The sequence below is a fragment of the Triticum aestivum genome, chromosome 3A, assembly GCF_018294505.1.
Source record: "Triticum aestivum cultivar Chinese Spring chromosome 3A, IWGSC CS RefSeq v2.1, whole genome shotgun sequence".
Classification (NCBI taxonomy): Eukaryota; Viridiplantae; Streptophyta; class Magnoliopsida; order Poales; family Poaceae; genus Triticum; species Triticum aestivum.
Window position 1 is genome coordinate 591,946,336 of NC_057800.1, and position 72,089 is coordinate 592,018,424.

The 72,089-nt window shown below is 45.8% G+C and overlaps 1 protein-coding gene and 7 non-coding genes across 8 annotated transcripts; all 8 read left to right on the plus strand.

Annotated features, from left to right (window-relative positions):
• Positions 1-35,935: 35,935 nt before the first annotated feature.
• Positions 35,936-39,149, plus strand: LOC123062438 (acidic leucine-rich nuclear phosphoprotein 32-related protein). The gene is made up of 2 exons (XM_044485959.1): positions 35,936-36,483; positions 38,586-39,149. Exons 1-2 carry the CDS (start codon positions 36,106-36,108, stop codon positions 38,841-38,843), a joined length of 636 nt encoding a protein of 211 aa, XP_044341894.1. The 5' UTR covers positions 35,936-36,105; the 3' UTR covers positions 38,844-39,149.
• LOC123063911 (small nucleolar RNA Z119) lies at positions 37,345-37,439 on the plus strand. Its single transcript, XR_006430609.1, has one exon. It is a non-coding gene; the product is annotated as a small nucleolar RNA Z119 (small nucleolar RNA).
• LOC123063909 (small nucleolar RNA Z119) lies at positions 37,474-37,573 on the plus strand. The gene has a single exon (XR_006430607.1). It is a non-coding gene; the product is annotated as a small nucleolar RNA Z119 (small nucleolar RNA).
• LOC123063910 (small nucleolar RNA Z119) lies at positions 37,606-37,706 on the plus strand. The gene has a single exon (XR_006430608.1). It is a non-coding gene; the product is annotated as a small nucleolar RNA Z119 (small nucleolar RNA).
• On the plus strand, positions 37,873-37,972 carry LOC123063907 (small nucleolar RNA Z119). The gene has a single exon (XR_006430606.1). It is a non-coding gene; the product is annotated as a small nucleolar RNA Z119 (small nucleolar RNA).
• On the plus strand, positions 38,010-38,104 carry LOC123063906 (small nucleolar RNA Z119). The gene has a single exon (XR_006430605.1). It is a non-coding gene; the product is annotated as a small nucleolar RNA Z119 (small nucleolar RNA).
• Positions 38,200-38,287, plus strand: LOC123063896 (small nucleolar RNA Z122). The gene has a single exon (XR_006430598.1). It is a non-coding gene; the product is annotated as a small nucleolar RNA Z122 (small nucleolar RNA).
• Positions 38,325-38,410, plus strand: LOC123063895 (small nucleolar RNA Z122). The gene has a single exon (XR_006430597.1). It is a non-coding gene; the product is annotated as a small nucleolar RNA Z122 (small nucleolar RNA).
• Positions 39,150-72,089: the final 32,940 nt, after the last annotated feature.

The window sequence follows — 72,089 nt, forward strand, 5'->3', positions numbered from 1 at the left end:
TTCAGAGACAGAGCTCAACTACGCGCCGTGTGGGGGCAGGCGCCCGTGTAGCCCACGCTTACGCTTTTATTTAAGCACATGATGAGCCCAGTTGATATCTTTTTTCTGTCTGAAAATGGCTAGCCCAGTTCTTTTTTAGAGAATACCAAAATCAAGGCCTACTTGCTTTTCTCAGCCCTGCTGGGCTGCAAATCTTTCAAGACGAGGAGGGATGTAAGTAGTAAGAAATGGGATTCCCTAGAAAATGGGCTATAAGTAGTAAGAAATGGGCTATAAATTTTTAAACCAAAGCCAACCGGCAATTACATTAAAATATCATTTTCCTGGATTTCTCTACTCTCTACTCTTATAAAAACCAAAGCCAACTGGCAATTACATTAAAATGTCGTCTTTTCTCCCACAAGATAAACTACTCATACAAATGCATCTTCATGTTCCGTGCAATGCACGGGCATCCTACTAGTTAAGATTTAAACTTTCATTACTTTTTTGCGGATAATTGTTTTTTGAATTTTATTTTGATATAATTTTTAAAAAATTATTTTTAACGTGACTCGAAATTCATGATTAAAAGAGTTCGGACCCCATCGAAATATGAAAATTTTCGTTGAAGTTTTTAGAAGTGCCCAGAATATATGGTCTATAATGAAAACAAAAAGAATATGGGCTTCAAATATCCTTAAGAATTAGCAAATGGGCTGTAAATTATTGAAAATAATGGCTAATGGGTTGTATGATATTTTCCATAGATTTGGAGGCTGACTTCTGGGCCTACTAGGTTCATGATGACGCTGTCCTAAAAAAATTTGACGCATACGCAAGGCTTTGTCAACTTAGTCAACACATAGCAGTGACTGTTGGATGTCCATCCAACGGCCGTCGTGCTTCTTCAATCTCTGATCTTCCTACTCCAGTCGCCCAAACCAGTGCCGGTGGGACTGCCTGCCCTCTCCTCCCGTGGCCGGCTGTGCTACCGCCAGGCCATCCCTCTACCCACCCGCACATCCTGTTATTTTCCGGCGACGTCAGCCTCACCCCGCAGCCGACCAGTCAGTGCTCGTACTCCCCCTGGCGTGGGCATCCACTGTCACGTCTTCCCCGGCTCCGTGTCGTTCCCTTCCTAGGCCTCGCTGTCGTCCACCGCACTGGTGCTGCGTGGTCAACGTGGTCAACAACCGACATCCATCGGAAGTGAACGGTACGTGGAGAGGCTGATAGCTGGGTCCACGGTCGCACACAAGGAAATGCCTCCTTATCACGTGCAAAATAATGATTCCTCCACCTGACAGCTGGGACCCACCAGAAGGGCCTCTGTATTTTGCAAAAAAATGTTCCTCGTGCTGATAGGTCGGACCCACCAGCTATATCTTCGCACGCAAGGAAGTGTCTCCTTATTACTAACAAAAAATGAATACCCCCTGCTAGCTGGGACCCACCATAGTGGGAGGCTGACTTGTGGGCCTACTAAGATGATGGGGACGGAGGGCTTTGTCAACTTAGTCAATATGAACGATTCTAGCTCCAGTGACCGTACGATGTCCATCCAACTATCGTAGTGCTTCTTCAACCTCTGGTCTTCTTGCTCCAGCTGCCCAAACCAGCGCCAGGCGTGTCACATGCTCCTGCCTCCCGTGGCCGGTTGTGATGCCGCGGAGGCCTCACCGCCCCTACTACTCCCACCACTGGCCAGGCCATCCACTCACCCACACACCCTGTTATTCTGCGGCGACGGCAGCCTCAAACCACAGCTGAACCAGTGAACCCTCGTACTCCTCTCCACGTGGGCTTCCACTACCACGTCTTCCCCGGCTCTGTGTCGTCCCCTTCCTAGGCCTCACCGTCGTCCACCGGGCTGGTGCTCTTGGCGTGGCGTGGTCAACATGGTCAAGGAACGACTTCCATCGGAAGAGTACTGTACGTGGAGAGGCTGACAGCTGGGTACACGGCAGCAACAAGGAAGTGCCTCCTTATTACGTGCAGAATAATTATTCCTCCACCTGATAGCAGGGACCCACCGGACGGGCCACCGTATTTCGCAAAAAAAAATGTTTCCCCCTGGCTGCTGGGATGCACCAGCTACATCTTCGCACACAAGGAAGTGTGTCCATATTACGGGCAAAAAAATGATTTGCCCCCTGACTGCTGGGATCCACCAGCTACATATTTGCATGCAAGGAAGTGTTTGATAGTTGGGACCCACCTGGTTGAAGCATACGTAGCGTTGTCATTCTAGTCGTGAATGTGTACATACATACTGGTCGATCAGTCTGTCTGCAGGCTGCAGCGATGAACTATGGCCGTGTAAGGAATGTCATGTGTCGTAGTAGAGGCGCACACATGTCATAGTAGAGGCGTGCACGTAGCATGTCACACAGTCCTGCTAATATCGTGTACATGTACGTACAACGGCCAGGGTGCAAGAAAGTAAATACGGTCACATACGTACATACGGGCGGGGTCTCGAACACCTACTCGCACATACGTATGGCCAGGGCTCATGTACATGGCTGGGTCGGAACGGAGAAACCGCGTCGTCGTCGTGTTCATCGGGAGCCAACCGGCTTGGATGGAAGAACGATCGAAACGAGGCCTGGCGTACCGTAAAATGGAGGAAACGGCCTTGTGTTCGACCAGCCACGATCGAAACGGATCCTATTCATCGGGAGGGGTCTGGCGTACCGCAAAACGGAAGAAACAGACTTCTCTTGGACCTCCTACGGTCGAAACGGGGTCCTGTTGATCAGGAGGGGTGTGGCGTACCGCAAAATGGAGGAGATGGACCTGTGTTGGAGCGCTATGGTCGAAACGGGGGTCCTGTTCATCGGGAGGGGTGTGGCATACGGCAAAACAGGACTCCACGGGATATTGTTCATCTCTAACATCGACAGCCTCCACGGGCTACTGTTCATCCACCGTCTACCTCCTCCAGCCTTCACCTACGACTGTTCATCCACGGGCTCCTGTTCATCCAGCCTCCACCGCTCCTCCACTGGCTACTGTTCAATCATCCCTCTCCACGGGGTCCTGTTCAACCACCCCTCCATGGGATACTGTTCATCCAGCTCTCCACCAGCTACTATTCAACCAGCCCTCCACGGGGTCATGTTCATCCAGCTCTCCATGGGGTCCTGTTCATCCACCCCCAACCGGCTCGATCGGGGTCCTGTTCATCCAGCGGCAACAACCTCTACTACCACGGGGTCCTGTTCATCCAACCCCCCACCAGGAACTGTTCATCCACCCCCCCCCCAACAACGCTCACTGTTCATCCAGAGGCAGCATCGACCGGCTTCAGTTAGTAGTAGTAGTGAAGGAATCGCTCGATCGGGTTCAGTTAACAGCCATCGATCGATCACTCGGGTTCAGTAACGCGTAGCTTGCAATGCAATCGCTCGGGTTCAGTAGGCGAACGCCTCACTCGGGTTCAGTTAGAGCCCAACGCTTCGCACCCACGTGTGTACGTGTATGAGAGAAACGCGCATCGCTCGGCCCCCGACCACCCACCGTCACCGGGAACTCCTCGATATTTTCCTCGCCCTCGCTTCTATCATGATTTTTTCCGTCATGGACGGCCCAAAGAATGTCATGCAGCTGCGTCTCCGGCCCACCTAGGACAAAAAGCCCATTTTCTGTCATGATTTTTTGTCATAGAAGTAGGAGCCCACCACATCTATGATGGTTTTGTCACAATTATCGTCATAGAAGTGTCGTAAGCATGACAGAAAAAAATTTGTTTGGCCCAAAATGTCACAGATGTGTCTTTTCGGTAGCGTTTGGAGGAATAGGGACTTATTTCGTGTTCCACCATGGGGAGTCCTCCTATGCACATAACAAGCTAGACTGTAAGTAAAATGGCAATCACAATAGATTAAGTAGAAACAAATAAAGAAACATGACTCACTTGAGGTGTCAGGTTATCGGTGCCAAAAGGGGAGAGTCCCGCAGTTGAAATAATATCTCGGGTCTCACCAAGCAGCTTATTAGCGGACGATAATAATTCACCACTTGTTAAGTTAAACCAGCTGAAGCAAAGGGGTCGTCAGGATGGCTGGTAGGTATGCATAAGCTGGCTCCTCAAGCTGAGAGGTTAGACCCTCTAGTTCATCCAACACCGAGTTAGATCAACCCCGATAAGGCCATGAGCCGTCAGAGCATTAATCCTTGAATACAGAGGTTTGAATTGTTCCCTTTCTGTCACGACCGGATTTTCCAGACGTTGATTTCCAGAAAATGGCCGTCGTGCTCACCGGCCCCAGGATTACTGTTAGCTGATGAGGCACTAACTTGATACAGAAATCCCAAGCAAAAATACAAAATATGCAGTACAAGACCATTCGGGCCTGTGACTACAACAATTGGTTTCTAGTGGTCGATGGCGGAAGCGGTTTGTGGGTCATCAGTGTCTATGGGACTCCATTTCCCACAGGAACAGCTGACCAGGTTAACTCCTATCTTCGCGAGGCTGCTATCACCGTTGCATAGGTCCCGAGGCTGTCATCACCACGCTCCTCTCCAAGCAAGCAATCTGGCCAAGACAATAGCCAGGGACAAGCCAGTGAGTACTTTGAATGTACTCGCAAACATTAAGAACACAGGTATAATATAATTGATAATCATGCACTGAAAAAATCCATGATCACATCGTCAGTCATAAATAAAACATCTTTTATGCATGCAAGCAGGTTATTTTCATGCAACATGAATAAGCAGTAAAAAGTGGGAATAAAATGCCGCAGTCGGGCGTCTGAGCGACACCACATAAAGGGCTTTTAAAAGAAATGCCACAGTCGGGCGTCTGAGCGACACCACATAAAGGGCTTTAAAAGAAATGCCACAGTCGGGCGTCTGAGCGACACCACATAAAGGGCTTTAAAAGAAATGCCACAGTCGGGCGTCTGAGCGACACCACATAAAGGGCTTTAAAAGAAATGCCACAGTCGGGCGTCTGAGCGACACCACATAAAGGGCTTTAAAAGAAATGCCACAGTGGGACGTCTGAGCGACACCACATAAAGGGCTTTAAAAGAAATGCCACAGTCGGGCGTCTCAGCGACACCACATAAAGGGCTTATAAAATAAATAATCACAAGGAATATCCAGGAGGTAGAACCATCCCAGGGATACTCGATATATAAATAATGCAACGGGTTAGTCCATCACAAAATAATAATCATGGTCCTCACAAGTAACCAGTCGGTATCCAAGTTTGGTTTAACAATATCTCCTCCGAAGACCGACACTAAGACCGACACTTCACCCATCCCAGACTGTAATCCTTAAGCATGGACACGGCTATTCGAATAGGTTTAATCTCTGCAGAGGGTGTACTCTTTACCCACGAGTAACGGATTCCTTTAGTCCATCGGGACTAATTCCATCTACGGCCTTTTAGTTGAAAACACGCCTAACTTGCACACACCAGCTTAACTCATCGGTGTCTGGAATCACCCACGACACTTGTTAAGCAAAACTCTAAGTGGGGAGGCTACAACCTCGCGTAGCATGGGATCAAATTTATATCGCGCGCTCTAAGGGGTGGCCTCCCCTCTCGGTCCCAACCGGAAACACCCATGCCCCCGGACCAGGTGGCCTGCCTACCGGCTACAACCGGTATCTTCCACCATGGCCTCTCTGTACGGTGTGTGCTTGAAAGGGGTTGATGACTTACTGAACCGTACCCTACCTGCGGCAGGGGCAAGTGGTAGTACAAAACAAGTATGGGGGTTACTGGAACAAGACTCGATCTACTGTCGACTCAGGAGGTTTATAAATTCCCTGCATGACATGTATAACAAATATATTTCAACCAACAAAATCGCCACTCAATATACCTTACCATGCCATACCGGACATAACCGTCCCGACGGAGACCGGCGATAAGCTCACGCCTACCCAAGGCAGAGGCTTTCCCGGATTTCTTTCCGGCATGCATGCAAGGCACATGAGGATGATTACCATCACAAGTATATTCATTTCCAACAGCAAGGAAAATCACTAATATGCATTCATGCAAATGATCATATCACATGAAATAACAAGTTCTCCGATATAAGGTGGTGTTATAAACGTGTCAACTAACACACCAAAAATATTATTCCATGGTTCAGAATGCTTGCCTTCAATGTGTGGAAAGGCAGGGTGCACTCCAAAACTTTTGAAAGTTCTCTTCTCTCTCTCCAAAGTCCTATTTTAAATAAATTTGAATTAACACACAAATACAAAACAGCACAAAAAAGTTGTTTGGAAAATTTTCAAATAAATCTTAAAATAAACTAGACAGAATTTGAGAGATGTAGGAAAAAGAATCAATTCATTTGGAGTTATATTTAAAAAGTTATAGGCAGTCAAAGTTGTGGTCAAAATCTGTTTTTAATAAAATCAGGAAAAAGAAAACGTTTCAAAAGAGATTACGCTTTCGGACAGAGAAGAAGTATTTGCGCCTTTTACGCCTCCACTTATCCAGCGTGGCTGGCGTGTGAGTCACCGACAGTGGGCCCGCCTGGCCCGCTGGTCAGGTTTGACTGGTCCACGCGTGCGTCGTCTCCCCCTGACCGAACAGGGGCGGAGCTCCGGCGAGGCTCGCCGGCGAATGGCGGCGTCCCTCGCTGATCTGAGTGCATGGATGTGCTCAGGAGATCGAGAAGAACTCGGGGGTACCCGCCATGGTCGCCGACGTGGACGGAGTTGCCGGCGACGAGCTTCGCGGCGGAGGGAGCTTCGGGAGCAAGGTGTGTTTGGGGCTACGGTGGTTCCCGATCAAAATCGAGTAGGGGGGTGGGTTCACGGGAGGATGAGGAGGTTCCTGGCGAAGAGAACAGAGAGGGGGAGGCCCTGGTGGTGCCGGAATGGCCAGGGCAGAGGCGGCGGCTGCGGTTGTCGGAGATGGGGAAGGAGCCCTCCCCGGGTCGATTGGCTGCCAATGGGGGTCCTAGGGAGATGGCTTGGGACTTCCTGCGTGCGGAGACGAGCTCGGGGCTCCTTAAATAGGCGATCGGGGTCGGTTCCGACGGTGGCCGCGGATAAGGTCGCCGGCGACCGCCATTCTGTAGCTAGGGCGTCGTGGTGGCAACGAGCGCTAGTGAACACACTCGTGGATGAGCTCGCGCTGTTCCAGGGGCCAGGTGGCGAGCGGGAGAGGCTTGGGCGGCGCTGAACGGAGCAGGGGCTGTCGGCGGCCGTGGCGGCTAGCTCCTGGCCTGTCGGGGACGTGGCGAGGGACTGCTTGGCGTGTTGCGGTGAGAGGGGAGCGAGTGGCGTGGCTCTGCAGTGGTGGCAAGGCCAGGGGCGCGACGCGTCGGCTCGGGCGCGGCACGTGCAAAACGCGTGCTCTGCTCGCGCCCAGAGCACGCACGGAACATGCTCGACGGAATGCCATTGCATGCTAGAGGTCTCGGGTGAGGTTGGCTTTTAACAGACCTAGGTTAAAGTCATCTAGAGGTTTAGTGGACAGGTTATTTTGATCAGAGGTGCAAGTTCACAGTGTAAACTTGAATCCATGCCAAATCTGGCTATGCACACAGGGTGTTTGATAAAATGCCACAGGCACCTAGGCTTTCCTTGGAGTGGCCAAATTCTCCAGATCAGGGTCTCCTTAGATGCATAAGGAGGTGATGAAGTTAGTTTGCCAAAAGCAGAAACTTGTTAGTGCAAGTTTTGCAAAACTACAATTCTGGACAGGAGATAAATGGCATTATTTCATGGACCAAAAATTTGCCAATGGGTGCATGCTCCTGGACTTAGGGGTTTGGTAGGGCTGTCTACAAGTAGGAGAAGGCACAACGTTACTGGAGCAAAAATAAATAGGGTTGCAGTAGAAATCACAAGGCTGGACCAGAATGGAAAAGAGGTTGATTCACTCAAATTTTTCAAAGAACAGCACTAGGTTTTTGCATAATGTTGAATCATATGCTACTACCAACATCCCATAATTTTGGTGGAGGCCAGAAAGAAATATTTAAAAGGGTTGTAGTGCAAAATTGCACTCTGGACCAGAGAAGAAAAATTGAGTGTAGAGCTCAAAATATTACATGAATAAAAGATATTTTTATATATAAGTGATTTAAAAACATCACATGACATCTCCAAATTTTGGTTGGAATTTTAGGTGAATTTATCAAATGGTTGTAGTTCAATTATGGCCATATAACCTTGAAAAACCATTTTTTCAAGAAAATAAAGATCAAGCAAATTAATTAGGTAATTAGTTATACTGATAAAAGAAAAGTTTTTCTTGAGAGGTTAAACAAGTCCAATAACATATTTGAAATGTTTTCACTTTGGGGAAAAACTCCATAATAACAAGGGAGAAAATGGTTCAAAAATCAAAAGGGAGCCCAGAAAATAAAAGTTTTAATTCCTGGCAAAAAAAAATAATTTAATAAAACAAGGCCAAAATTTTGGGGTGTCACACTTTCAGAAGGAGGCAAAGCCAGGAAAAGCGGCTGAAGCATCAAGCTGGTCATGTCTATAACCCGACAAACGATTCTTAGTAGCAGGTGAAGTATCCTTGCAATAGAACCATGTCTTGTGCCACTATTTAGGATGGCTAGCCGATTTAATTGATGGGAAGGCAGTATTTTGCCTATTCTGGATTGTAACACCCCTAAGTACTAAGCTGGGCCATCCTTGTGCTTTGTTTGATGGTTGAGGTAGAAGAACTCCTGGAAAAAGTTGGCGGACGACTCGACTTGCAAGTAAACTTAGCAGAAAACTTGGAATTAACTCAGGTTCAAGATGGAATTAGGAGGCAGATCTTGGGGCCTAATATTTAAGTGATGAAGCACATCCTAGAAGAACCTTAAGCCGGGAGGGAAAAATCCTCACTCCAAGTGACCAGTGAAGACAATGACCTCACCCTATTCTAGTTGGGGGAAATCTCTTCTTCAGGCACACGCTATTGGATTTCGGTCTAAGGTGGCAAAAGACCCGAGTTCACCAAAGATTGCAGCTTTAGCTCGATGTAGACTTTGTCTAGTTGACCGTCTTGTTGGTTCTAGGAGGCATTTTGCTTCCCAAAGGCCTGAAATTACAATAAGGAAAAAGGATGGATATAAGCTGGTAAGTCATGAAGATGTCCGAGATCACGACAACAGATAAAGTAACTACTGGGGATTAAGCTGGGACATGGCAACCTATAAAGATCAGTTGGTAGTTTACATTTGACTACAAGCCGACTACAGGTTGATCCAGCACCTGGTAATCCATGATCCTCGGCCAGTTCATAATAGGCTTTGAGCTGGCTAATGATGAGCCAACATGAGGCGTTGACAAAGTTCACAAGTATGGTAAAAGAGATAGCGAATTTTATGAGGCAATGTGGGTCATAAACAGGAATTACAGGATTTGGTTATCAAAACGAATATAGAAATTGCTGATACAGGGAAATAAAAAAGACCTAGCTATAGCGGGCATAGTGAAACAAAGGAGTCAGTGAGATCTGCCTAATATTAAAATAGAGGAATCTATGCCAGCAAAAGTACATCAAAATGAAAGATGAGGATTCCTCGATACGACATTCGAGCTAAACATAGATCTGGAGGATTAATGGTCGTGAGTTGTCAAGAACTATGATGAATGATGTGAACAGTATTGGCATCACGGAGATAAAAGAGGACTTACAGATCTGTGAAGGACTGAAGTTGGCGGCACAGCTGCGGATCCTCCAACAAAAGCTCTAGTGTGCTCTCCTTGCCGATGCAGGCGATGACCGAACGGGGGCGACGAACTTGAGGCAACGTGGGCATCAGTGGCGAGAGGAGGAAGACGAGGGCAAAAGGAGAAGAGTAAAGGAAGACCAGAGAAGCTTGCCACATATTTATAAGGGGATGTGAAACCCAAAGTGGCATGCGCGAAGTCCCAGGAGGTGCATTGAATGTTGGTACAAAAGGCTCCTTGATTTTTGCACCTGGCAGGATGATACGTATCCATTCAAAGATTCGCCATGACATCATCTGTTGACTACAGGAAAATGACCAAGTGACATCATGGTGTTGAAGCTTGTTAAAAATGCCAAGTGTGGAGAACCTTCACAAGGCGGCTAAGGATGATCAACCTGGCAATATATGGGGAGAAGAAATGGAAATGACAATAGCAGTTTCCCCGGCTTAATAAGATACAATTTAGCATGGATAAATCCAAGCTGAATTAGGGGCTAATGTTGGGGATATTTCTGTGACATCTTAACCCGGTAGGAGACCTGACCTGGCCCAGAGCATACCGGCTCGTGGGTCACTTCATCCTAGCGGTTTGCTGGTGAAGGCCCAAAAGAGTAAGGTGAGGGACGGCTTACCGCACAGATTAGTGGGTCGGCTTAACAAGGCCCAATGATGAAGACTTTACTTGAAGCATAAGTACAATAGGGCACAGGTTGTAGTACGACCCAGATTCTGTTGTGACCTCAGGGCCTCAACCTATATATAAATGAGAGCCCCTGAGGCAAGAAGACTAAGTTACGACCAATCGAGAGCTAGGTTAACAAATCCGCACCCTTGTAATCAAGATCTCAAGCAATACAACCAAAGCAAGATGTAGGTTGTTACCTCAACCTTGAGGGGCCGAACCTGGGTAAACTTGTGTCCTTCATTCCTGATCAACCCCTCTCAAGCGACCTCCTTGTTGCGATGGCTCCCAGACTAAGTCTTTTTTCGAGCACATCTGCCGTGATAAAACCACAACACCATTGGTCTCACAGGATTGCAGAGATTGTCCACTCAAAGCTGTCGGGACCCCGATCCTAAGTTACACCGATCTAGCATGTAACACATCATATCACTTTGCGGCCTCACACACGATATTCCCACGGGTGCCACCTTACCTGGCCCAGGACCGTTTACGCCTTTTGGCTCACGTATATGATAGTGTCGCTAGCATCCATATGACAGAGAACTCGGGCCGACATGACTAGTCATGAATCCAAAGTGGCACTAACTTACAGGGACAAGCATACATGACCCAGCAACGAACGTGTCAGTCATCCACGAGTGAATCCGGGCTGTAGCAAGCTAACAGGACTCCGGTAGACACCGCGTGACATTTCCCCATAGGGACAGACACAGGAACGAAGAAGGACACATGCCGGCTAGCCTAAGTGTTCCGGAGCAGTAGTAAGCTACCATGGCTCAGTGGAAGCACTAGGAGACATTTCCCCATAAGGAAGGCTACCAAGAATAAACAACTAGGTGTCGGATCCCACACATAGCAATACACATTACACGTACGCATAACATGCAAGTATGTGTTGTACAACATGGCATCACAACATAACTCAACAACTCATATGATAAAGGCCCAGAAGAGCCAACATAGCATTATATTACAAACAGGGGGCGCATGACCCATCATTCAGAGCATACAAGCAACGGAAGCATAACATGTCTGAGTACAGACAACTAAAAATGAAAAAGGCTAAGAAGCCTGACTATCTACAAGACCCTCCCAAGGGTACAAGATCATAGCTGAGGTAACAAGCTACTTGTCAAAGTCCACGAGGAACAACTAGTGAGACCGAGGTCTCCTCTGCAAAATATAAATAAAGCAAACGTGAGTACAAAGGTACTCAGCAAGACTTACATCAGATCCTATCATACATGCATTAGTATCAAGAAGACAATGTGGGGTTTAGTTGCAGCAAGCCAGCTTTGACTCAGTGGCTATCCTGTTCTACGACTACGAGTAACTTCTTTGAGGTAAGAAAGCGCACACGAGTCCACTAATCACCACGTCAATACACCACTATGGATTCATTCCCGTCTCCCTACGAGAAGGCCATCCATAGCACTCACACTTGTCTTGAGCATTTTAGAGTATCCACTTCAAGTTGTCTATGTACCATATAAGTATCCAAGTATCCATAACCGAGGACGCAACTATTCGAATAGATCATGTTAACCCTGCAGGGGTGTACTTCTTCACACACGCTCTCGCCACTTACCGCCATGTACACATCATGTATCTCGGCAACCTTCAAGCGGAAGCCTAGCGAGGGTGTCGGCGACGACCTGACTAACCACGCAAGTCTCTAGTCCAGGTTTATCGCCTATTCGGGTTCCATCCGCAAGGAGATCCGACCGGGGTTTCACTCACTGCCCCAAATGATGTGAGCAGGGTTCCCAAGCCCACCATCCGGGAACCACTTGGTACACCATGCCACTGTGCCTAGTCTGTCCCAAGTCCACCCTGCCGGGTGCCACTCGGTAGAAAAATAGCACTACCTACAAACACCAGAAACTAGTTGCGACTCGTGGACAGAGATCAAGTCAGTTAATAAGTCGAGATTCAGTTAAGGATCCTAATGTGTGGTATTAGCTAGCCTTGGACAACATACACAGAACTCAGTGCTTAAGGACGATTCCAGTGAGACAACCCACCATGTACTCCTACATGGCCTCTCACCGCTACCTTTACCAAATCGTGTTCACACACTTAACTCTCAGCATCAGAACATATCATAACACTCCAATCCATTCCCAATGAATCAGACCTGACACAACTCTAAGCAATAGCAGGCATGGCATGGTAGGAACACGACATGGCTCAATCAACTCCTACACATGCTAGTGGGTTTCAACTATTTACTGTGGCAATGACAGGTCATGTAGAGGAATGGGTTCAACTACCGTTGCATAAAGTAGCAGTTGAATCGTTGTTGTCCTAATGCAATAAAAGAGAGTGGGATTGTATCGAAATGAACAAGGGGTTTTTGCTTGCCTGAAAGATCAACAGGGGCACTGCTCCTTAGACAGGTACTCTGGAGCACTCTCTGGAGCAGGACCTATCAAGAAGGACGGTGCCAACAATCAGTACACAAGCATATGCAACAATATGATGCATGATCATGGCATGTAGATGCGATGTGGTTTGTGCTAATGCATCTAGCATTCTATTTGAATGAAGTCCATTTGAACCAGGGTTCAAATGCAACTCCAAATTAAACATTTATAAATGCCATTCATGTGTTTTCACCTATAGAGCAGGTCTAGGTTGGTTTTTCATGCATGAAATTGGTACAGATGGATAGATTGAATTTTTTTGATAATTTTTCATATATAAATTATTTCAATCTGAGCTACGATTGAATTTTTGTGAATTTTTGAAGTTTTGGCTATTTTCTGGAATTTCCTGAATTATTTTAAATCCGGAAAGTCAATTACTATGGCATGCTTGCATCAGCAAGTCAACGGCACTAACCAGGTCAAATCTGACATGTAGCATCACGGCTCCACAAACTGTCCTGGTCTTGGGAAAGAGCTGTTGATTCCAGCCTTTGGTCCGGAAGCTTGGGCGTTTGAAATGGAAGGGTTAAGGACATGGGTGATCTCATGGATGTCCTTACCAGGTACACCGAGTCAGATAACACGAAGGATATAACTTCTGATGATGAAAAGTCTAGCAAAGGCAAGAAAAATGGTGTTGGCAAGAGCCACCAGCAGAATAACCACAACAATGGTAACAACAGCAACAAGCGCAAGAGTACCGAAGGACCTTCAGATTTCGTCGCTGGTGTGAATACATGTTTCAGAAATCATCTTCGTAATAACAACAACTCTGGCAAGCCTTACTCGTGCAATCGCCCTCATAACTATGAGGAATCCCTGAAAGGTCCTTGTCCAAAACATAGTTACGACGGGAAGCCGACCACTCACTCTTGGGAAAACTGCTTCATCATGCAGGAATTTGAAAAAAAAGCCTTTCAGAACCCACACGGTGGTGGAGGCCATGGTGGACACCAGGGACATCCTAGAGCTGGCAGCTCTAGGGCCGGCTTACACAGAGCTGGCTCTAAGGAGCACTTCCCAGGTGCCAGGTTCCAAGGATCAGGCGGCCAGAACATCAGATTTCAAGGTAATGGCAATAATCGAGTAAACAACCATCGCGCTGCATAAGGAAACCAAAACCAGGGAAATCTGTCTGGGTTTCAGAGCAATCCCAAGCAGTTGAACAACAGGCAGTATCATGTCTTCATGACCAGTACTTGCAAGTGTGACCGAAGACTTCAGAAACAGGCGGTCAACATGGTTTAGCCGGTGGTTCCGGAATACTTGAATTGGTTAGAGCAGCCTGTGACTTGGAGTCAGGCGGACCACCCTCCCCGAGTTGATAATCCGGGTTGCCTTACCTTAGTGGGTGCACCTCAAGTCAACAGATATAAGCTCATCGAGGTACTCATGGACGGTGGGAGTAGCTGCATTGGGGTTTCCTCGAAGAGGAGAGGATGATGCAGTACAATAGAGATAAGTATTCCCCTTAGTTAAGAACCAAGTTTATCAATCCAGTAGGAGAACCACACAATACCTTGTGAATAGCAGCTACACACAAAATAACAAATACTTGCACCCGACGCAAAACAAGGGGTTGTCAATCCCTTGGCAATTAATTGCAAGGATCAAATCTCGTAGTGTTAGGTATATAAATAAAAACACAAAATAAAATAAAGGTAAATAAATTGTAGCAATATATTAATGGCGACAATACAAATAAGAGCCTGATCCCTTTCTGTCACTGGGATATAGACCATTGCAAGATTGAACCCATCACAAAGCACCTCACCAATTGCAAGATAAATCAATCTAGTTCGGATGAATTTGTTAGAAAAACAACTCAACCGTCGTCTATGGTGTTTCACGGGATAGTTCCCGGCAAGTCGGCATATCCTGTTGGGAAAATTTCTTTGGTGGTCGCATTTGGAACTGAGTTCAACTACATGATTGAATATCTGAAGTTTGAGGTGGTCAAGATTAAAAATCCTTACCAGGCCCTGTTCAGACGGCCGGCTTACGCACACTTCATGGCACGTCCTTGCTATGTGTATCTGAACTAAATATGCCAGGACTTGAGGGTACTATCATGGTCAATGGTGACAGGAAAAATTGCGCTTGAGTGTGAAGAAGGAGACGTTGCTTATGCTGAGTTAGCCTGTGCAGCTGAAGAGTTGATCAGTTTCACAATGACAATGTTTACTTGGCTGACGTGACTTCGCTGAATAAGCTGACTACCGAGTCTGACCTCGTGCTCAAGTTCAATTTAGTTGAGGATACAAAGCATGTCGAACTCACCCTTGGTGATTCATCTCAGCAGTTCACTATTAGGGAAAATATGGATCCCAAATAGGAAAGCGTTCTCATCGAGTTCATCCGTGAGAATTGGGACATTTTTGCATGGAAACCTATGAAATGACTGGTGTACAAAGAGAAATTACTGAGCACTGCGTAAGTGTTGATCCAAAGATGAAGCGTGTCCGGCAATACCTTCATCGTTTTAACAAGGAGAGACGCAAAGCTATTGGTGCAGAGGTGGCTCGGCTCCTAGCTGTCGGGTTCATTGTTGATGTTTTCCACCCCGAGTGGTTGGCTAGCCTAGTGCTTGTTCCGAAGAAAACGGTACTTGGCGAATGTGTGTTGATTACACATACTTGAACAAGGCTTGTCCCAAGGATCCGTTTGCTCTTCCTCGCATTGATCAGATTATTAACTCTACCGCTGGCTGTGAGTGTTTCTGTTTCCTAGATGCTTACTCTGGATATCATCGGATTAAGATGGTAGAAAAAGACCAGGAGAAGACTACCTTTATCACACCATTTGGAGCTTTCTGTTATACGCCCATGCCATTTGGACTAAAGAGTGCCGGAGCCACTTATCAGCATTGTGTGCATAATTGTTTTTGCAACTAGATTGGACGCAATGTTCACACTTACGTTGATGATATCATGGTCAAGTCTTAGAAGAAAGAAACCATTCTTGATGATCTAAAGGAGACGTTAGACAATCTTCAAGTTTACCGGATGAAGCTTAACCTGGCAAAATGTGTGTTCGGTGTTCCTGCAGGTAAACTACTGGGCTTTCTGGTGTCAGAGCGAGGTATTGAAGCCAACCCGGACAAAATAAAAGCCATCACATCGCTCGCGAAGCTGGCGAACATCAATGTCGTCCAAAGTTGACGGACTGTGTGGTGGCTTCGAGTCGGTTTATGAGTCGACTTGGGGTGAGGGCGATTCCTTTGCTCCACCTGCTCAAGAAAACAAACAATTTCGTTTGGGGAGATACAACAGATAAATCTTTTGAGCTCCTTAAGAAGAAATTGTCAGAACCACCTATCCTTGTTGCTCCCCATCACAAAGATCTGATGCTCCTATACATTGCTGCCAATAATACAATAGTAAGTGTGCCAGTCGTCGTGGAACACAAGGAAGAGGGGAAGGAATATCCAGTTAAAAGGCCAGTTTACTATGTCAGTGAAGTCCTGACCGAGTCAAAACAGCAGTATCCACATTGACAGGAAATGGTTTTCAGTGTTTTCATGGCCAGTCACAAATTGAAGCGCTATTTCCAGGAGCACCTTATCATTGTGGTCAGTTTAGCACCTCTGGGATATATCATCCAGAACAGAGAGGCTACATACCCGGTTGCCAAGTGCACTATCGAGCTTGGTCCACATCATCTGAAGTATGCGCTGTTGGGGAACGTAGCAGAAATTCAAAATTTTCCTACGTGTCACCAAGATCTATCTATGGAGAAACCAGCAACGAGGGGAAGGAGAGTGCATCTACATACCCTTGTAGATTGCTAAGCGGAAGTGTTCAAGAGAACAGGGTTGAAGGAGTCGTACTCGTCGTGATTCAAATCACCGGAGATCCTAGTGCCGAACGGACGGCACCTCCGCGTTCAACACACGTACAGCCCGGTGACGTCTCCCACGCCTTGATCCAGCAAGGAGAGAGGGAGAGGTTGAGGAAGACTCCATCCAGCAGCAGAACGGCGTGGTGGTGGTGGAGGAGCGTGGTAGTCCAGCAGGGCTTCGCCAAGCACCGCGAGATATGAGGAGAAGGGAGAGAGGTAGGGCTGCGCCAAGAGGAGAAGTTCTCATCTGTTATGGGCAGCCCCAGGCCTCTATTTATATAGGGGAGAAGGGGGCTGCGCCCTCTTTAGGGTTTCCCACCCCAAGGGGTGCGGCCAGCCCTAGATGGGACTTGGGGAGGCGGCCAAGAGGGGGAGAGAGGGGAGGCGCCCACTAGGTGGGCCTTAAGGCCCATCTGGACTAGGGTTTGCCCCCTCCCACTCTCCCTTGCGCCTTGGACCCCTTGTGGGGGCGCACCAGCCCACCTAGGGGCTGGTCCCCTCCCACACTTGGCCCACGCAGCCTTCTAGGGCAGGTGGCCCCACTTGGTGGACCCCCGGGACCCTCCCAGTGGTCCCGGTACGTTACCGATAAAACCCGAAACTTTTCCGGTGACCAAAACAGGACTTCCCATATATAAATCTTTACCTCCGGACCATTCCGGAACTCCTCGTGATGTCCGGGATCTCATCCGGGACTCCGAAGAACATTCGGTAACCACATACAAACTTCTTTTATAACCCTAGCGTCATTGAACCTTAAGTGTGTAGACCTACGGGTTCGGGAGACATGCAGACATGACCGAGACGTTCTCCGGTCAATAACCAACAGCGGGATCTGGATACCCATGTTGGCTCCCACATGTTCCACGATGATCTCATCGGATGAACCACGATGTCAAGGACTTGATCAATCCCGTATGCATTTCCCTTTGTCTAGCGGTATTGTACTTGCCCGAGATTCGATCGTCGGTATACCGATACCTTGTTCAATCTCGTTACCGGCAAGTCTCTTTACTCGTTCCGTAACACATCATCCCGTGATCAACCCCTTGGTCACATTGTGCACATTATGATGATGTCCTATTGAGTGGGCCCAGAGATACCTCTCCGTTTACACGGAGTGACAAATCCCAGTCTCGATTCGTGCCAACCCAACAGACACTTTCGGAGATACCTGTAATGCACCTTTATAGCCACCCAGTTACGTTGTGACGTTTGGTACACCCAAAGCATTCCTACGGTATCCGGGAGTTGCACAATCTCATGGTCTAAGGAAAAGATACTTGACATTAGAAAAGCTTTAGCAACGAACTACACGATCTTTGTGCTATGCTTAGGATTGGGTCTTGTCCATCACATCATTCTCCTAATGATGTGATCCCGTTATCAACGACATCCAATGTCCATAGCCAGGAAACCATGACTATCTGTTGATCACAACGAGCTAGTCAACTAGAGGCTCACTAGGGACATATTGTGGTCTATGTATTCACACGTGTATTACGATTTCCGGATAATACAGTTATAGCATGAATAAAAGACAATTATCATGAACAAGGTATAATAATACTTTTATTATTGCCTCTAGGGCATATTATCAACAGTCTCCCACTTGCACTAGAGTCAATAATCTAGTTCACATCGCCATGTGATTAACACTGACAGGTCACATCGCCATGTGATCAACATCCAAAGAGTTTACTAGTGTCATTAAACTAGTTCACATCATCATGTGATTAAGACTCAATGAGTTCTGGGGTTTGATCATGTTTTGCTTGTGAGAGAGGTTTTAGTCAACGGGTCTGCAATAATCAGATTCGTATGTGCTTTACAAATCTCTATGTCATCTCCTAGATGCAGCTACCACGCTCTATTTGGAGCTATTCCAAATAACTGTTCTACTTGGAGCTATTCTAAATTGTTGCTCCATTATACGTATCCGGTATCTCTACTCAGAGCTATCCGGATAGGTGTTAAGCTTGCATCGACGTAACCCTTTACGACGAACTCTTTTACCACCTCCATAATCGGGAAAATTCCTTAGTCCACTAGTTACTAAGGATAACTTTGACCGCTGTCCTCTGATCCATTCATGGATCACTCTTGTACCCCTTGACTGACTCATGGCAAGGCACACTTCAGGTGCGGTACACAGCATAGCATACTGAAGAGCCTACGTCTTAAGCATAGGGGACGACCTTCATCCTTTCTCTCTATTCTGCCGTGGTCGAGCTTTTAAGTCTTAACTTCGTACCTTACAATTCAGGCAAGAACTCCTTCTTTGACTGGTCCATCTTGAACACCTTCAAGATCATGTCAAGGTATGTGCTCATTTGAAAGTACCATTAAGTGTTTTGATCTATCCTTATAGATCTTGATGCTCAATGCTCAAGTAGCTTAATCCAGGTTTTCCATTGAAAAACACTTTTCAAATAACCCTATATGCTTTCCAGAAATCCTACGTCATTTCTGATCATCAATATATGTCAACAACATATACTCATCAGAAATTCTATAGTGCTCCCACTCACTTCTTTGGAAATACAAGTTTCTCATAAACTTTGTATAAACCCAAAATCTTTGATCATCTTATCAAAGCGCACATTCCAACTCCGAGATGCTTATTCCAGTCCATGGAAGGATCGCTGGAGCTAGCATACCTTTTAGCATCCTTAGGATCGACAAAACCTTTCTGATTGTATCGCATACAACCTTTCCTTACGAATGGTAAGGAAACTCGTTTTGACATCCATCTGCCAGATTTCATAAATGCAGCTTGTGCTAACGTGATTCCGATGGACCTTAAGCATCACTACGGATGAGAAAATCTCATCGTAGTCAACTCCTTGAACTTGTGAAAAACTCCTTGCCACAAGTCGATCTTCATAGACGGTGACATTACCGTCCACGTCCGTCTTCTTCTTAAAGATCCATTTATCTCAATGTCTTGCCGATCATCGCGCAAGTCCACCAAAGTCCATGCTTTGTTCTGATACATGGATCCTATCTCGGATTTCATGGTTTCTTAACCATTTGTCGGAATTTGGGCCCACCATCACTTCTCCATAGCTCGTAGGTTCATTGTTGTCTAGCAACATGACCTTCAAGACAGGATTACTGTACCACTCTGAAGTAGTACGTATCCTTGTCACCCTACGAGGTACGGTAGTGACTTGATCCGAAACTTCATGATCACTATCATAAGCTTCTACTTCAATTGGTGTAGGTGCCACATGAACAACTTCCTGTGCCCTGATACACACTGGTTGAAGTGATGGTTCAATAACCATATCAAGTCTCCACCATCCTCCCACTCAATTTTTCGAGACAAACCTTTCTTCGAAAAAGGACCTGATTTAAGAAACAATCCTGTTGCTTTCGGGTCTGAATTAGGAGGTATACCCAATTGTTTTGGGTGTCCTATGAAGATGCATTTTATCCGCTTTGGGTTCGAGCTTATCAACCTGAAACTTTTTCACATAAGCGTCGCAGCCCCAAACTTTTAAGAAACGACAACTTAGGTTTCTCCAAACCATAATTCAAACGGTGTCGTCTCAACGGAATTACGTGGTGCCCTATTTAAAGTGAATGTGGTTGTCTCTAATGCCTAACCCATGAACAATAGTGGTAATTCGATAAGAGACATCATGGTACGCACCATATCCAATAGGGTGCAACTATGATGTTCGGACATACCATCACACTATGGTGTTCCAGGTGGTATTAATTGCGAAACAATTTCCATAATGTCTTAATTGTGTGCCAAAACTCGTAACTCAGATATTCATCTCTATGATCATATCATAGACATTTTATCCTCTTGTCACAATGATCTTCTACTTCACTCTGAAATTACTTGAACCATTCAATAATTCAGACTTGTGTTTCATCAAGTAAATATTCTCAACATCTACTCGAATCATCTGTGAAGTAAGAACATAATGATATTCACTGCATGCCTCAGCACTCATTGGACTGCACACATCAAAATGTGTTGCTTCCAACAAGTTGCTATCTTGTTCCATTTTACTAAAACCGAGGCTTTTCAGTCATCTTGCCTATGTGGTATGATTTGCATATCTCAAGTGATCCAAAATCAAGTGAGTCCAAACGATCCATCTGCATGGAGTTTCTTCATGCGTATACACCAATAGACATGGTTCGCATGTCTCAAACTTTTCAAAAACGAGTGAGTCCAAAGATCCATCAACATGGAGCTTCTTCATGCGTTTTATACCAATATGACTTACATGGCAGTGCCACAAGCAAGTGGTACTATCATTACTATCTTATATCTTTTGGCATGAAAATGTGTATCACTACGATCGAGATTCAATAAACCATTCCTTTAGGTGCAAGACCATTGAAGGTATTATTCAAATAAATAGAGTAACCATTATTCTCCTTAAATGAATAACCGTATTGCGATAGACATAATCCAATCATGTCTATGCTCAACGCAAACACCAAATGACAATCATTCAGGTTTAATACTAATCTTGATGGTAGAAGGAGCGTGCGATGTTTGATCACATCAAACTTGGAAACACTTCCAACACATATCGTCAGCTCTCCTTTAGCTAGTCTCCGTTTATTTGGTAGCTTTTATTTCGGGTTACTAACACTTAGTAACCGAACCGGTATCTTATACCCTGGTGCTACTAGGAGTACTAGTAAAGTACACATTAACATAATGTATATCCAATATACTTCTATCGACCTTGCCAGCCTTCTCATCTACCAAGTATCTAGGGTAATTCCGCTCTAGTGACTATTCCCCTTATCACAGAAGCACTTAGTCTCGGGTTTGGGTTCAACCTTGGGTTTCTTCACTGGAGCAGCAGCTGATTTGTCGTTTCATGAAGTATCCCTTCTTGCCCTTGCCCTTCTTGAAACTAGTGGTTTCACCAACCATCAACAATTGATGCTCCTTCTTGATTCCTACTTTCACAGTGTCAAACATTGTGAATACCTCAAGGATCATCATATCTATCCTTGATATGTTATAGTTCATCACGAAGCTCTAGCAGCTTGGTGGCAATGACTTTGGAGAAACATCACCATCTTATTGGAAGATCAACTCCCACTCGATTCAAGTGATTGTTGCACTCAGACAATCTGAGCACAAGCTCAACGATTGAGCTTTTCTCCTTTAGTTTGCAGGCTAAGAAAATCATCGGAGGTCTTATACCTCTTGACGTGGGCACGAGCCTGAAATCCTAATTTCAGCCCTCGAAACATCTCATATGTTCCGCGATGTTTTGAAAAACGTCTTTGGTGCCTCTACTCTAAACCATTTAACTGAACTATCACGTAGTTATCAAAACGTGTATGTCCGATGTTCGCAACATCCACAAACGACGTTTGGGGTTCAGCACACTGAGCAGTGCATTAAGGACATAAGCTTTCTACTGTCCGCATAATCGCTACTGTCAACTTTCAACTATATTTTCTCTAGGAACATATCTAAACAGTGGAACTAAAGCGTGAGCTTACGACATAATTTGCAAAATGTCTTTTGACTATGTTCAAGATAATTAAGTTCATCTTATGAACTCCCACTCAGATAGACATCCCTCTGGTCATCTAAGTGATTACATGATCCGAGTCAACTAGGCCATGTCCGATCATCACGTGAGACGGACTAGTCATCATCGGTGAACATCTTCATGTTGATCGTATCTACTATACGACTCATGCTCGACCTTTCGGTCTCCGTGTTCCGAGGCCATGTCTGTACATGCTAGGCTCGTCAAGTTAACCCTAAGTGTTTTCGCTGTGTAAAACTGTCTTACACCCGTTGTATGTGAACGTAAGAATCCATCACACCCGATCATCACGTGGTGCTTAGAAGCGACGAACTATAGCAACGGTGCACAGTTAGGGGAGAACACTTCTTGAAATTTTGTAAGGGATCATCTTATTTACTACCGTCGTCCTAAGTAAACAAGATGCATAAACATGATAAACATCACATGCAATCAAATAGTGACATGATATGGCCAATATCATTTTGCTCCTTTTGATCTCCATCTTCGGGGCTCCATGATCATCATCGTCACCGGCATGACACCATGATCTCCATCATCATGATCTCCATCATCGTGTCTTCATGAAGTTGTCTCGCCAACTATTACTTCTACTACTATGGCTATCGGTTAGCAATAAAGTAAAGTAATTACATGGCGTTGTTCAATGACACGCAGGTCATACAATAAATAAAGACAACTCCTATGGCTCCTGCCGGTTGTCATACTCATCGACATGCAAGTCGTGAATCCTATTACAAGAACATGATCAATCTCATACATCACATATCATTCATCACATTCTACTTGGCCATATCACATCACATAGCATACCCTGCAAAAACAAGTTAGACGTCCTCTAATTGTTGTTTGCATGTTTTACGTGGCTGCTATGGGTTTCTAGCAAGAACATTTCTTACCTACGCAATACCACAACGTGATATGCCAATTGCTATTTACCCTTCATAAGGACCCTTTTCATCGAATCCGTTCCGACTAAAGTGGGAGAGACTGGCACCCGCTAGCCACCTTATGCACCAAGTGCATGTCAATCGGTGGAACCTGTCTCACGTAAGAGTACGTGTAAGGTCGGTCCGGGCCGCTTCATCCCACAATACCGTCGAAACAAGATTGGACTAGTAACGGTAAGCATATTGAACAAAATCAACGCCCACAACTACTTTGTGTTCTACTCGTGCAAAGAATCTACGCAATAGACCTAGCTCATGATGCCACTGTTGGGGAACGTAGCAGAAATTCAAAATTTTCCTACGTGTCACCAAGATCTATCTATGGAGAAACCAGCAACGAGGGGAAGGAGAGTGCATCTACATACCCTTGTAGATCGCTAAGCGGAAGCGTTCAAGAGAACGGGGTTGAAGGAGTCGTACTCGTCGTGATTCAAATCACCGGAGATCCTAGTGCCGAACGGACGGCACCTCCGCGTTCAACACACGTACAGCCCGGTGATGTCTCCCACGCCTTGATCCAGCAAGGAGAGAGGGAGAGGTTGAGGAAGACTCCATCCAGCAGCAGAACGGCGTGGTGGTGGTGGAGGAGCGTGGTAGTCCAGCAGGGCTTCGCCAAGCACCGCGAGATATGAGGAGAAGGGAGAGAGGTAGGGCTGCGCCAAGAGGAGAAGTTCTCATCTGTTATGGGCAGCCCCAGGCCTCTATTTATATAGGGGAGAAGGGGGTTGCGCCCCCTTTAGGGTTTCCCACCCCAAGGGGTGCGGCCAGCCCTAGATGGGACTTGGGGAGGCGGCCAAGAGGGGGAGAGAGGGGAGGCGCCCACTAGGTGGGCCTTAAGGCCCATCTGGACTAGGGTTTGCCCCCTCCCACTCTCCCTTGCGCCTTGGACCCCTTGTGGGGGGCGCACCAGCCCACTTAGGGGCTGGTCCCCTCCCACACTTGGCCCACGCAGCCTTCTGGGGCAGGTGGCCCCACTTGGTGGACCCCCGGGACCCTCCCGGTGGTCCCGGTACGTTACCGATAAAACCCGAAACTTTTCCGGTGACCAAAACAGGACTTCCCATATATAAATCTTTACCTCCGGACCATTTCGGAACTCCTCGTGACGTCCGGGATCTCATCCGGGACTCCGAACAACATTCGGTAACCACATACAAACTTCCTTTATAACCCTAGCATCATCGAACCTTAAGTGTGTAGACCCTACGGGTTCGGGAGACATGCAGACATGACCGAGACGTTCTCCGGTCAATAACCAACAGCGGGATCTGGATACCCATGTTGGCTCCCACATGTTCCACGATGATCTCATCGGATGAACCACGATGTCAAGGACTTGATCAATCCCATATGCAATTCCCTTTGTCTAGCGGTATTGTACTTGCCCGAGATTCGATCGTCGGTATACCGATACCTTGTTCAATCTCGTTACCGGCAAGTCTCTTTACTCGTTCCGCAACACATCATCCCGTGATCAACCCCTTGGTCACATTGTGCACATTATGATGATGTCCTACCGAGTGGGCCCAGAGATACCTCTCCGTTTACACAGAGTGACAAATCCCAGTCTCGATTCGTGCCAACCCAACAGACACTTTCGGAGATACCTGTAATGCACCTTTATAGCCACCCAGTTACGTTGTGACGTTTGGTACACCCAAAGCATTCCTACGGTATCCGAGAGTTGCACAATCTCATGGTCTAAGGAAAAGATACTTCACATTAGAAAAGCTTTAGCAACGAACTACACGATCTTTGTGCTATGCTTAGGATTGGGTCTTGTCCATCACATCATTCTCCTAATGATGTGATCCCGTTATCAACGACATCCAATGTCCATAGCCAGGAAACCATGACTATCTGTTGATCACAACGAGCTAGTCAACTAGAGGCTCACTAGGGACATATTGTGGTCTATGTATTCACACGTGTATTACAATTTCCGGATAATACAGTTATCGCATGAATAAAAGACAATTATCATGAACAAGGAACTATAATAATACTTTTATTATTGCCTCTAGGGCATATTTCCAACATGCGCCTTGGACAACTATCAAATCTTAGGCTTTTGTGGATTTCATCAATGACTGGAATGAGTTACAAGTCCCCAAAGAGAAGCTAGACAATAGGTGTTGAACAATACACTTTGATGGTTCCAGACAATTGGAAGGCTCGGGGGCTGGAGTTGTCTTAACTTCGCCACGAGGTGATAAAATTTGTTATGTTTTGAGACTCATGTTTTCCCTATACTAACAATGCAGCTGAGTATGAGGTTTTGCTTCATGGGCTTTGTATGGCTAAGGAAATGAACCTCGACCGAGTCAGGTGTCTGGGCGACTCAGATTTAGTTGCTCAACAGGTCTCTGGGACTTGGGGCTCCGAAGATCCTCTCATGGCGGCTTACAGACACGTTGTTACGGTCATTGTCGGTGTCAAAACCATCGGATCTCGGGTAGGGGGTCCCGAACTGTGCGTCTAGGCCGGATGGTAACAGGAGGCAAGGGACACGAAGTTTTACCCAGGTTCGGGCCCTCTCGATGGAAGTAAAACCCTACGTCCTGCTTGATTAATATTGATGATATGGGTAGTACAAGAGTAGATCTACCACGAGATCGGAGAGGCTAAACCCTAGAAGCTAGCCTATGGTCTGATTGTTGTTGTGTATGTTGTCCTACGGACTAAAACCCTCCGGTTTATATAGACACCGGAGAGGGTTAGGGTTACACAAAGTCGGTTACAATGGTAGGAGATCTGCATATCCGTATCGCCAAGCTTGCCTTCCACGCCAAGGAAAGTCCCTTCCGGACACGGGACGAAGTCTTCAATCTTGTATCTTCATAGTCCAGGAGTCCGGCTGAAGGTATAGTCCGGCCATCCGGACACCCCCTAATCCAGGACTCCCTCAGTAGCCCCTGAACCAGGCTTCAATGACGACGAGTCCGGCGCGCAGATTGTCTTCGGCATTGCAAGGCGGGTTCCTCCTCCAAGTACTTCATAGAAGATTTTGAACACAAAGATAGTGTCCGGCTCTGCAAAATAAGTTTCCACATATTGCCATAGAGAGAATAATATTTACACAAATCTAATCTGCTGACGTATTCCGTAGTGTGACACACCACGGCCAAGCCTTTATCCGAGTCGTTTCATTATCCCACCTCAGCGCGTCATGCGAGGCGGTTTCCTTGGCACGTCTTGTTAAAGCAGAGATCGTGTCCCCTTATTCCGGGATTCTCATCAATACGGGCGTGGGTAACCCAACCGCTTCTAGGACTCCTAGATTATAGGCAAGTCCAAACGGACACGGAGAGGACGCTTGATATTCACCCTCTTTATAAAGGGGACAAGGCTTTTATTTTTCCCTCCCGTGCTCAATCGAATCCTTCCCCCACCTCAAGCTCAAACGCCCGAAGTTCAGGTCAGGTGCTCCGAACCTTCAGTCATGTCCGGATCTAGCCTTCAAGGCCGATGGGTGCCTTCCTCCGTCACGGAAGAAGACATCAAAAAGTTGAGGGAGGCCAGATATCTGACCGCCGAGATTTTGCATCGGCTGCCTCCCCGAGGGCAGGCCGTCCCCACCCCTGAACCCAACGAGAACGTCGTGTTCGTCTCCCACTTCCTCCGAGGTCTAGGCCTTGCTCTGGATCCTTTCGTCAGGGGTTTGATGTTTTATTACGGGCTAGACTTCCATGATCTAGCTCCGGACTCCTTTCTTCATATCACGACATTTATTGTCGTGTGCGAGGCCTTCCTCCGGGTTACCCCTCACTTTGGCCTATGGCTCAAGACCTTTGAAGTGAAGCCGAAGATGATCGAGGGGCAACATGCAGCGTGTGGAGGTGCCTCAATACGCAAGATGACGGGAGCTCCGTGGCCCAAAGGTTCCATCCCAGAGGTGTCTGAATTGTGGCAACAGGAGTGGTTCTACATCACGGCTCCTAGAAGTGCCAAGTGGGCGGCCGCCCCTGTTTTCCGCTCGGGCCCTCCACCACAACTGATGTCATGGATCAGCAGAGGTCTGAGCTGGGGTCCAGCCAAGGACGTGCCTATACTGCAAAGCCGCATTCGAGATCTCTTCAATGGAGATTTCAGTTTGGTTGCGGTAATACAAGTTATGCTGGTTCGTCAAGTCCAGCCTTGCAAACGCCGGCCTCTTCGCCTATGGGAGTTCAATCCCGAGGGACCGCGTGTCATTCAAAATTTTCTCGGCCTGACGCACGAGGAGATGTACAAGTCATTCTTCGGACCTCAGGTGGAATGTCCGGAAATCACCGAGGACGTGGGCCTGAGTAGTAACCGCGCCGCCGAACAGGTAAGGCATCTTCCGGCCGAACATACTATCTCTCCTTTGTTACGAAGTTATTTCTGAGAGTTCGCTTTTTGACCAGGACTGGCTAACAAAGGCGAAGTTGATTCGGTGTTCGGCCCCCCTCCCTGAGGGTTTGGAAAATCCGGTATTGGAAAAGATGCTCCAGACCGCACCTTGCCCGGAGCCCTTGAAGGAAGATACTGTGGAGGATAACGCGGGCGGACACGGGCCCCCAACGCTGCGCATTCTAGCCGAGGGAGCGAGCGGTTCCATGAAGGAAGATGACCAGAAGAGGAAAAGGACTGCGCCCGGGGATTCGGAAGCCGAAGCTTCCAAACGGGAGAAGAAGTCTCCCACAGAGGGTCCTACCTTGGGGGGCGCCGTTGCCGCACAAAGTCCGCGGGGGGATCAATTCTCCCGCGAGTCGTAAGTGACCCGAAATACTTTAATAGTACAGATATGCCATCTTTTTCTTCTGAGAAGATAACCACCGCATATATTTTTGCAGTTCGGGCCTTAGCCCCTCTCAAATGAGCTCGTCTTCGGGGGATCTTCTTCCAGAGATGATGGAGAGCGAAACGCCTCCTCCGGACTCCTCCGCTCCGGAAGCGGGCGACCCTGAAGTGTCGTCACGGAGGGCCTCTCCGAGTCCGGTGAGGCCAGAAGATAATCCCATTGACCCCCGAAGCTCCCAGTGTCCGGCTCCCGAAGAGAGCAGACAAAAGAGTCCGGCACCGTCTAGTGTGCGATCGGATGTTCTGAGGGAGTTGGTGGGGCGAGCGGCCATCTCAGATGAACACCGTGTGCTGATGAATACGGTGATGGAGAGAATATCGTCCGCCGAAAGCGGATTGCATGAAGCTTTTATGAGTCTACTGACAGGCTTTGAGGTACGTAAAAGAATGTATGATAGTCCTGCACATGCTAGGTGTGCCCTGTGTAGATAGTAGCCCCTGAGACTCTGGTTGTCGTCGGAAACGACGACGAACAGAGGATCATATTCCCAGGTAATAACCATACTGCCTCTATGTGCAGGTGATGGAAGCTCCGGTGGCTAGCCGGACTAGCGAGTTTGCCCATTTAGAACGGCAGTTGGATGCGGCAGACGCCGACATCGAGCTTGTTAACAAAAGGCTTGACGAGGCACAGGGTAAGTGTCATTATCTGGTAAACGCCACATAGGAAGAGCAGCATGATGCCAGTATCTTTAATATGTTGTGACTGCAGATGGAGCTGCCACTGTTGAAGCCTTGCGGGCAGAACTTGCCCGAGCCAAGGAACAAGCGAGGTTGGGTAATGCGGCTGCTTTGAAGGCGGCCGAAGAGTTGCAAGCCGAGAAGGCCGCGCATGGCGAGAGCCGAGACAAGATGGCCAAGATGGCCATAGAATTAAAAGCCGCCGCCGACCGTTGTCGGGTTCTTGAAAAGGAAAACCAAGCGAAGGCATCGGACCTTGAGAAGGCTGCTGCGACGAGAAAAGACCTCCGCTCTGCTATGAGGGCAAAGAAGGAGGAGCTGCGGGAAGCCGGGGATATTGTAGCTGGGAAATCCTTTATGTTGCGGAGGAAGTTCGGAGATCCACGGTATGCCCCTCTGGATCGGCTGTGGAGTTCGGAGGATGTGTATATGGATTTGGCGGCGAGCGCTGCCGATGCGGCCAAGTACTTCCAGGGTCAGACGGACCGTGAAGTAGACCAGCTGTTTTGGAGACAATTCCATTCTCCCGAGCGTCCACTTTCATTGACTGACCAATTAGCCGAATGGGCCGAACTAAATAGGTTGTCCGGACTCTCCATGAGGTCTGTTGTGGATCAGCTATGGCCGGAAAGGTCAAAACCGAACAGCTATTTCAGCTTGGTGCAGCAGTTCCTTGACGTGGTGCCGCGCATTAATGCGATGAAGAGGTCGGCGTGCATAGAGGGCGCACGGATGGCCTTTGCCCGTGTTAAGGCATACTGGGCGGAGATGGATGCTACCAATGTTGCAGCGCGGGATTCGGCCATAGGTCGAAAGGCTGCTGAGCACTACTTTGAAGAAGTTCTTGAGGGTGCCCGTTTGATAGAGACCCAGTGCTCAAAAAATATTATGTTTGAGTGATATGTAATCTCATTGTAAGCGAAATGCTTTTATAAATTTTTATAAGGCTATTTTTATACTTTTGCCTGAAAGTAATATGATGCCTCCTGGGCGGCCGTTTATGTATACATGTGTATAACCTGAAAGATTGCAGTCGTCGGCTTCAACCCCCACGCATATAATGCGGAGGTGCTCGCAAAAACACGCGTTCACACTTAACCCAACGTCTTGGTCCTATTAAGGAGGTGATAGCGGAGCGAGCGAGGCAACCGGACTATAATGCTTTAGCACTTTCACTTAGCCATAGGAGTTTGACAGTGGGGCTACTAGATAGCCCCTGGTGGCTCCGCACTCTCCCGATTCCGGGGTGCGTACATGCCTGGCCGGAAAACGGCCCTTCGTTAAGGCGGAGGAATTCTAACATTCCCACAGGTCATCGAGTGGTTGACCAGTCTCACGCTATATCATGACAGTCAGTTTTCGGCTTTCTCTACTGAGGTGCTCGTCCGGATGAACCAGGGCACAATCGCAGTAGTTCTCCTGGTGCTACCTTAGCCGGTAAAGCGGAACGTAAGGCACCAAAACACAGGAGCCGGGCAAACCCAACATTTGACCAAAGACAATGATTCGGAGCTGATGCATATAGGGCCAAACTCGCGACGCCGAACACTCCCTAAGGTATTCGGTCTTTGTGGTATAAACCGGGCCTAAATAATGGCCTTTGTAAGAAGCCCCTTGTGTCCAGGTACGTGCATTGTTCTGGCGTGGCCACATGCCAAGACGTCAGCATCCTTCTCAACGGTGGATATGTATCAACAAGAGACAGTAAAAAAGGTTTACGCAGGGTCTTAATCTAAAAAGAATCCTTGGAGCGGGTCCCTGCTGCACGTCTGCGCCTGTGTCTCCGTTGTGCCGTATCCTGGACGGGTGTAGCACGATGATCGTCTGTAAAAGAGAGGAAGTTAAGTGAAAAAGTTGTCGTGCAAAAAGATAGTTTTTAAAGAAACCATGTATAATTGAAGATGATAAGAAATTGCCACTTGTCTACGCGCGTTGAGCCCCTTGTATTGACAAATAGGGGTTTGACCACTTATTCGGTATAAATAGCGGCGCCGGACTTGATTAGTTGTGTCTGAGGTCTTGACGACCTATTTGGATGCTTTCACTGGTCCGGGCGCCTTTAGTGTGCGGCTGCCAAGGCAGCCGCACTCTCTTCGGCGCGCAGAGATCGCTTGATATTTCTGTTCACTGAAATGATGCCATGTGGACCGGGCATCTTGAGTGTGAGGGAGGCGTAGTGTGGTATTGCATTAAAGCGAGCGAAAGCTTCACGTCCGAGCAGTGCTTGATAGCCACATTGAAACGGAGCGATGTGGAAGGTTAAATGCTCGCGACGGAAGTTATCGGGGGAGCCGAATATAACCTGTAGTAGGAGGGAGCCTGTTCAACGAGCCCCTGGGCCTGGCGTTACTCCTTTAAAGGTAGTATTGCTATGGCGAATTTGTGTTGGGACTAACCCCATCCGGCGGATTGTATCCTGATATATTAAGTTTAGGCTGCTGCCGCCGTCCATCAAGACTCGTGTGAAGTGATATCCGCCAATTACTGGGTCTAATACCAGGGCAGCCCATCCTGCGTGTCGGATACTTGCTGAGTAATCGCGATGGTCGAAAGTGATCGGTTGAGACGACCAGTGGCAGGACTTCGCGGTGACAGGCACTTGGGTATATTTTCCTGGGAGTGCCGTGTTGTTTTTTCCCTTGATCACGTGTAACACGTTTACTGTTTTGACTTCTGGTGGAAATTTCTTTTGTTCCCCCGTGTCTTGCTTGGGAGGCTCGTCCTCGTCTTCACTTGGTGTATCCTCCCCCTTGTGTACGGCGTTGAGCTTGCCGGACTGCTTGAAGACCCAACATTCTCTGTGGGTATGATTAGCAGGTTTACCAGGGGTACTATGGATCTGACATACTTGGTCCAGAATTTTGTTGAGGCTGGACAGTTCATCCCTGGTGCCTTTAGGGGGCGGCTTTTGACCTGGCCGAGAGCTTTTGAATCCGGCATTTACTGTCGTGCCCTTCGTGCTGTCTTCTTTATTCCGGCGTTTGTTATTGCTGTTGCGCCGTGATTTCCCGTTTCCATCTCTAACTTCAGATGTACTGGGGTCGCTGGTGCTGCATCTGGCTAGCCAGCTGTCCTCACCCGCGCAAAAGCGGGTCATGAGGTTTGTTAATGCGGCCATCGTTCTCGGCTTATTTTGGCCGAGGTGTCTGGCGAGCCATTCGTCACGGACGCTATGCTTGAAAGCTGCCAAGGCTTCGGCGTCCGGACAGTCGACAATCTGGTTCTTTTTAGTAAGAAACCTGTTCCAAAGCTTTCGGGCTGACTCTCCGGGCTGTTGAGTTATATGACTCAAATCGTCCGCATCCGGAGGTCGGACATAAGTCCCTTGAAAATTTGCCCGAAAGGCGTCTTCGAGCTCTTCCCAACTTCCAATGGAGCTTTCGGGGAGGCCTTTGAGCCAGTGACGAGCTGGCCCTTTGAGCTTGAGGGGTAAGTACTTGATGGCGTGGAGATCATCTCCTCGAGCCATATGGATATGAAGGATGTAGTCCTCAATCCAGACCCCAGGGTCTGTTGTTCCGTCGTATGCCTCTATGTTTACGGGCTTGAATCCCTCTGGAAATTCATGGTCCAGCACCTCATCGGTGAAACATAGGGGGTGTGTGGCACCCCTGTAGCTGGGTGTACCGCGTTGTTCGGATGTTTGTTGTGTTGCATTGTATGCTGGGGCGCGCTTGCGTGGTCCATAGATGGATCTTGTTGCGCCATCCTTTGGGTGCGAGCCCTCGCATGGGTCGCGTGTTGTATTGTGAGCGGCGTTGTATGCCGCTCTGTGTTGGTAGAGGGGTCGTCTATCCGACCAGGTGGCTGCTTTGATATTTGGTTGTGGGGGTCTGAGGCCTCCTCATCGAATTCGGGTAGCAGCTTCCGCTTTGGGTAGCTCTTGGAGGGGCGATTGTCGCCGTACCTTGCTGCTATGTTGAGTATTTTACTCCATCTGATTTGGAGTGTGTCTTGCGCGGCCTTGAGCCTTTGCTTCTGCTTTTTCAGACTCCTCGCGGTGGCAACAAGCCTTTTACGGGCAGTCTGCTGCTCTGGGTGCCTGTCCGGCGTTATGTCGTCCGGACCATTATCCTTGATAGGATTTGTTTGTTCGGTTTGATTATCCGGATTGCCGTTGTCCGGCAGCGGTTCGCCCTGCTCCAGCGCTGGGTCTGTGTGATCGCTATTTTTGTCGAGGCAGGATTTAGGGCGGCGCTTGCGTCGCCGCTTTGACTGCTTTTCGAGGGAACAAGCCTTCGGTGCATCCTTCCGCTCCTCGTCGTCATCTTTTGGTGCGTCCATCATGTATACGTCATATGACGAGGTGGCATTCCAGGGCCCAATAGGCGCTGGTTCTTCATCGTCTCCTTCATCGGCGTCCATACCGTCGATGTCTTCGGAGTCGAAGTCGAGCATGTCGGTTAAATCGTCGACATTGGCTACAAAGTGGGTGGTGGGTGGGCTTTGAATTTCTTCATCGTCCGTATCCCAATCTCGCTGGCCGTAGTCCGGCCAGGGCTCTCATGATAAAGAGAGAGACTTTAGTGATTTCATAATATCGCCAAAGGGCGAGTGCTGAAAGATGTCCGCGGCAGTAAACTCCATGATCGGCGCCCAATCGGATTCGATCGGCAGAGGCGCGAAGGGTTCGGAGTCCGGAGAGGAGTCCGGCTCCTTGGAGTCACGAGTCTCGCAGAGTGCGGGGCTGGTGTTCGGCTCGATCGCCGTTGGGATCGCAGCCCCCGAGGCGGCGTCCAACCACCCATCCTCGATCGACGTAGTTGGCTCCGAATTAAGGGTCAAAGCCGATGCGGGTGCGGCCTCCAGGGCACTGTTCGGCGGCAGAACTAGATCATGCTCGTCGTGACAGTGCGGCGCGCTCGGCAGTGGCTCGAATCCGTCGAAGATCAAGTCCCCGCGGATGTCAGCCGTGTAGTTTAAACTTCCAAATCTGACCTGACGGCCAGGGGCATAGCTTTCGATCTGCTCCAGATGGCCAAGTGAATTGGCCCGCAGTGCGAAGCCGCCGAAGACGAAGATCTGTCCGGGGAGGAAGGTCTCACCCTGGACTGCATCGCCATTGATGATCGTAGGAGCCATCAAGCCTGACGGCGACGACACAGAGGAACTCTCAATGAAAGCACCAATGTCGGTGTCAAAACCGGCGGATCTCGGGTAGGGGGTCCCGAACTGTGCGTCTAGGCCGGATGGTAACAGGAGGCAAGGGACACGAAGTTTTACCCAGGTTCGGGCCCTCTCGATGGAGGTAAAACCCTACGTCCTGCTTGATTAATATTGATGATATGGGTAGTACAAGAGTAGATCTACCACGAGATCGGAGAGGCTAAACCCTAGAAGCTAGCCTATAGTCTGATTGTTGTTGCGTATGTTGTCCTATGGACTAAAACCCTCCAGTTTATATAGACACCGGAGAGGGTTAGGGTTACACAAAGTCGGTTACAATGGTAGGAGATCTGCATATCCGTATCGCCAAGCTTGCCTTCCACGCCAAGGAAAGTCCCTTCCGGACACGGGACGAAGTCTTCAATCTTGTATCTTCATAGTCCAGGAGTCCGGCTGAAGGTATAGTCCGGCCATCCGGACACCCCTAATCCAGGACTCCCTCAGTCATCGCAGGTCATTTCAAAGGATACCAAGTTGATCACATTGACCGCCAGCTCAATGAGGCAACAGATGCGTTGTCTCGCCTGGGATCTCATTGCAAGCCCGTTCCACCAAAAAATTTCCTGGATGTTTTGCATAACTCGTCGGTCAAACTACCAACGGAGGAAGAAGTTGCTATTCCTGTCCCAGAGGCAGCTCTTGTTGCATCTTTCCCCACGACACCAGATTGTACAATACCTTACCTGGCTTATCTTACTTGTGGCGAGCTCCCTGAAGAGGAAACCATCGCCTGTCAGATTATTAGGAGGTCTAAGTCTATGACTTTAGTCAATGGCGAGTTACACAAGAGAAGTATTACAAGTGTTTTTCAGCATTGTGTTTCTCTTGTGGAAGGCCATGAGATTCTCAAAGAAATTCATTCTGGCAATTGTGGTCATGATGCCGGCTCAAGGTCTCTGGTCGTGAAGGCTTTTCGACATGGCTTTTACTGGCTAACATCTCATGCAGATGTAGAGGTCATAGTTCGCAGATGTCATGGATGTCATAAATTTGCACGTCAGGCTCATGTGCCGGCTCAAGAACTTCAGATGATCCATGCATGGGAGCTACTGGCGGGAAGGAGACTAGATCGAGACATCCCATGCTAATCCTTCGCAACCTAGACCACTAAGGCAATAAAGGGTACCAGATCTCCCTTTGGTCAGCCCGAGCGAAACAAACAGAGAAGGATCCAGATAAGGGGTAAAGAAAGGTCCTAACATCGATCAACGATGAGTGAAAGGAACAAGAAACCCTAAGGTGTCAAAAAAGGAGATGAGGTTTGGTAGGAGAACCCTATTTGGTTGTGACAAAGTGTCGACCCTTCATATGGAGAGGAGTGACCGAGCGACAGAATAGGTCAAACCATTAGCTAGCACAACGACATGTTTACGTTTTTTCTATCGGTTTTGGGGACCTTCTAGAAGGTTCTTGAACATGGATTTTAATGTCAGGTTTATTTTTAACTGTTTTTCTAGTTTTTTTGGTTTTCTATTTATCATTTTTTATTTTCATGAATTCTCAATTTGCAAAAAATGTTCGAAATATTTTTAAAAAATTGAAATTAAAAAAAGTTTATGTTTTTTCATTTTTTGGAATTTCAATCTTTTGTTCCAAATTTTACCCACAAATATTCAAATTATGTTCATAAAAATGCTCAGGAATTTAATTTTTTGTTCATGTTTTCAAAAACACTTTCTGTTTAAAAAAGTGTTTAGAATTTCAAATTTTGTTCACTTTTTCCAAAAATGGTCAAAATCTTCAATTGCTGTTCACAATTTCTTACTTTATTCGCCTTTTGGAATTTCAATTTTTATTCATGTTTTTCAAAAAGTGTACTTTTGAAAATGTTCAGAATTTCAAAATTTTGTTCCCAGGAGGTCCCGTTTGGTGGGACTTGCAATGGAATTTCCTTTGCTGAGTGGGCTAACTTTTGGTTACGTGTGTGTAACGCAACCATCTATGGGATGGGCCTAAAGAACGACGGTTTTTGGCCCAAAGCACACTAGTGTCGCTCTGGCGTTAGTCGCGTCCAAATCCTTACGCTGCCGTCAGCCCTAGCCGTTTCCCCCCACCTCACGAGCTCTCACCACCCACGAACAAATCCCTCGCAGCCGTCCGATCCTCCGCCACGTCATGGATCCGCGTGCCTGTTCTTGTACCCAACGACCAGGATCTGCGCTGGCCCATCCGCCCAAACCTAGAGGCCTCTCGGCCCTCTTGTTCTTCCCCGCCGGCTACAAATCGCCCAAAATTTCCCCTGAATTTTCCACAACCACAACACCAACTTAAACCAGAGGAGAAATTTTCTCGCGAGAGTTCGTGTGTAGTAGAAGAGTGGAGGAGATGAAGCCGGCGGTTGAAGGCGACGAGCGTGCGGCGGAGATCGCCCGCATCAAGGCCGCCGCGGCCGCCGCCAAAAAGTCGGCGGAAGAGGTGGTGGATGTGGATGATGAGGGTGAGGACGACGAGGGAGATGAAGAGGAGGAGGCGGTTGATGGCGACGACGACGACGACGAAGTCGACGACGATGGGGAAGATGACGATGACGAGGGGGTGGAGGGTGAGGAGAAGGGGTCGGCGCCGCAGCAGGTGGTCGACATCTCCGACGAGGACGACGGCGGCGGCGACGAAGAGGAGGGTGGTGACGATGACGACGACGACGACGACGACGATGATGACGAGGAGGACGACGACGAAGTCGACGAGGAGGAGGAGCCTGAGGTATAAATTTCTCATCGTCTTGTAATTTTGTTGGCATCTAAAATATGTGCCGTCTCAGTACTTTCGGTTACGTTTACTCTATGAACATATACTTCGTTATGCTAGAGAAATTCCAGATCTGTCTTCAGATCTTGTTGATACATGCTTTCCTCAAAGAAACCGGATTTCTCGTGGCTGTCGATTAATATTTTTAGATCTGTAAAAAGTAAGTATGACAGTTGCATCTGGCTAGTTAGATAGATTTAGAAATTGGGATTTTTTTTCTTTTGCTCAACCTGCAGGCTTTTCTGCTCTGTGTTCGTTTAGATCTTGTCGACTGTACTCTGCTATACCGTTCAACCTTTACCTGTCCTTCCATTGTGTGGTAGTTGACATTCAATTGGCATATCCACCGGCCGTCCGTTGTTGTGTGGTCTGCAGTGTAGCCCATCAGATCAGAACCACGTCCCTTTTCCGAGAATAGTCAAGGACAAAGTATATGTCCCCTTCGATATACTTGCTATATTTAGTTGTTAAAAGAAAAAAAAATCCTTGTTTAGGGATGGTTTTCCATCTGAGCTGTTAACCTATAGGCCACACAATAGAGATGGGGCTATGATATGCCATCTATGAATTATCTTACTGTACTAGATCTGCCTTGCGGTCTTCCAAGGTATCTTGCCTGCAGGAAATCTCACTATTTCCAACTCAGATCCAAAGCCACCTAGATATGCAACCAATTTGGTGCAGATCTGTCAGATTTGATAGTAGGCCTAGTTCTTGTTTCTCACTCAGATCCAAATACACCTATATATGCGAATTATTTAGTGTAGGTCTGTCAGATTTGGTAGTAGGCCTTCTTTCTGGCGCTGTTCCATGTGTGCTTGGAGATGAGGATCATCAGAGGCTGTTTCTGAGGATGTGCCTAGAGCTTGTCCTGTGTTGCACATTGACTGATTTGCCTATCTGATCCAAAGCACTAGTCAAACACTTCCATTTTCATTTCTTTTATTTTGCTGAGGAGGTGATGAATATCAGAGGCTGTTTCTGAGGATGAGCCTAGAGCTCTTCCTATGTTGCAAAATAACTGATTTGCCTATCTGATCCAAAGCACTAGTGAAACACTTTCATTTTCTTTTCTTTATTTGGCTGAGGAGATGATGAACATCAGAGGCTGTTTCTGAGGATGAGCCTAGAGCTCTTCATATGCTGCAAAATAACTGATTTACCTATCTGATCCAAAGCACTAGTCAAACACTTTCTATTTTCTATTTTCTATTTTGCCAAGGAGATGATGAATTTCAGAGGCTGTTTCTGAGGTTGAGCCCAGAGCTCTACTATGTTGCAAAATAACTGATTTGCCTATCTGATCCAACTTACTATTCAAACACTTTCATTTTCTTTTCTTTATTTTGCTGAGGAGATGATGAATATCAGAGGCTGTTTCTGAGGATGAGCTCAGAGCTCTACCTATGTTGCAAAAGTACTGATTTGCCTATCTGATCCAAATTACCATTCAAATACTTTATATTTTCTCTTCTATTTTGCCTAGGAGATGATGAATATCAGAGGCTGTTTCTGAGGATGAGCCTAGAGCTCTCCATGTGTTGCAAAATTACTGATTTGCCTATCTGATCCAAAGCACTACTAGGTAGAATTTTTTTGGGCTACTGGTGAGAAGCTGTATGTAGGCTATGCTTGCTATCTTGGCTGTTGTGTCAATTTGTTTTACCTTCATTGGGGAAATGATGATTAATTCTTCAGATATGTCCTAAATGGGCTTTTAAAAGAATGGTGACAAATTGCACGTCAGTCTGATCCCCTATGGTTTTTTACTAATTTGTTAGTAGTATCCACTTTTATATGGGAAATGATGATTATTTCATCTCAGATGTCCTTTATGGATAATTCAGAATGATGAGAAATTGCACGTCAGTCTGATCCCAAACTGTAGTTAAACTGTTACTAATTTATGTTGATCTGTCACTAGTTGATTTATGTTGATTGTCCACCAAATAATTGGTTTGCCCTTCTCAACTGTGATGAACATTCCTATAATAGTCAACTAGCATCGTTGTGATCAGTCAAACTAATTTGGACCCTTGCACTGTTGTTTGTGGCAGGAGGAGCTAGGAACTGAATATCTGGTGCAGCCGCTTGGCCGTGCTGAAGACGAAGAGCATTCCAGTGACTTTGAGCCAGAAGAAAATGGTGATGGTGCTGAGGACGAGGAGATTGAGGATGATGATGCTGAGGATGGTGAGGATTCTGTCAAGGCGCAATCCTCTTCGAAGAGGAAGAGGTCTGGCGCGGAGGATGAAGATGATGATGACGGTGATGATGATGGTGATGATGATGAGAAGCCTCCATCAAAGCGATAGTCAATTTGTTCTTGCTGATCTGGTATCTTTTCTGCTTGGGCCAAGAAGGAAAATAATCCTCACGGAGAGGGTTGTTGGTAAATGCTGTAGCTTTAGGACATCTGTGGTAGGTGTAGCAGCTCGAACTTGAGTCTACCCATGTTAGTTGTTAGTGCATACTGCTGATGTTGATTAACAGCCTCGGGGAACTTCTGTATGAGCATTAGATATGGGGCTTGTTATATGCTTGTGTAGCTTCTGATTAAAACCTGTGGAATGTGGATGCTCTGTTCTGAATCTTGTTTTCATGATATTTCTCTTGAACTAGCTTGCTGTTATTTTACTGTTGTCTCTGCTCTGACCTACAGTTCTCTTGGTACTATTTTTGTTTGAGCGCTTAGAAAACATTTGCTGCTATTGGCACTTACACATTCTTTGGATTCCCTCAACAAGCCTGATAACATTAAATTAATTCTATCACAGTGCCATTGCTCGCTTAGTGTCATGGCTGTCAGCTCTGGCTTCATGATTTCGTAATCCCGTTCTGCTTGCTACTCTACCACTATTGCAGGCGTTCAACCAAAGTACTCGTTCTGCTCTTGTATATTGGAGATTCGAGAGCTCGGGGTACACAGATAAAATAAATGGATGTTAATTAGGACGCAAAATGGCCAGACAGGGGGCCGGTACTGTCGAAGCGTCCGGCATGTTCATGTAGAGTTCACGAGTGCACTGGAGGAATCCACAGAAATTCTTCTACAGTCGCAAAAGGCAATCCTTCGTCCTTTGTTTCAATCGCGATTGTCACCAGGCCGTCTGCTAGATGCAGTCGTGGCGGCTGGGGTGTTTGAAAAAATGCGAGCATCAATCTCAAATCTAGGATTTGAATTTTGGTGGACTGAAAATATCACTGCCCTCTTAACTATTTAATCACATGTTGATTCGTAGGAGATATAGATTTAGTAGTTTACAATTGTCGAAACAAAAAACTTACAACTAGAAAATTGTGTGGAATGGTGAGGGGAAGCCACTCAAAGGAAATTTCAAACGGCCTATCGTAAGGACCCAAACATGAACATGAAATTGAAGAATTACAGTAAGCGAAACTAGTAACCGATCGTGGGAGTGGAATCACAACATCGACGTGCATCGTTTTTGTGTAGAGCTTATCACGAATCAAAGCACAATTATGTAGATTGGAAGGAATTGGGTGAAGGAGTAAGGAGCTTATCACAAATCGAAGCACCGACTCATGAGCGGCAGCTACATTGTTCCCTCGGTTCGTAGTGTTGCCGCACATAGTCTACATCCCCATCCCTGCACACCGCCACCGTGCTTCTAGGCGACCAATGTGGCCCTTCAAGCTACCTCGAGTTCCATGGAAAACACCTCCTTATTTTTCCAATACACGCTCCTCGCTAGCGTCATCGTCTCTTCACAGACTAGTTCATCTACTTGGAGAACCATGGGAAACGTCATCATCTTCTACCCACATGGCATTTTGCACCACAACTGTTTCAGAGGCCTCTTCTGCTAGTCCCTCGAACATGGTGTAAATTCATGATGGTCCCCATCTACGCACACTTGGTACTAACAAGTAACAACACTGATGCGTGCCTTTGTCCCGACATGTCCACGGGTCTAGCAAACCTGTTTGGACGCACCAACTTTTATAGCTTCGACAACATCATCTTTGGCATCGACACCGTCACACACAAATTCATTCAATTGACTGTGATGTGCGCCAGCCCAGAGATCATATCTCACGGCACACATTCACTTGATAACAGGAATACCAAACCAACATATATTACAGGTACAAGACCAAAGTGTTTCAACACCGCACTTTTGAGAAGGTTCTAAGAGTGAAGAAGCACAAGGTAGCTCCCCAACGCATTCTGGATATGGAGTACATCCGCACTCGCACTGATCTTTTTCCTGATGTGTATCATGTTCTGTGAAGCATGGATTTGCTTCGCTTTTTGTAGTTCAACAAGGCTTACAATGAGGTTCTTTATACTATAGTTCTATGCCACCGTGTATTTGACAGGAGATCTAATCGTTCATTTGTGTGGCGCTCACAGGGTGCTACTTTGAGGGCATCCAAATTTGACTTAACTACTATCACAGGGTATTAGTTCTCCTCTGAGCCTCAGGAGGGCTATGGCACAATGTTTCAACACTTTCCTCACAGAAGGGACCTTGCTTTTGCGTATAAGGAGGGGACTCATATTACTGATGTTGGCGATATCCGGGAGCTATTGTCCAAATATGACACTCTTCGTCAGATCTTCCAGAACTCCTTGTCCCCCAAGACAGGTTCGTCTGATGAGTTTTGGGGCACCACTATTGACTTTCTTGTCTATGACTATGAGGATAAGAAGGTCGATGTGCTCGATTTCATGTTTGAGGAGATGAGGACTTCTGTGTTTGACAACAAGTCAGCTGTGTTTACACTATTCATCCATGCTCTCATTGAGGCCAAGATTGCTGGCTGTGATAAGCTTTTGCAGAAGTTGCCTATCTCTCTGCCTACTAGATTCACCAACTCCAGACCTCAGGTGCATGATGATATGCTACACTTAGTGCATAAGAAGCCCAGTCCCAGGAAGGTGTCTGTTGCTACTAAGGTGGGTGGTTCCTCATCATGAGGTGCCATCACACATGATCCCACTGGCTTTGCTCACACTATTGCTTATTCTCCTCCGTTCAACAAGAAGGAGAAGAACATGCTTTTCCATGGGTTCAACAACTTGTTCAAGATGTGTCAGTCCAGTGCCAGGCCTCACATCAGGGACGTTAACTGCAGGAAGAAGATGTGGAGAGAGCTGAAGGTAATTAAGGCAGAGAACACTAGAGAGAGGCTCGACCACCTAGTCGTGAGGACGTTGACAATATTGCCACAAACTACTCCAACCCCCGCCTTTGCTATATCCCTGAGGATGAGGATGATTATGCTGCCAGTGCCCTCCTCGAGCTTGGATCCTCGCGTTAGCATCATCTTTTCTCTTTGGTGTCTCGATGCCAATGGGGGATGAGTGTTCTATCTGTTGGAAATATGCCCTAGAGGCAATAATAAATTAGTTATTATTATATTTCCTTGTTCATGATAATCGTTTATTATCCATGCTAGAATTGTATTGATAGGAAACTCAGATACATGTGTGGATACATAGACAACACCATGTCCCTAGTAAGCCTCTAGTTGACTAGCTCGTTGATCAATAGATGGTTACGGTTTCCTGACCATAGACATTGGATGTCGTTGATGACAGGATCACATCATTAGGAGAATGATGTGATGGACAAGACCCAATCCTAAGCCTAGCACAAGATCGTGTAGTTCGTATGCTAAAGCTTTTCTAATGTCAAGTATCATTTCCTTAGACCATGAGATTGTGCAACTCCCGGATACCGTAGGAATGCTTTGGGTGTACCAAACGTCACAACGTAACTGGGTGGCTATAAAGGTGCACTGCGGGTATCTCCGAAAGTGTCTGTTGGGTTGGCACGAATCGAGACTGGGATTTGTCACTCCGTGTAACGGAGAGGTATCTCTGGGCCCACTCGGTAGGACATCATCATAATGTGCACAATGTGACCAAGGAGTTGATCACGGGATGATGTGTTACGGAACGAGTAAAGAGACTTGCCGGTAACGAGATTGAACGAGGTATCGGGATACCGACGATCGAATCTCGGGCAAGTATCGTACCGATAGACAAAGGGAATTGTATACGGGATTGATTGAATCCTTGACATCGTGGTTCATCCGATGAGATCATCGTGGAACATGTGGGAGCCAACATGGGTATCCAGATCCCGCTGTTGGTTATTGACCGGAGAGTTGTCTCGGTCATGTCTGCATGATTCCCGAGCCCGTAGGGTCTACACACTTAAGGTTCGATGACGCTAGGGTTATAGGGAAAGTATGTACGCGGTTACCGAATGTTGTTCGGAGTCCCGGATGAGATCCCGGACGTCACGAGGAGTTCCGGAATGGTCCGGAGGTAAAGATTTATATATGGGAAGTCCCGTTTTGGTCACCGGAAAAGTTTCGGGTGCTATCGGTAACGTACCGGGACCACCGGGAGGGTCCCGGGGGTCCACCAGGTGGGGCCACCAGCCCCAGAAGGCTGCGTGGGCCAAGTGTGGGAGGGGACCAGCCCCAGGTGGGCTGGTGCGCCCCCCACCAAGGCCCAAGGCGCATGGAGAGTGGGAAGGGGGCAAACCCTAGGTCCAGATGGGCCTTAAGGCCCACCCTAGGGCGCCCCCTCTCTCCCTCCCCTTGGCCGCCACCCTAGATGGGTTTTGGGGCTGCCGCCACCCCTAGGGAGGGAACCCTAGATGGGGGCGCAGCCCCTCCCCTCCCCTATATATACTTGAGGTATTGGGGCTGCCCAACATATGATTTGATCTCCCTCTTGGCGCAGCCCTACCTCTCTCCCTCCTCGTCTCTCGTAGTGCTTGGCGAAGCCCTGCTAGAGTCCCGCGCTCCTCCACCATCACCACGCCGTTGTGCTGCTGCTGGACGGAGTCTTCCCCAACCTCTCCCTCTCTCCTTGCTGGATCAAGGCGTGGGAGACGTCACCGGGCTGTACGTGTGTTGAACGCGGAGGCGCCGTTGTTCGGCGCTTAGATCGGAATAGACCGCGATCTGAATCGCTGCGTGTATGACTCCACCAACCGCGTTCTTGTAACGCTTCCGCATTGTGATCTTCAAGGGTATGAAGATGCACTCTTCTCTCTCGTTGCTAGTATCTCCATAGATTGATCTTGGTGACACGTAGGAAAATTTTGAATTTCTGCTACGATCCCCAACAGTGGTATCAGAGCTAGGTCTATGCATATATTCTATGCATGAGTAGAACACAAAGTAGTTGTGGGCGATGATTTGTTCAATTTGCTTGCCGTTACTAGTCTTATCTTGATTCGGCGGCATTGTGGGATGAAGCAGCCCGGACCGACCTTACACGTACGCTTACGTGAGACTGGTTCCACCGACTGACATGCACTTGATGCATAAGGTGGCTGGCGGGTGTCTGTCTCTCCCACTTTAGTCGGATCGGATTCGATGAAAATGGTCCTTATGAAGGGTAAATAGCAATTGGCATATCACCGTTGTGGTTTTGCGTAGGTAAGAAACGTTCTTGCTAGAAACCCATAGCAGCCACGTAAAACATGCAACAACAATTAGAGGACGTCTAACTTGTTTTTGCAGGGTATGCTATGTGATGTGATATGGCCAAAAGGATGTGATGAATGATATATGTGATGTATGAGATTGATCATGTTCTTGTAATAGGAATCACGACTTGCATGTCGATGAGTATGACAACCGGCAGGAGCCATAGGAGTTGTCTTAATTTATTTATGACCTGCGTGTCAATGAAAACGCCATGTAATTACTTTACTTTATTGCTAACCGTTAGACATAGTAGTAGAAGTAATAGTTGGCGAGGCAACTTCATGAAGACACGATGATGGAGATCATGATGATGGAGATCATGGTGTCATGCCGGTGACGATGGTGTTCATGCCGCGCCTCGAAGATGGAGATCAAAGGCGCAAGATGATATTGGCCATATCATGTCACTTTATGATTTGCATGTGATGTTTGTCATGTTTACATCTTATTTGCTTAGAACGACGGTAGCATAAATAAGATGATCCCTCGCTAAAATTTCAAGAAAGTGTTCCCCCTAACTGTGCACCGTTGCTAAGGTCCGTTGTTCCGAAGCACCACGTGATGATCGGGTGTGATAGGTTCTAACGTTCGCATACAACGGGTGTAAGCCAGATTTACACACGCAATACACTTAGGTTAACTTGACGAGCCTAGCATGTACAGACATGGCCTCGGAACACGGAAGACCGAAAGGTCGAACATGAGTCGTATAGTAGATACGATCAACATGAAGATGTTCACTGATGATGACTAGTCCATCTCACGTGATGATCGGACATGTCCGAGTTGACTCGGATCATGTATCACTTAGATGACTAGAGAGATGTCTATCTAAGTGGGAGTTCATTGAATAATTTGATTAGATGAACTTAATTATCATGAACATAGTCAAAAGGTCTTTGCAAATTATGTCGTAGCTCACGCTTTGGTTCTACTGTTTTAGATATGTTCCTAGAGAAAATTTAGTTGAGAGTTGACAGTAGCAATTATGCGGACTGGGTCCGTGAACTGAGGATTGTCCTCATTGCTGCACAGAAGGGCTATGTCCTTAATGCACCGCTCAGTGCGTTGAACCTCGAGCGTCGTCTGTAGATGTTGGGAAACATCTGACATACACGTTTTGATGACTACGTGATAGTTCAGTGCGTAATACTAACGGTTTAGAATTGTGGCACCAAAGACGTTTTTGAAACGTCGCAGAACATATGAGATGTTCCAAAGACTGAAATTGGGATTTCAGACTAGTGCCCACGTCAAGAGGTATGAGACCTCTGACAAGTTTCTTAAGCCTGCAAACTAAGGGAGAAAAGCTCAATCGTTGAGCATGTGCTCAGATTGTCTGAGTACTACAATCGCTTGAATCGAGTGGGAGTTAATCTTCCAGATGAGATAGTGATAGTTCTCCATAGTCACTGCCACCAAGCTATTAGAGCTTAGTGATGAACTATAACATATCAGGGATAGACATGATGATCCTTGAGCAATTCGCGATGTTTGACACCGTGAAAGTAGAAATCAAGTAGGAGCATCAATTGTTGATGGTTAGTAAACCACTAGTTTCAAGAAGGGCAAGGGAAAGAAGGGATACTTCATGAGACGGCAAATCAGTTGCTGCTCTAGTGAAGAAACCCAAGGTTGAACCAAACCCGAGACTAAGTGCTTCTATAATGAGGGGAACGGTCACTGAAGCAGAACTACCCTAGATACTTGGTAGATGAGAAGGCTGGCAAGGTCGACAGAAGTATTTTGAATATACATTATATTATTGTGTACTTTACTAGTACTCCTAGTAGCACCAGGGTAATAAATACCGGTTCGGTTGCTAAGTGTTAGTAACTCGAAATAAAAGGCTACGGAGACTAGCTAAAGGTGAGATGACGATATGTTGGAAGTGTTTCCAAGGTTGATGTGATCAAACATCGCACGCTCCCTCTACCATCGGGATTGGTGTTAAACCGAAATAATTGTTATTTGGTGTTTGCGTGAGCATAGACATGATTGGATTATGTTTATCGCCACACGGTTATTCATTTAAGGAGAATAATGGTTACTCTGTTTATTTGAATAATACCTTCAATGGTCTTGCACCTAAAATGAATGGTTTATTGAATCTCGATCGTAGTGATACACATGTTCATGCCAAAAGATATAAGATAGTAATGATAGTACCACGTACTTGTGGCACTGCCATTTGAGTCATGTTGGTATAAAACGCATGAAGAAGCTCCATGTTGATGGATCTTTGGACTCACTCGTTTTTGAAAAGATTGAGACATGCGAACCATGTCTATTGGTAGATATGCATGAAGAAACTCCATACAGATGGATCGTTTGGACTCACTTGATTTTGAATCACTTGAGACATGCAAATCATACCACATGGGCAAGATGACTGAAAGGCCTCGTTTTCAGTAAGATGGAACAAGAAAGCAACTTGTTGGAAGTAATACATTTTGATGTGTGCAGTCCAATGAGTGCTGAGGCACGCAGTGGATATCGTTATGTTCTTACTTCACAGATGATTTGAGTAGATGCTGAGTATATTTACTTGATGAAACACAAGTCTGAATTATTGAAAGGTTTAAGTAATTTCAGAGTGAAGTTGAAGATCGTCGTGACAAGATGATAAAATGTCTATGATATGATCATAGAGATGAATATCTGAGTTACGAGTTTGGCACACAATTAAGACATTGTGGAAATTGTTTCACAACTAATACCGCCTGGACCACCATAGTGTGATGGTGTGTCCGAACATCATAACTGCACCCTATTGGATATGGTGCATACCATGATGTCTCTTATCGAATTACCACTATCGTTTATGGGTTAGGCATTAGAGACAACCGCATTCACTTTAAATAGGGCACCACACAATTCCGTTGAGACGACACCGTATGAACTATGGTTTAGAGAAACCTAAGCTGTCGTTTCTTAAAAGTTTGGGGCTGCGATGCTTATGTGAAAAGTTTCAGGCTGATAAGCTCGAACCCAAAGCGGATAAATGCATCTTCATAGAATACCCAAAATAGTTGGGTATACCTCCTATTTCAGATCCGGAAGCAAAAGTGATTGTTTCTAGAAACGGGTCCTTTCTCGAGGAAAAGTTTCTCTCGAAAGAATTGAGTGGGAGGATGGTGGAGACTTGATGAGGTTATTGAACCGTCACTTCAACTAGTGTGTAGCAGGGCACAGGAAGTTGTTCCTGTGGCACCTACACCAATTGAAGTGGAAGCTTATGATAGTGATCATGAAACTTCGGATCAAGTCACTACCAAACCTCATAGGTCGACAAGGATGTGTACTACTTCAGAGTGGTACGTAATCCTGTCTTGGAAGTCATGTTGCTAGACAACAATGAACCTACGAGCTATGGAGAAGCGATGGTGGGCCCGGATTCCGACGAATGGCTCGAGGCCATAAAATCCGAGAGAGGATCCATGTATAAAACAAAGTATAGACTTTGAAAGAACTACTTGATGGTCGTAAGGCTGTTGGGTGCAGATGGATTTTAAAAGGAAGACGGACAATGATGGTAAGTGTCACCATTAAGAAAGCTCGACTTGTCGTTAAGATGTTTCCCGACAAGTTCAAGGAGTTGACTACGATGAGACTTTCTCACTCGTAGCGATGCTAAGAGTCTGTTGGAATTATGTTAGCAGTTACTGCATTATTTATGAAATCTTGCAGATAGGATGTCAAAACATTGTTTCCTCGACGTTTTTCTTGAGGAAAGGTTGTATGTGATACAACCAGAAGGTTTTGTCAATCCTGAAAGATGCTAACAAGTATGCAAAGCTCCAGCAATCCTTCTAAGGACTGGAGTAAGCATCTCGGAATTGGAATGTACGCTTTGATGAGATGATCAAAGATTTTGGGTTTATACAAAGTTTATGAGAAACTTGTATTTCCAAAGAAGTGAGTGGGAGCACTATAGAATTTTTGATGAGTATATGTTGTTAACATATTGTTGATCAGAAATGATGTAGAATTTCTGGAAAGCATACAGGGTTATTTGAAAAGTGTTTTTCAATGGAAAACCTTGATTAAGCTACTTGAACATTGAGCATCAAGATCTATAAGGATAGATCAAAATCGCTTAATAGTACTTTCAAACGAACACATACCATGACAAGATTTTGAAGGAGTTCAAAATAGATCGGCAAAGAAGGAGTTCTTGGCTGTGTTATAAGGTATGAGTATTGAGTAAAACTCAAGACCTGACCACGGCAGAATAGAGAGAAAGGACGAAGGTCGTCCCCTATGCTTTAGACGTAGGCTCTAAAGTATGCTATGTTGTGTACCGCACCTGAAGTGTGCCAAGCCATGAGTCAGTCAAGGGGTACAAGTGTGATCTAGGAATGGATCACAGGACAACGGTCAAGGTTATCCTTAGTAACTAGTGGACTAAGGAATTTTCTCGATTATGGAGGTGGTAAAAGAGTTCGTCGTAAAGGGTTACGTCGATGCAAACTTTGACACTAATCCGGATGACTCTGAGGAGTAAATCGGATTCGTATAGTAGAGCAGTTATTTGGAATAGCCTCAAGTAGCGCGTGGTAGCTGCATATACAAGATGACATAGAGATTTGTAAAGCACACATGGATTTGAAAGGTTCAGACCCATTGACTGATAAACCTCTCTCACAAGCAAGATATGAACACACCCCATGGGTGTTGGATTCATTACAATCACATAGTGATGTGAACTAGATTATTGACTCTAGTGCAAGTGGGAGACTATTGGAAATATGCCCTAGAGGCAATAATAAATTAGTTATTATTATATTTCCTTGTTCATGATAACCGTTTATTATCCATGCTAGAATTGTATTGATAGGAAACTCAGATACATGTGTGGATACATAGACAACACCATGTCCCTAGTAAGCCTCTAGTTGACTAGCTCGTTGATCAATAGATGGTTACGGTTTCCTGACCATGGACATTGGATGTCGTTGATAACGGGATCACATCATTAGGAGAATGATGTGATGGACAAGACCCAATCCTAAGCCTAGCAGAAGATCGTGTAGTTCGTATGCTAAAAGCTTTTCTAATGTCAAGTATCATTTCCTTAGACCATGAGATTGTGCAACTCCCGGATACCGTAGGAATGCTTTGGGTGTACCAAACGTCACAACGTAACTGGGTGGCTATAAAGGTGCACTGCGGGTATCTCCAAAAGTGTCTGTTGGGTTGGCACGAATCGAGACTAGGATTTGTCACTCCGTGTAACGGAGAGGTATCTCTGGGCCCACTCGGTAGGACATCATCATAATGTGCACAATGTGACCAAGGAGTTGATCATGGGATGATGTGTTACCGAACGAGTAAAGAGACTTGCCGGTAACGAGATTGAACGAGGTATCGGGATACCGACGATCGAATCTCGGGCAAGTATCGTACTGATAGACAAAGGGAATTGTATACGAGATTGATTGAATCCTTGACATCGTGGTTCATCCGATGAGATCATCGTGGAACATGTGGGAGATAACATGGGTATCCACATCCCGCTGTTGGTTATAGGCCGGAGAGTTGTCTCGGTCATGTCTACATGGTTCCCGAGCCCGTAGGGTCCACACACTTAAGGTTCGATGACGCTAGGGTTATAGGGAAAGTATGTACGTGGTTACCGAATGTTGTTCGGAGTCCCGGACGTCACGAGGAGTTCCGGAATGGTCCGGAGGTAAAGATTTATATATGGGAAGTCCCGTTTTGGTCACCGAAAAAGTTTCGGGTGCTATCGGTAACGTACCGGGACCACCGGGAGGGTCCCGGGGGTCCACCAGGTGGGGCCACCAGCCCCAGAAGGCTGCATGGGCCAAGTGTGGGAGGGGACCAGCCCCAGGTGGGCTGGTGTGCCCCCACCAAGGCCCAAGGCGCGTGGAGAGTGGGAAGGGGGCAAACCCTAGGTCCAGATGGGCCTTAAGGCCCACCCTAGGGCGCCCCCTCTCTTCCCCCCCTTGGCCGCAACCCTAGATGGGTTTTGGGGCTGCCGCCACCCCTAGGGAGGGAACCCTAGATGGGGGCGCAGCTCCTCCCCTTCCCCTATATATACTTGAGGTATTGGGGGCTGCCCAACATATGATTTGATCTCCCTCTTGGCGCAGCCCTACCTCTCTCCCTCCTCGTCTCTCGTAGTGCTTAGCGAAGCCCTGCTGGAGTCCCGCGCTCCTCCACCATCACCACGCCGTTGTGCTGCTGCTGGACGGAGTCTTCCCCAACCTCTCCCTCTCTCCTTGCTGGATCAAGGCGTGGGAGACGTCACCGGGCTGTACGTGTGTTGAACACGGAGGCGCCGTTGTTCGGCGCTTAGATCGGAATCGACCGCGATCTGAATCGCTGCGTGTACGACTCCACCAACAACGTTCTTGTAACGCTTCCGCATTGCGATCTTCAAGGGTATGAAGATGCACTCCTCTCTCTCATTGCTAGTCTCTCCATAGATTGATCTTGGTGACACGTAGGAAAATTTTGAATTTCTGCTACGATCCCCAACACTATCAGGATTCCTGTGCTTGGAGACATTGCAAGCCCTCGTGTTATCTTTGATTATTCTATGGGCTTGTAAAAGATTTTATATCTCGTTCCATACTTTTATACTTCGGCTGTGAGCTACTCTATTTACTTTTGAGTAAGACTATGTGTTAATATTATATGCTTGCTGATGTTCCGCAAGTGCACAAAGCTTAGTTGTAGCTTTTTCGAAGTAAGATTATGGATCCCACTGGGAGCACATGAATCAATCTTTTGTCTCTTCAAAGATTTAAAGAATATGCCTGCAAGTTGTAAGTTATGCAAAGCAGCAGTAAAGATAATGGTGTAGCGAGTGTAATAGTAAAAACTGCGAGAAAAGTGAGATTAAGGCTTTCCCAAGGAGTCTGGATTCCCCACTAGCGTGAATCTCTAGTGTTGCCTAAACACAATGCTACATCGGATTCCTAAGCCAATTTGCATATTTCTATTTTTGGGCAGAGTCGATACAGACACGTGCATACACTCGGCAACCCCGTACCATATACGCCACCACCATTCTTCCCCACTCTGGTTACCAAACGGTGATTAAGGGAAAAAGGGTCCCCATGGACGTAGCCTATAGGCTATAAGTGGTCTCTGTTTTACCCCCTGTCGCAACGGTCCAGGACGAAGAGAGATATGGCCTATCACGCCACCTACCTTTGCAGCCAGCCGATCCGCCAATAGTAATAACCTTTCGTCCAAAACTGGCATACCTTATATGGTTGAGTTCACCCAATATCAAGAAGATCATTAACATAAACATGCAAAGAGGATATTAAATCCTAGTATCAAATGATTTATTACACGCTAGGATTCATCCCTATCCCTGAGAACTACATGAACTACTCACACATGGAGGCAACACACATCATACAAGTGGTAATGGTGAACATGGAGGGATTACACATGTAACACTCAAGTCGATTCAGTAGGGTTCTTGATGGGTTACTGTCGGTGTACTAGAATAGGGGTACCCTAGTACCCCGAACTTGTGCACGGGCAGTTGCAGCACCCCGCGGCAAGGCTTGCCGGGCTAACACCAAGATCCTCCGTGGTTCCCTTGGAGCCATTCAAGAACAAAGTATTTAAGCTCAGGAGACAAGGCCCCGGCAAGAGGAGCTTGCCGGGAAGGCCAACCGAGGCACTCCAAGGAACTTGCCGCGACGCGCCATGCGCTCCGGCAAGGCAACAAGGCCCCGGCAAGAGGAGCTTGCCGGGAAGACCAACCAAGGTACCTCGAGGCCCGGTGAGCGACAAGCCTCCGGACCCGACAAGATAACAGCAGCGGCAAGGCGCTTGCCGCGGCAGGCGGCCACTCTGTGCCCACGCTCCAGCGCATCCACCAACGTGTCGCTCTGGGGGCCTCTCCAGGCGCGCGTGGCGGGAGGCTGTGCAGCCAGCGGTGCGCAGTGGCATGCGAAGCTGACAAGATCGCCATCGTGGCGAACGGTGGCGCCCCTAATGGTCCTTTTCTGCACTGTTTGGGCGACTCAGACGGGCATTTAATGCCCTTGTCCCCTGCTGTCAGAGTTAGGTAGGGTGCACTATACAAGTAACTGTACCAACCACCTCACTTTTTACATTTGTACCCTTCTCTGCGTTGCCACCTGTCGGTGACCCCTTTAGCGTATAAAAGGAGGCCCATGCGCAACGTAGAGGGGGTTCGGGTCGACTGGTTCGCGAAGTTCGACTAGTTCGGAACCCAGAAAAAGATTACGCTCTCTCTGGAGCAAGAACACAAGATAATACAACCAGACAAGCAGCAGTAGGAGTGTTATCTCTCCGGAGAGCTCCGAAGCTGGGTAAACTGCTCATGTGCTTCGCCTCGATCTGCTCTTCGTGCGATCTCCGCCCCCCCGCCGAACCGAAAGGCGCCCAGTCCGCCGGCCCCATAGTTGTTCGTGGATCAGTTTCCCCTGATAGTTACAATGAAGAGGAAGTGGATGATGATGATGACAACAGTGATGATGTTGAAGCCCTCCTTGTGGATGGTGATGAAGATGATGATCTCCTCCTCGGTAAGCTCCCCCTCCGTATCAATATGGAGGCTAGGGTTCCTCCTTCTGGATGAGTTTCTAGCGTCTTTCGGCATCTTATCCCCGACCTGATTTCACGGGGTGGAAATAGTTGACGAGGTGGTTCTCCTAGCACATGATACAACCACTCATACGAGCGCTTCAGTCTTATGGTTGGCCGTCTTTTGCTCTGGAGCTGCCACCATCGCTTCCTCTTTAATCCTTTTCATAAGCCATGGATATCGAAAATGAATGAGTCCATCATGAGATTTTGATATCGGAAATAACAAATGAAGTACATGTACGCAATAAAATTCCGCAAGGCCTATTATAAATGCGCAAAATAAAAACCAAAATTACCACACAAATTGGACTCATCAACTCCCTGAACCTGTAAGGTTTGCTCGTCCCGAGAAAAATACCACAGCTTGTAAGAAGACAAGTCATCCTTTTCATAAGCCATGGATATCAAAAATGAATGAGTCCATCATGAGATTTTAGAATTTGCATTATATGACAGATCCCTCTCTGCACTACATTATCTTTGCATTAATTAGATGAGCATGAAGGCTTCCACACCTTACTATCTATCGTCAAGAAGACATGCTTCAACTCTAAGCGATAATTTCTTCATTCTTTCGGCCAAACAAGTTACCCCGGTTTATGTTTAGTAAATACAATTCCCTTCTTCCCGTTTTTCTTGAAGAACCAATCCTATCCCATGTCACTGAAATTTTCTTTTCCCTGATTTTGGGCATGACTTGTAGAGATATGATTGATTCTTTGCATTGACACTGGGTGTTAGCATAAGTCATTCAGTTTTTGTTTCTATTGTTATTTTTACCGTAAAAGCAATTTATTCTTTTGCATGCTCAGATCATGAGTTTTCCAACTTCACCAAGCAACTACAAGAAAAACTGAAATAAAGGTGATTTATCCCATCAAGTTGTTAACCTCTTCTTTCCTATCGATACTAAAGATGTGGAAGACTTATAATCATCCTCTTTAAGCAGAATTATTTAGCATACAACAAGACCTATCATTCAATGAAATTTCAGACAAAACATCATAATACTACATCCATTTAAACATCCATGAATCGTTGGATAAGACTCCTCGCTCTATCAAGAAAAAGCATGATTGTCTGCATTTATTCAAGTAAGCAAAAACTTCAACTGAAATGTAACTAGAGAGTGATAAGGGATACAAAGGGCTTCAACCCCCCAAGCTTAACATGCTAAGCCGGTTGGATTCATTTAGTATACTTTTTATGGATACAAGTGCTCTTATCTGGAGGCGGAGTGGTGATGCCGGTAAGGGCGTTAATCAGAAGCTTGTTGGTGACCTCCAAGTCCGTTATACAAGAACGGTACATGTGTAGCGTCTCATCTTGGTTGGCGATGATCCTCAAGCTCTTGTTTAGAGCCTCACGATTCTTAGTAGCCAACACCACTTCCATCTCCCTGATTTTCTCAGTCATAATTTTAGTTTCAATCTTAAAATTATTGACTTGTTCCTCGGGCTGTGCAGATGGTGCAGGATTGGTTGTGCGCCTCTTCCTTGGGGGTCCCTCCTGAATGCATGCACTGATGGTGTGCATCTTGCGTGCCTTGGGGTCGATCTCCTCGGACTCTCCAATCGGCTCATGGATAGTGCAATTGCTAAAACCACACTTACCTATGATGATTGGAGTGTCTTTAACAAAGTTGAGTCGGTTCCTAGTGGTGATGACCACGAGGGATCCGATGGGGACGGCCTCCGACTTCTTCTCTTGTTCCTCCTCCTCTACCTCGAAGGGATCTTCCCCTTTAGGATCCTCCTCCTCCTCGGAGGAGGACCCCTCTCGAACATGACGGGTCCTCTACCTCTTGCTTGTCGGAGATTCATGGCCTTCTTGCTCTAAATCATCCTATTCTCGAGAGGAGGTTTGCCTCTCATCCCATGAATGAACCATTGCTTCCTTCACTTCAAAACTAGAAAAGACTTTGACTAGATTGGTTTGTTAGCTTTGATGAAGCAGGCAAGGGCTCTATATCTAAGAGGTTAGGGGCATATGTTTTAACAAGATAAGGAAGTTAAAAAGAACCGGAAACTAACCACACATAATCGGGTGAAATTTTGTTAAGGATCGGAAAGAAATAACGATTGACAACCTTCCATACGACCGTGGACGCTTGCACATGGGGTCGCATGGATTCCTTCGATCGAGTTCCTTTCATACAAAATGTTCGACGAAGCCCGCATGGGCGCTCGTTCACCTTCCTGCGCCCTGTGAGAGTTTTTTTCAAGAAGATAAATGTTAGTTCTGGGTGATAGAGCCATCGACGACCTTCCATATGACCATAGTGCAATAACATGGCTGGTCGTTTGGTCCATTGCCCAAACCACCCAGCAATATAGAGCGAACGATGGCATTTTATGCAATTGCAAGCGATTGTATGGCCGATCGTATGACTCAGAAAACAAATAAATTTCTATAGGAAAACAAAATGAAACTAAATACATCAATGCTACTTGTGAGTTGCGTTCGAATTTCCTCGAAGATGAGAGGATGATGCGGTATAGTAGAGATAAGTATTTCCCTCAGTTAAGAACCAAGGTTATCAATCCATTAGAAGAACCGCACAAGACGTCATGGACAACACCTACATACAAAAGAACACACACCTGCACCCAACACGATCAACGGGGTTGTCAATCCCCTCGGCGGTTAATTGCAAGGATCAAGTCTGATAATGGTAGATAGATAAACAGAAACACAAAATAAAATAACGGTAAATAAATTTTAGCAAGGTATTTATGGTTTTTAATATATGATAAAGATAGACCCAGGGGCCATAGTTTTCTCTAGAGGCTTCTCTCTTGAACATAGCATACAGTGGGTAAACAAATTACTGTTGGGCAATTGGTAGAAAAACACATAGTTATGACTATATTCAAGGCAATGATCATGTATATAGGCATCACGTCCGAGACAAGTAGACCGACTCCTGCCTGCATATACTACTATTACTCCACCCCAACGACCACTTTCCAGCATGCATCTAGAGTATTAGGTTCATAAAGAACGTAGTAATGCCTTAAGCATGATGACATGGTGTAGATAAAGTAAACTGAAGCAATATGAATAAACCCCATCTTTTTATCCTTAATGATAATGAAACAAATACATGTCATGTCCCTTTCTGTCACTAGGATTGAGCACCGCAAGATCGAACCCATCACAAAGCACCTCTCCCATTGCAAGATAAATCAATCTAGTTGGCCAAACCAAATGGACAGATCGGAGAGAAATACAAAGCTATAATAATCATGCATACAAGAATCTAGAAAAGACTCAAATAATATTCATGAATAATCTGATCATAAACCGACAATTCATTGGATCCCAACAAACACACCGCAAAAAAAGATTACGTTGAATAGATCTCTAAGAACATCAAGGAGAACATTGTGTGGAAGACCAAAGATAGAGAAGAAGCCATCTAGCTACTAGCTATGGACTCATAGGTCTGAGGTGAACTACTCAAGCATCATCGAAAGTGCAGCAAAGATGATGTATGAGTCTTCCGTGACCGATTCCCCCTCCGGCAGAGTACCGGAGAAGGACTCCAGATGGGATCTCGGAAGAACAAAAACTCGCGGCGGTGGAAAAAGTGTTTCGGGAGGCTCTCTGATGTATTGGGAATATTTGGGAATTTATAGAGTTAGAATTAGGTCAAGAGGTGCCACGATGGGCCCACAAGCCCGGGGGCGCCCCCCCGGGGCGTGCCTGGTAGGCTTGTCGCTCTGTCATGACTCTTCAGGTCTTCTCCCGAAGCTTCTAGGGTCCCTTCTGGTCTAGAAAAATTCATCAAAAAGTTTCATAGCGTTTGGACTTCGTTTGGTACTGATTTTTTGAAAAGCCAAAAAAGCAAAAAACAGCAACTTGCATTGGGCACTAAGTTAATAGGTTAGTCCCAAAAAATGATATATAATTGCATGATAAACATCCAAGATTTATACTATAATAGCATGGAACAATAAAAAATTATATATACATTGGAGACGTATCAAGCAACACTTAAGGTTTTTAGCAGAACCTGCGCGAGTTCCATGCCTCTTCCATCGCTTGTTTTTAAGATACGTCCTTGTGCCAGTTTCTTCTCTCTTTGGGGATGAAGTGATGAAAATGTATTTTGGAGTTTACTGGGGTGCAAAGGATTAGTATAATCAAATAAATCGACATCTCTTTATTCTCTCACCCTGAGTTTGAGGAATGATTCTTCCAATGCAACAAGTGGGAGCCCAGTATCCCCGAAGGTACGGGTGGTTGCCTGATCCAAGGCCACCACCGTTCCATATGGGATACATATTCCTGTTCCTTGGTACTCCTTCTTCTCTTATATAAGGGAGACATTCGTTAATGCATCGTTTATCTCCTTGCGATCTAATATCTCACTGTCAAACTCCTGGAAAAGAAGAGACCACCTCATCCATCGAGGCTTCATATCGTTATTATCAAGGACTTCCTTTATTGCTTGATGATCTGTGTATAATATGACTTTGGTGTCAGTGATGTAGGGCTTGAACTTTTCACAAGAAAAAATCACTATATACAACTCTCTATCATTATTAGCCTAATTTCTTTGAGCCTCCATAAGAGTGTGACTAGCATAGTAAATAATAATAAACATGTTACCTTCTTGTTGGCCCAACACCGGACTTAATGCATGGCCATCAATCTCACAAACCACTTCAAAAGGTTGGTCCCCATTTGAAGGGATAATAACGGGAGCATTGAGTAAGGCATGTTTGAGTTTCTCAGAAGAAGCCTTGCACTCATCGCTAAACACAAATGGAACACTTTTCCGCAACAGGTTAGTCAAATGTTTTGAAATAGTAGGAAAGTTTTTAATAAAGCGTCTGCAGAATGCAGCATGTCTGAGAAAACTCCTTATTCCTCTTATGTCTCGAGGATAAGGGAGCTTTTCTATGGCATCTATTTTTTGCTTTATCCACCTCAATACGTTTTCCAGATATTTTATGTCCCAACACAATACATTCATTAACCATAAAATGGCACCTCTCCCAGTTTAAAATTAGATTAGTGTCCTCACACCTCCGCAAAGCTTTATTAGGATTGTAAAGGTAATCATTGAGAGAAGTCCCATAGGCAGAAAAATTGCCCATGAAAACTTCCATGATCTCTTCAACAAAATTAGCAAAGATAGCATTCATACATCTTTGAAAGGTAGCATGTGCATTACACAAGCCAAACAACATACAACGATAAGAGTACATAACAAAGGGACAAGTAAAGGTAGTTTTCTCTTGGTCCACCGCTATCCGTGAAAACCCCGAATATCCATATAGGTAGCAAAAGTGAGTATGCTTTGCCAGCCTCTCCAACATTTGATCAATAAATGGTAGAGGATAATGATCCTTGATGTCTCCTTATTTAGTCTCCTGAAATCAATGCACATTTTATACCCAACTATTGTTCTAAACGGGATTAGTTCATTATGCTTATTAGGTACTACAATAAACCCTCCCTTTTTGGGCACACAATGAACTGGACTCACCCACTTAGTTTCAAACATGGGGCATATATACCTGCATGAAGTAGGTGAACTACTTCTTTTCTCACCACCTCTTTCATTTCATGATTCAATTTCCTTTGGCACTCGCACACTAGTTCAACCCCTTCCTCCATGTATATTTGATGAGTACATATGGAAGGGATTATACCCTTCAGGCCATCCATTGAATATCCAAAGGCTTTCTATGTTTCGTCAGAGTTTTCATTAGCCTCCCTTTTTCCACATCTGAAAGGTTAGCACTTATAATTATAGGATATTTGTTCGTTTCATCTAAAAACTCATACCTTAGTTCTTTTGGTAGAGGTTTTAATTTAGGAGGTGGAAGTCCCTCATTGCCTTTCTTTCCTAGTACTTCATATTGTTTGTTAGCAACTGGATCTTGTATTGGTGCTTCATTCAGATGCTAATCAGTCTCCACTTTAGCTGGGTCTTCAAGGCTCTTTTCATAGTCAGTTAAACTCTGCTCTAGTTCATCTTCCAGAGTTCCAAAGTAAATGGAAGCCAATATGGCATTAGTTTCCTCTTCATTGTTGTCATGTTCTTTTGGTTGGGGGTGATTTTTAAACCTTGATAAATGAAATTATCTTACCTCTTTCACATACTTGAGAGAGACAACTTCCCTCGTGCAATCGATATTTGTACCTGCAATGTTAACCAAAGGTCTTCCAAATATAATAGGGCAAAAATCATCTTCAGATATTTCCATAACAACAAAGTCTACTGGATATGTAAAGGTTCCTAGAATGTTGTAAGCATCGGGGACTATGCCATAAGGTTTCCTCAAAGTTTCATCAGCTAATTTATCTCCATATCTGTAAACTACAGATCACAAGCATAGGTTTCATCATGAAGTTTAGCATAGAGAGTATAAGTATCACATTAATAGAGGATCCCATATCACAAAGCCCAAAATAAGAAGTACTGCCAAAGGAGCAAGGTACTACTGTTTTATGATATGGGCTCCTCTATCAGTAGCTTTTACAAGAAGTACATGTAGTGTGAGACTACTGTTAGTTTATCCCATGTATCAAAGGTACATGCAGTGTGAGACACTAACCTTTTGTTTGCCGCTCCAGCCATAATGTGAGGGAATAATTTAAGTTTCAAATCATCCGAGTCAAAAGCATTTAATTTGAATGCCCCACACATGCCATCAAAAAATTGCAAATGTTGACAAGGATCCTCACCTTCCTCACCTTTAAATTGCTTACTGTGCAATAATTCAAGGACACTTGGATTCACCTCATAAGCTACACCGGTGGGGTTGGGACCCAATGGTGTGAACATCTCCTGCATAGGTGGTCCACTAAGGCACATGGCTTTGAACTGGTAGTGGTGTCCGAACTCAGCCATGGTTGCTCTAGATCTGCAAATAACTCACCACACGTAATTCAAACCAAACTTAAGGCAAAGATCAAAAGCTCTCAGCTCCCCGGCAATGGCAACAGAAAAAACTTGATGTCCTACAAGTGCACATGGTTTAGTTGTAGCTTTTTCAAAGTAAGAGTATCGATCCCACAGCGAGCACATGAATCAAACTTTTGTATCTTGAGAGGTTTAAAGAATATGACTGCAAGTTGTAAGTTATCCAAAGATGTAAAGCTAATGGTGTAGCGAGTGTAATAGCAAAAAGTGTGATACATCTCCATCGTATCTACTTTTCCTAACACTTTTGCTCTTGTTTTGGACTCTAATTTGCATGATTTGAATGAAACTAATCCGGACTGACGCTGTTTTCAGCATAACTACCATGGTGTTGTTTTTGTGCAGAAATAAAAGTTCTCAGAATGGAACAAAACTTTTTGGAGAATTATTTTGGAATAAATAAAAAATACTGGAACCAAGACCCACTTGAGGGGTGGCCCTCGCTGCACACAAGACACCAGGGAGCGCCACCCCCCTCTGGCGTGCCCTAGTGGGTGGTGGGGCCCTCGAGACCCCTCTGACCCTAATTCCGACGCTATAAAATCCTATGTTTGGAGAAAAAAATAGGAGAGAAAGACTTGATCAACCTTATTAATGGATTGTTTTCGAGAGACATGTGGTCGATGGATTTAGTAAGCACAACCTTCTGTCCCTACCTTTTGTTTTATGTTATTCTTAGTTAAATAAAATAAAATGCCATTTTTACCCTATTTTCTGAATTTTCCATGCAATAAAAAAAGTGGTCAAAAATAAAAGTGCTCAGAATGACCTAAAATTTTAGCATGATTTTTCCCCCGAATATTTGAGATTTTTTGGTACAAATAACATCACGAGGGGGTGCCCGTGGTGCCCACAAGACAGCAGGGCGCGCCAGCCACCCTAGGCACGCCCAGGCACGCCCTGGTGGGTGGTGGGCCCCACGTGGCCCTTGTCACTTATCCCTTTAGCCCATGCCATCTCCTACCTCCAGAAAAAATCACTCTTTCTCTCTCTCTCCCTCTCTCGTGTTCTTGCTCTCAAACCTGTGGATTTTGATCTCTTTGCTCGAAGCTCCATTTCCAAAATTGTTTTGGGAGATTGCTATTTCGTATGTGACTCCTCCATTGGTCCAATTAGTTTTTGTTCTAGTGGTTTAACTTTTGAATATTTAGCTACTCTTGGTGCTACTGTAGATGAGCTTGCATGTTGAATTTTTAGAGTTCTAAGTAGTTTGAATGCTTAATATAGCCTCTATGCATGCATATGAGTAGTTGCTATCATTCTTGTGAAGTTTGGTTGACAAAACATTTGTGGCCAAAAATTTCAGAATTTTATTCATAGGAAAGGATGAGTATCTTCCAGAAGTTTTCCTCCAAAAAGAATGACAAGGGAGTCATTTGGGAATCATCGAACAATGACCTCAACACCCCGAGAATGGTAGAAGTGAGGCCATGCGAATGGCCACATAATGCCTTCATGGACGAGGTCGGGTTCCATCAAGAGTTTGCCCAATTCATTGCAAATGCCGGTCTAACCAACTTCCTCGCAAATGAGTGTGACCAACACCATATCCTCATGAACTCCTTTGTGCATTTTATTTTCTGAATAGGCATGAACCTCCAGAGGTGTGGTTTAATTTATATTCTGAAACCCGTCAGATACCACTATCTGAATTTTGTGAGATATGTCTGACTCCTTCTGACTGGGAACTAATAGAGCCTAGACCAGCAGAGTTTGAGGACTTCCTCCTCACTTTGACAATGGGTGAGGAAAGAGGCGCGTCGAAAGCCACCGCCACTAGTTTGCAGTTTCTTTCTGTGCATTACCTTGCTTTATTAAATGCGAAGTGTTTAACTACTAAAGAGATGGCCGGTGCACTCAGTGCTCCCGACCTCGCCATTTTATGCCATGCACTACATAATGATCACACCTTTAGCCTAGGGGCTATGTTGCACGTCGTATGCACCTCAACAAAACTAAGGGCAAAATCCACGGTGGTACTTATGCCACTCGCTTAGTGAGTCACTTTAATGTTCAGATATGACAACATGACTATCGTTTGCACCGCGTTTATCTAGACCACCAGGCGATAGTGGATCACCAATTTATTGATGATGCAGATTATTTTCATAACATTCGCTATAACTTTGTTTTTAGTGTGAAAACCCGTGATATTATCCGGTTGCTTGCACCAGCTTTGTTTGATTCTATTACCAGGAACGGATACAGGGTCATGCTAGAGGACATTATTGCCTACCGGAACAACCAGACAGCGGCCGAGCAGGAGCCCTAGGAGTGGGATGCTCAAGTGCCGCCGTCACAACACTTCCATATGGGACTGGATGGCTACTACGGGTGGTGATTACTAAGCTAGGCCAAAAGCCTAAGCTTGGGGGGGGTACGTATTTCCACCGACATTATATTCATGTTCACACATTTCATTCTAGTTGTCGGTGTTCATACTTTTTCATCGTATTATCCATGCTAGATTTATTTTCTTGCTTTCTTCTTGTGTGTTTGAAAAACTTTGAGAAAATCCAAAAATATTTCTTGATTCTTTTCATTTTTTATAGTTTTATTTAGTTGAAGTATTAAAAGAAAACCCAAAAAGATTTCTCATTTCTTTTTTTGTTGGGAGATCTCCCATGTAAATAGTTTTTATTGTTTTTGTTTTTCCTTCTTTTGTTTCATTTTCCAGAAAAAACTAAAAACTCCAAAAATATTTCAGTGCGTTTCTTTGAAATTCTTTTCCCTTTTATTTTACTGGATCATACCAAAGGAAAGACCACGCTGAAAATATTGAGTGGCTGTCATATGCATTATTATTGATCTAATAAAGAGCCCATATTATTTTGTCTCCCCCTCTGAATAAAATGTTGCATATTCCATCTTAGTCCACGACACCCTTGCACTATTATTATTTTCATATCGTTCGGTCGTGCTAGTGAAAGGCAATAATGACGATATTTGATGAAGTGACTATGGCAGGGAAAAGCGGGTATGAACTGAACTTGTTTTTGTTTTGTAAATATGTTTAACTTAGTATCCATGATTCAACATATTATGATTAAACATGTTTGCAATGACAATAAGATATTATAGTTACTCATGCCATGCTTAAGTATCTAGGAGTGGATAATGATTTATCTTGGATGTCAACATGCATTAAAATGATTGTGATGTAGTATCATGATATGGTATCCTCCTCCGAATGTTTCAACTGGCTTGACTTGGCACATGTTCATGCATGTAGTTGAATCAAAACCAACATAGGCTCCACGATATTTATTTTCATGGTGTTTATATCCTACTCATGCTAGTATTAAATGTTAATTATTCATAATGCATGTTCATGATCGTTTTCGCTCTCTAGCTGGTCGCTTCTCGTCCTATTTGCTAGCCTTCGCTTGTACTAAGAGAGAATACTGCTTGTGCATAAAAATCCTTAAAACGGAAGTTATTCCAGATGAGTCCACTATATCTACCTATATGTGGTATTACCCTGCCGTTCTAAGTAAATTTGCATATGCCACCTCTAAAATTTCAAATGAGGCGACATGGGGTGATAACCCACAAGTATAGGGGATCAATTGTAGCCTTTCTCGATAAGTAAGAGTGTCGAATCCAACGAGGAGCTAAAGGTAGAACAAATATTCCCTACAGTATTATCGACCACCGATACAACTCTACGCACACTTTACGTTCGCTTTACCTAGAACAAGTATGAAACTAGAAGTACTTTGTAGGTGTAACATGATAGGTTTGCAAGATAATAAAGAGCGTGTAAATAAAAGATAGGGGCTGTTTAGATAAAGAAACAACTAAGTTAATTTTAGTAGAGAGCTTTTTGTAACACAAGAAAGTTATTTGTCCCTAGGCAATCGATAACTAGACCGGTAATCATTATTGCAATTTTATATGAGGGAGAGGCATAAGCTAACATACTTTCTCTACTTGGATCATATGCACTTATGATTGAAACTCTAGCAAACATCAGTAACTACTAAAGATCATTAAGGTAAAACCCAACCATAGCATTATAAGGTATCAAGTCCTCTTTACTGCCATACGCAAACAACCTACTTACTCGGGTCCGTGCTTCTGTCACTCACGCCACCCACCAGAAGCAAATCATGAACATATTGCAAACCCTACAGCGGGGATCCCTCATGCTTGCGCGACACAGGGATCACCATAGGACAACACCAATAATAAAACATGCAACTCAAAACAATCACGATCATCAATCAACCCATAGGACAAAACAGATCTACTCAAACATCATAGGATAGTCATACATCATTGGGAAATAATATATAGCGTTGAGCACGATGTTTAAGTAGAGATTACAACGGGGAGAAGAGATGTTACACCGCTGCATAGAGGGGGAGAGAGTTTGTGATGACGGCGGCGAAGTTGTTGGTGTAGATCGGTCGTGTGCAGATCGCGGAGGTGCCGTACCTTCGATGCTAGGATTGGTCAGATCGTAAAGACGTACGACTACACCAGCCGCGTTGTCAGAACGCTTCCGCTTACGGTCTACGAGGGTACATGGACAACACTCTCCCCTCTCGTTGCTATGCATCACCTAGATAGATCTTGCGTGTGCGTAGAATTTTTTTGAAATTACTGCATTCCCCAACAGTGGCATCAGAGCCAGGTCTATGCGTAGATGTTATATGCACGAGTAGAACACAAAGGAGTTGTGGGCGTGGGTATATACATATTTCTTGCCATCACTAGTTGATTCTTGATTCAGCGACATTGTTGGATGAAGCGGCTCAGACCGACATTATGCGTACGCTTACGCGAGACTGGTTCTACCGACGTGCTTCGCACACAGGTGGCTAGTGGGTGTCAGTTTCTCCAACATTAGTTGAATCGGATTCAATGAACAGGGTTCTTTCTGAAGATCAAAAAGCAATCACTATACCATGTTGTGGTTTTTGATGCGTAGGTAAGAACGGTTCTTGCTCAGCCCGTAGCAACCACGTAAAACTTGCAACAACAAAGTAGAGGACGTCTAACTTGTTTTTGCAGGGCATGTTGTCATGTCATATGGTCAAGGCATGATGCTAAATTTTATTGTATGAGATGATCATGTTTTGTAACATAGTTATCGGCAATTGGTAGGAGCCATATGGTTGTCGCTCTATTGTATGAAATGCAATCTCCATGTAATTGCTTTACTTTATCACTAAGCGGTAGAGATAGTTGTAGAAGCAATAGTTGGCGAGACGACAACGATGCTTCGATGGAGATCAAGGTGTCAAGCCGGTGACGATGGTGATCACGACGGTGCTTTGGAGATGGAGATCAAAGGCACAAGATGATGATGGCCATATCATATCACTTATATTGATTGCATGTGATGTTTATCCTTTATGCATCTTATTTTGCTTAGTTCGGCGGTAGCATTATAAGATGATCTCTCACTAAATGTCAAGGTATAAGTGTTCTCCCTGAGTATGCACCGTTGCTACAGTTCATTGTACCGAGACACCACGTGATGATCGGGTGTGATAAGCTCTACGTTCACATACAACGGGTGCAAGCCAGTTTTGCACACGCAGAATACTCGGGTTAAACTTGATGAGCCTAGCATATGAAGATATGGCCTCGGAACACTAAGACCGAAAGGTCGAGCATGAATCATATAGTAGATATGATCAACATAGTGATGTTCATCATTGAAAACTACTCCATCTCACGTGATGATCAGACATGGTTTAGTTGATATGGATCACGTGATCACTTAGATGATTAGAGGGATGTCTATCTAAGTGGGAGTTCTTAAGTAATTTGATTAATTGAACTTTAATTTATCATGAACTTAGTACCTAATAGTATTTTGCATGTCTATGTTGTTGTAGATAGATGGCCCGTGCTGTTGTTCCATTGAATTTTAATGCGTTCTTAGAGAAAGCTAAGTTGAAAGATGATGGTCGCAATTACACGGACTGGGTCCGTAACTTGAGGATTATCCTCATTGCAGCACAGAAGAATTACGTCCTGGAAGCACCGCTAGGTGACAAACCCGCTGCAGGAGCAACACCAGATGTTATGACCACCTGGCAGATCAAAGCTGATGACTACTCGATAGTTCAGTGTGCCATGCTTTATGGCTTAGAACCGGGACTTCAACGACGTTTTGAACGTCATGGAGCATATGAGATGTTCTAGGAGTTGAAGTTAATATTTCAAGCAAATGCCTGGATTGAGAGATATGAAGTCTCCAATAAGTTCTACAACTGCAAAATGGAGGAAAATAGTTCTGCCAGTGAACATATACTCAGGATGTCTGGGTACCACAACCACTTGAATCAGCTGGGAGTTAATCTTCCCGATGATAGTGTCATTGACAGAATTCTTCAATCACTACCACCAAGCTATAAGAGCTTCGTGATGAACTATAATATGCAAGGGATGGATAAGATGATTCCCGAGCTCTTCACAATGCTAAAGGCTATGGAGGTAGAAATCAAGAAGGAGCATCAAGTGTTGATGGTCAATAAGACCACCAGTTTCAAGAAAAAGGGTAAAGGGAAGAAGGGGAACTTCAAGAAGAACGGCAAGCAAGTTGCTGCTCAAGTGAAGAAGCCCAAGTCTGGACCTAAGCCTGAGACTGAGTGCTTCTACTACAAAGGGACTGGTCACTGGAAGCGGAACTGCCCCAAGTATTTGGCGGAGAAGAATGATGGCAAAGTGAAAGGTATATTTGATATACATGTTATTGATGTGTACCTTACTAATGCTCGCAGTAGCGCCTGTGTATTTGATACTAGTTCTGTTGCTAACATTTGCAACTCGAAACAGGGACTATGGATTAAGCGAAGATTGGCTAAGGATGAGGTGATGATGCGCATGGGAAATGGTTCCAAAGTTGATGTGATCGCCATCGGCATGCTACCTCTACATCTACCTTCGGGATTAGTTTTAGACCTAAATAATTGTTATTTGGTGCCAGCGTTGAGCATGAACATTATATCTGGATCTTGGTTGATGCGAGACGGTTATTCATTTAAATCAGAGAATAATGGTTGTTCTATTTATATGAATAATATCTTTTATGGTCATGCACCCTTGATGAGTGGTCTGTTTTTACTAAATCTTGATAGTAGTGATACACATGTTCATAGTATTGAAGCCAAAAGATATAAGTTTAATAATGATAGTGCAACTTATTTATGGCACTGCCATTTAGGTCATATTGGTGTAAAGCGCATGAAGAAACTCCATGCTGATAGACTTTTGGAATCACTTGATTATGAATCACTTGATGCTTGCGAACCATGTCTCATGGGAAAGATGACTAAGACTCCGTTCTCCGAAACAATGGAGTGAGCAACAGACTTGTTGGAAATAATACATACTGATGTATGCGGTCCGATGAGTGTTGATGCTCACGGCGGGTACCGTTATTTTCTTACCTTCATAGATGATTTGAGCAGATATGGGTATATCTACTTGATGAAACATAAGTCTGAAACATTTGAAAAGTTCAAAGAATTCCAGAGTGAAGTGGAAAATCATCATAACAAGAAAATTAAGTTTCTATGATCTGATCGTGGAGGTGAATATTTGAGTTATGAGTTTGGTCTTCATTTGAAACAATATGGAATAGTTTCGCAACTCACGCCACCTGGAACACCACAGCGTAATGGTGTGTCCGAACGTCGTAACCACACTTTATTAGATATGGTGCGATCTATGATGTCTCTTACCGATTTACCGCTATCGTTTTGGGGTTATGCTTTAGAGACAGCTGGATTCACGTTAAATAGGGCACCATCAAAATCCGTTGAGATGACGCCTTATGAACTATGGTTTGGCAAGAAACCCAAGTTGTCATTTCTTAAAGTTTGGCGCTGCGATGCTTATGTGAAAAAACTTCAACCTGATAAGTTTGAACCCAAATCGGAGAAATGCGTCTTCATAGGATACCCAAAGGAGACTGTTGGGTACACCTTCTATCACAGATCCGAAGGCAAGATATTCGTTGCTAAGAATGGATCCTTTCTAGATAAGGAGTTTCTCTCGAAAGAAGTGAGTGGGAGGAAAGTAGAACTTGACGGGGTAATTGTACCTACTCCCTTATTGGAAAGTAGTCAGCATAGAAATCAGTTCCAGTGATTCCTACACTAGTAAGTGAGGAAGCTAATGATGATGATCATGAAACTTCTGATCAAGTTACTATCGAACCTCGTAGGTCAACCAGACTAAGATCGGCACCAGAGTGGTACGGTAATCCTGTTCTGGAGGTCATGTTACTTGACCATGATGAACCGGCGAACTATGTGGAAGCGATGATGAGCCCAGATTCCGCAAAATGGCTTGAGGCCATGAAATCTGAGATGGGATCCATGTATGAGAACAAAGTATGGACTTTGGTTGACTTGCCCGATGATCGGCAGACCATAGAGAATAAATGGATCTTCAAGAAGAAGACTGACGCTGACGGTAATGTTATTGTCTACAAAGCTGGATTTGTTGCAAAAGGTTTTCGACAAGTTCAAGGAGTTTACTATGATGAGACCATCTCACCCATAGTGATGCTTAAGACTGTACGAATCATGTTAGCAATTGCCGCATTTTATGATTATGAAATTTTGAAAATGGATGTCAAAACTGCATTCCTTAATGGATATCTTAAAGAAGAGTTGTATATGATGAAACCAGAAGGTTTTGTCGATCCAAAAGGTGCTAACAAAGTGTGCAAGCTCCAGCAATCCATTTATGGACTGGTGCAAGCCTCTCGGAGTTGGAATATACGCTTTGATAGTGTGATCAAAGCATATGGTTTTATACAGACTTTTGGAGAAGCCTGTATTTACAAGAAAGTGAGTGGGAGCTCTGTAGCATTTCTGATATTATATGTGGATACCATATTGCTGATCGGAAATGATATTGAATTTCTGAATAACATAAAAGGATACTTGAATAAGAATTTTTCAATGAAAGACCTCGGTGAAGCTGCTTATATATTGGGCATCAAGATCTATAGAGATAGATCAAGACGCTTAATTGGACTTTCACAAAGCACATACCTTGAAAAGTTTTGAAAAAGTTCAAAATGGATCAAGCAAAGAAAGGGTTCTTGCATGTGTTACAAGGTGTGAAGTTGAGTCAGACTCAATGCCCGACCACTGCAGAAGATAGAGAGAAAATGAAAGTCATTCCCTATGCTTCAGCCATAGGTTCTATCATGTATGCAATGTTGTGTACCAGACCTGATGTGTGCCTTGCTATTAGTTTAGCAGGGAGGTACCAAAGTAATCCAGGAGTGGATCACTGGATAGCGGTCAAGAACATCCCGGAATACCTGAAAAGGACTAAGGATATGTTTCTCGTATATGGAGGTGACAAAGAGCTCATCGTAAACGGTTACGTCGATGCAAGTTTTGACACTGATCCAGATGACTCTAAGTCACAAACCGGATACGTTTTTTATTGAATGGTGGAGCTATTAGTTGGTGCAGTTCCAAGCAGAGCGTCGTGGCGGGATCTATGTGTGAAGCGGAGCACATAGCTTCTTTAAAAGCAACAAATGAAGGAGTCTGGATGACGGAGTTCATATCCGATCTAGGTGTCATACCTAGTGCATCGGGTCCAATGAAAATCTTTTGTGACAATACCGCCGCAATTGCCTTGGCAAAGGAATCCAGATTTCACAAGAGAACCAAGCACATCAAGAGACGCTTCAATTCCATCCGCGATCAAGTCAAGGAGGGAGACATAGAGATTTTCAAGATACACACGGATCTGAATGTTGCAGACCCATTGACTAAGCCTCTCTCACGAGCAAAGCATGGTCAGTACCAGGACTCCATGGGTGTTAGAATCATTACAATGTAATCCAGATTATTGACTCTAGTGCAAGTGGGAGACTCAAGGAAATATGCCGTAGAGGCAATAATAAAGTTGTTATTTATATTTCCTTATATCATGATAAATGTTTATTATTCATGCTAGAATTGTATTAACCAGAAACTTAGTACATGTGTGAATACATAGACAAACAGAGTGTCAGTAGTATGCCTCTACTTGACTAGCTCGTTAAGCAAAGATGGTTAAGTTTCCTAGCCATGGACAAAGAGTTTTCATTTGATGAACGGGATCACATCATTAGAGAATGAGTTGATTGACTTGACCCATCCGTTAGCTTAGCACTTTGATCGTTTTAGTTTACTGCTATTGCTTTCTCCATAACTTATACATGTTCCTATGACTATGAGATTATGCAACTCTCGAATATCGGAGGGACACTTAGTGTGCTATCAAACGTCACAACGTAACTGGGTGACTATAAAGATGCTCTACAGGTGTCTCCGATGGTGTTTGTTGAGTTGGCATATATCGAGATTAGGATTTTTCACTCAGTGTATCGGAGAGGTATATCTGGGACCTCTCGTTAATGCACATCACTATAAGCCTTGCGAGCAATGTTACTAATGTGTTAGTTACGGGATGTAGCATTACAGAATGAGTAAACAAACTTGCCGATAACGAGATTGAACTAGGTATTGAGATACCGACGATCGTATCTCGTGCAAGTAACATACCGATGACAAAGGTAACAACGTATGTTGTTATGCGGTTTGACCGATAAAGATCTTCGTAGAATATGTACGAACCAATATGAGCATCTAGGTTCCGCTATTGGTTATTGACCGGAGATGAGTCTCGGTCATGTATACATAGTTTTCGAACCCGTAGGGTACGCACGCTTCACGTTCGGTGCCGATTGGTATTATGAGTTTATGTGCGTCAGTGTCAAAACCGGCGGATCTCGGGTAGGGGTCCTGAACTGTGCGTCTAGAATTGATGGTAACAGGAGGCGGGGGACATGATGTTTACCCAGGTTCGGGCCCTCTCGATGGAGGTAATACCCTACATCCTGCTTGATTGATCTTGATGATATGAGTTGTCGGAGTAATCGACCACGGGTACCCCGAGGACGGCAAGACGATATTTCAAGACATCGGGGCTAGCAAAGCCCCTCAGTCCGACTGCCCGGCCGCTCCCGCCGGCTCCTCGTCCGACTGCTCTGATCAGCCGGCTGCCGACTGCGCCAACCAGCCGGCTGCCGACTACGCCAAACAGCCGGCTGCCGACTGCAACCCGACCCGACACCGACAAGACCCCGATGTGGCGGCCATACCGCGGACGAGACGGCTGTACCTCATGTCATCATGTATAGTGTCACTTGTCCCTTGGCACTATTTATGAAGTGACCCAGGGGACAAGCATGACACCCCATCATGCTCCCTTGTTCCCATGCCACTACCTAGCTTACTTCCTAAACTACCCACATAGCATACATATCAAGCTAGCTCCACACTATATATATGGGCTCACATCCATCCATCCAGGGAGGATGAATTCCCTCACGCATGCATACATGCCACTCACGGTGGAGCACTCTCATGTCCACTTGCTAGCTAGCTCATACACCCATATAAGACATATGCAAAGCCAGATGCCTATGGCACTGAGCTCAAATACAGCTCCAGGAGCACTTTGTACTGCCCGATGTACACCCCAGATAGATACACTCAGACATGCAGCAGTAGGAGTATTATCTTTCCGGAGAGCTCCGAAGCTGGGTAAACCACCGCGTGCTACTCGCATACCCGCTCCCGGTCCTATCAGCAGCAGTCTTACCCACACACTAAGCCCTTGTGGCATCTGTCGACTCGCAAGCCCCCCGTGAGAATACCACGACAGTTGGCGCCCACCGTGGGGCGGTACTATGCTACCGCGCTGCTGCTGGTTTCGCAGTCCGGGCGGGACCCTTTTTTCTTCATCGCCTCCGCCGCGGCGTCGCGCCGTCTCTTCGGTAGCGCTCGGGGGCTCGACATCGACCCGCCCCCGGAGCGGCCGCGAGGGGTGGCGCGTCCTCGCCGTCGGCCTCTTCGCCTTCACCACCGCGGCGTCACGCCGTCTCTCCGATAGCGGTCTGGGGCTCGACATCGACACGCCCTCGAAATGGCCATGAGGAGCGGCGCGTCCTCGCCGTCGGCCACGCCTTCGTCATCACCACCGCAACGTCGGCTGTCAGTCCGAGCGCGAGCCGCGCGCGGAGCCTCGTTTCGGTCGGCCGTGGCCATCCACACGCTGCTCGCGTTTGCTTCCCTCCGTGTTGTGGCTTGCTCCGGCCAAAACACACGCTCACTCCTCCATATATCATCTATGCTTGCTAGCTAGACGGAAGTCAATGGTCAAACCATCCATACACTACACAAGCAACGGCATGACCTGTTGTTAGCACCTGCACTGCGTCTTGCCTCGTGCATCTTCGGCCACGCCAGTGCTGCTGCAGCTTGCTGCCTCCCAGTCAAGATCCTGCACGGCCGCGCCCGCGCCGCTGCGGATTGCTGCGTTCCCGTCCGGGCTCTTCCCCAGTGCCCCACACTCCGGCTGGCCCCTACACAACCGCATCGCGTTCACGCCGCCCTGTGCCGGCCTCCACGCGGCCTTCTCCACCCATGGCTGGGTGCCCGTCATGCCCGCCGTGCTCCTTGCTGCTTGTCGGCCTCCCGGCCGCCGGGTC

Bases quoted from the DNA above. Each gene is read 5' to 3' on its own strand.
- LOC123062438 (XM_044485959.1), top strand. From the start codon at position 36,106: ATGAAGCCGGCGGTTGAAGGCGACGAGCGTGCGGCGGAGATCGCCCGC. The intron at 36,484-38,585 runs GTATAAATTTCT...TGTTTGTGGCAG, and splicing joins ACGAGGAGGAGGAGCCTGAG to GAGGAGCTAGGAACTGAATA.